Below are 72,089 nucleotides of genomic sequence, written 5' to 3'. Positions count from 1 at the left end.
GCCTGTGCTTCATTTTGCAGTTCCAGGTACCCAACCTGAGTGAGTGTTCCACAGCAAGAGTCAGCACTGGCCACTTCTTACAGGCACACTAGTATCTTCCACTCCAATACATTGTTAGGAACAGCACCTGAGAGACATAGTCTAGAAGGTATAGTCTGTTGAAGGAAAACAGTAAAACTTTCTGAAAGTAAGACAAAAGTAAAAGAAGTCCTCAATATATTCAGGGGATAAATAGAATGAATTTTTTTTTACAATACGTGCATGCGATTTCCAGTTACTTCAGTCAGACCTGAAAGGCTTCTGTTTAACAGCTACATATGATAAAATAATTAGGTGCTTATAAATTAAGTGCCAGACTTTAGAAAGGAATCCAGTCCCTGTAGTCAGGTACAGAAATTTCCAGCATTGTCCAGTGGGAGAGAGAGGTGCGCAATGCTCCGTGGTTACTGTTCCCTCCTTTCAGAAACTAGGCACCCGGCTGGGGGCTGCAAGGAGTCACCTTTGCTCACCTGCATACCTCTCATCCTCTCACACAGACAGTTCCCCAAAACCAGTAACTGAAAAAACAGGCAGCATCTGCCAGCCCTGCCTGTCTTTTGGTAGTATACAAGTATTACAGCCGTGAAGTAGAAAATTGAAGGGGAGGTTCAGCGCCCTGTTCAGTCTTCATGAGCTCAAATTTCCATCTCCCAGGAAAGCATCCTAATCACAAATGAGGAGGTGCCATATAAATGTGAATAGCTTCTGAGTGAGAGGAATGGAGATTTTGGACCTCAATCTGCTTGACTCTGGCTGTGATTCATACATCAGTGAGGGAGAGGGAGAGGAATTAACCTGAAGTCCCTATCCAGCAAGGGTCTACGCACATCACTGGCCATATGTGGGTGATCTGCTTGCGTATTTGGGGCCAGACTGGAGTGGGAAGGAAAGATGATGCGGCTCTTCAGGGTCCTCCCACAAAATTAGTTCTGTCCCTGTGAGATGTCAGAATGAATTGCTGCTTGCGGTAGATTGTGCAGCTGTTCAAGCTATGATTGTGCTGCCCTCTGGGTGCTTGGAGCTTGGCTCTCTCTCACGCTGAACATGCCTCTGAGCATGAAATTCCCAGATAATAGTGGTTAGATAACACGCCAAAGTAGCTGATACTATTTTTTAAAAGGTTTTATCCCTCTTCTCCTCCCTTAATCTAGTGGTTGACATCTTAGATATTGAGCCGCTTGAGGCAGGGCCCATGTGGTCCTATTTTTAGAAGGTACCCAGCACATTATAGGCCTGATGCAAGCCAAATATGTTATTATAAGTCAGTATTGGAAAAAGGTTGTTGTTAAGAGCAATGCACTTCTGAGGTTGCCAAGCAGGCTGTGGGGACTGCTGGACAGTACACAGCAGATTTACCTCCTCCTGCCCAAACACCTCCTTCCACGTTTCAGAAGCTAGGAGAGTGGCCACTCTGCTGAAGAGACTTGCTGTATGACTTCATGCCTGTGAAACTTCACCAGAGTGTTCACCTACTCCCATCTCCTTAAGGTTGGAACAAAAGGGATCACTGGCTTCTTCTTAGTATTTCTTCCTTCTTCTCAACATCCTGGCAACTACAGATTCATTTTCTGTGTGCCATTTACGCAGCCCCAGCCTCTGGCTAATGAAACTTGTTGAGGGAAGTTGCTTCAAAAATTGCCTCATGAATTCAGTTCCTTCTGAATTTCCTGAACAATGACCCAAAATCTTTCCTTTCTCAACAAACTCACTTTAGACGAATGAAACCCCTCTCTCAACTAGGTAAACCTATTTATTTATTTATTTAAACAAGCCCTTCTAAACAATCAATTTTATCTACCAATATACATATTGATAGGTATATTGATATTCTATGTATCAAAAAGCTTCTGAGATGCAGCTCTCAGTGTTCATGATACAGAAGACTATTAATGATATTTTCCAGGTCTCCCTTCTGACCTTATCACACAAACAATGTTTTCTATTCTGTGCTTAGACAAATTGCAGAAAGCATACCTGCCATATTTTGGAAAAGAAGCTAGAACTTTTAACAAGAACATTTTAAATTTCTGATCTACATGTTTGTGCCAGAAGAGATTTACAGAGCTGGAGGCTTTCCAGTCAGGAGGGACTATCTATCTAGAAGAGAAAAATAGAATTGCCATTTACGCCTCTCAAGGACATTACTCTCTGAAGTCTGTAAGATACAATAATGTACCTCCAATTTTCCTTCCTATTCCAAGTTCCATTTGGAAACCAAAGGGAAAAAAATTCCAACAAATAATATTAATTTAATTCATTAATTTAAACTTCTGACATAGAGTTCTTTTCTGAAGTTTCATTTGTGATATCTACCCCTGCGGCTTTATTTGCTGTGTTTCTCTTCACACTTCCTAAGAAGATATGCAAAGCTTTATTTGGATGAGAAACTAGTGTTGGTGATTTAAATGCACTGATTTCAGTTCTACGTTCATTAGTATTTCTATTTAATTTAATATCCCTTACACCAATATTCTAAAGTATGTAAGTCTGTATGTATATATCATATTCTATTCTGCTTGGTTTTGTTCTATTACGTTTTCTCTGTAGCAATTGCAGGTGTCTGATCTACTTTTACCATGCAGATCTTTGATACCCTACATATCAAAGATTATTGCATGAAGAGGAAAGTCAGTGATGGTTGCTTAGTTCATCAGGAATTAGCCACTTCTCAAGTAAGAGACTAGCAATAGATTACAAAGCCGCATAGGGATATTTCTGTAAAGTGTTGAAATAAAGTATCTTAAACTCACTCTAGAAAAAAAGGAAAATCAGATTTTTAGAACTTTTACTTCCTAGAAATACAGAGTGGTCCATAGAATTATCTATGTATTTATCACGCCTGCTCCACGGTTCTGTTGGATATGATGGCCACAGCCACTGGAATATGTAAAAGCTTCTCAAGGAATGGTGTATGAACCTAGTATATTTCTGTGGTAGGAGCTTTTTAACTTTCTTTCTTTGAAACCTTTTAAATTTAAAAAAATGTAGATGATATCCCAAGGCAAAGTCAGCGCTGCACTGTATATACTGGAATAGATCACAGTGTAAATAGAGGAAAAATGAAAATCAAATTCCATGTGAAATACTTGTCCAGGAATAGTCTACCCAGATTTAAAGGTTACAAAAAGCCAAAACGAAAGAAGTCTTTTCAACACTAATCTTATTTTCAAATTATTAATGTCTGTCCAATAATAACATTGGTTTAAAAATAATGATAATATTTACCATCCCCTAAGTGCCAGGATCAAACTCTCTGGGATATTCATTTTTAGTTCCTAAGTGACACATGGCAAGATAATATTACCTTCCAAGATTTTCTGTGCCTGGGCTGGGGGCAAATGGGTCTGCATTCTCCAGACCTTTGAGAGCTGTTTCTGGGATGTGCCAAAAGCTTGTTACTCACTGCTGTTTCTATTAGATACTGCTACTTATTGCCACTGTTTAAATAGATAATTTGCACATAATATAAAGTAGGAGGAAAAGACAGGCTAGATGTGGGGTCAGGAGTAAATACGCACCTTGGAAAACATCCATCATGTCTTTTTTCCTTGTAAATGTAATATAAGTCCATGTAAAAACAGGTCTGGGCTTTGCTGCCCAGATTCACTGTGAAACAACAGGAGACTCTGAGAGTTGGTATTTTTGGCAACACGGATGGCATTGCCAGGAACCCTGAATATGGGGATGTGTGTTGTTGCAGAGCCTCTTGTGACCTCCATCTGCATGGACATGACCTTGCAAAAAATCCTTGAAACCTGCCCTGCTTGTGCATACTTTTCTGGGCAGCAAAAGCAGGGAATAAATGTGTTACCCTTGTCAAAGATGAGAAATCTTAACAAGGAAATCCTCTTGGAGCGAAGACTTGGAAAAATCCTTCCTGTGGATTTTGCAACATAGCTTTTAGTTACTCAGTGACTGATTCCAAAGCTACTGAAGTAGCTTTTCCCAGCTGCAAAGCAAGCCAAATTTCACCAGGAATTAATTGGGCTTATGGTATTTTCGAGAGTGGCAGTTAGGTGGAGAGGAAATTCACATACATCCTTGTGAAACAATACCCAAGGTGGAAATCATAAAGAAATAAAGGTAGAGAGAATCTACTGAAAACGCTGATTCTTTCCACAGTAAGTGCTATTACTTGTGGGGTTTTTGTTCTTAAATATCAGGGTCATACTTGTGATTTCAGAGTGAATGGTGACTCCTATTGTCAAGACCAGAAAATAAATGAGTAGTCAGACATCTTCAGAGAAAGTATTAGTAATTTTAGCAGCAAGAACCTGATTTTTGGAGGACTGTTGTTCTTTAGCTCTGCATCTTCAATTATAAAGCTTGCCTTCTTTAAAGTACTGCCAAACAGAACCCCAGTTTGGTGTATTTTCTTGCATTTTATACATAAAAATCTCAAACTACCTTGTTTTCTCTGGGTGCTGGTACTTCCAGAAGGCACGGAAATACGCTCTTCTGCCACCCAGGCAGGCAGTCGCTGTGCTGGTCTGCCAGTCAAACTGAACGGGCTGCCCTGGAAGCTGAGGAAATTCATTACAGTTTGGACACTTGTGCAGTGTCAAGTGATCTCAGTTTCTGAGGCTGGAGATGATGTGAGGAGTGATTAGCACGGCACTTGTCCAAGACACAGCAAGGGTTATGGCCATCCTTATGGTCAGCAACTGCACAAATATGAAACGGGCTGAGTTTGTGGAAGTAGGTTTCCACAAATTATTTGAAGTGTGGGGCTACCTCCTATCTCTATTTATTATTCCAGTTCTTGGTGTAGGACTGATGAAAAACTCTGTTTACTTTAAGCTGTTCCCATTATCAGGACAGCGTTAGAGGCATTTTTCCCCAGTGCTGCTTCCGCAGTAAAGCACTGGCAAACGTGACATTATGACAACCGTGTTTAAAAATATTCAGCTTAAGATGAGGAGCTGTATTTGTTCTGTAAGCCTCTCGGTGTTTTAAAAAACAAACTTGCGCGTCTGTCACCTTCTGGGCCTAAACACTCCTGCCATTGGATCTAAGGCAAATAAATATTTGTCCGTCTTGTGTCAGGGGCTGGGCGAGGTGGGGAGCAAAGAGGAGGGTAGAGGAGGGTAGGGCCAGACATAGCCTCTCTCAACGTGGCTGTGCAATTCGGGAGAACGGTTCCCCAGAGCCTCAGATGAGAGCTCCTGTCTGGGATCCCCTTTGTGAGAGGTCATGGACAGGTCTGGCGTGCTCAAGCCCCTGCTTTCATTTTGGGCAATACCGTCGGCAGATGAAGACGTACAAAGAAACCCATTTAGACAGAGTTTATTACTCCAGTCATCTGGTGTATCCTCCCCCCCACCCCAATCGCGATAGGCTTGACAGTCAGAAAAAAAGGAGGTTTAGAGAGATTTTACTGGTTTGTTGTCACTGTCAATAAGTAATAGCTCTGTTTTTAATAGCCAGCCTCTGGGTTAGCGCAGCCTCCACCCGCCGCCCGGCAGACATCTGAGTAAGCGCTTTTCGCGGAGGCGGCAGATGGATGACTATATATTACATAACCCGCCGCTGCCAAGTCCTGTGCAGTTCCATGTGTGACGCTTTAAGCAAAGTTTCAAATAAGCCCATGAAATGTGCATGCTTGCAGATTTGGGTCTGGTTGTAAATTTTGCCAGATGGTTGCTGTGCCCTACCCTGAGCTGTGCTGCTGTGCGTGGCGCTGAACTGCAACCGGCATGGCTGCAGAGGCACCCCGGGCCTCACTGGGGAGATGGCTGCCTGTGAGCCTCGCTGGGGAGACAGCTGTGTCTGGGCTTCGCTGGGGAGATGGCAGCACACGGACCTTGCTGGGGAGACAGCCACATCTGGGCCTTTCTAGGGATATGGCTGCACGTGAAGCCTCTCTGAGGCTGTGTATGGGTGTCCCTGAGGAGATGGCCACACATAGACTTCACTGAGGAGACAGCCGCATGTGCCCCTCTCCCTGGGGCTGGCTGGTTTGTGGAAGATGCTGAGGAGAAGCCATGCATGGCCAAGAGACTGCTTGGCAAGGGAATGCCCCGCAGGGCAACCACAGGGAAGAGAGGATGGCAATGCAGGAATGGGGATTTTCTTGAGGGACACTCCTCATCTGCTCAGAAAGGGACATGCAGCTCTCTGTGGAAGGATAGAAACAAGTATTGCTCCAGGCATTGCCTGAACCCTTGTTCACCTGGAAAGCCCATCGCAGCAGCCTGTGTAAGGAGAGCTGTCTATCTGCTGGGGACTACTATCTCCCTGACTAGGAAGAATGTGGGTGTTGGTCTCTTTTCCCAAGTGACAAGTGATAGGACAAGAGGAAATGGCCTCAAGTTGTGCCAGGGGAGGCTTAGATTGGATATTAGAAAAAAATTCTTCACCAAAAGGGTTGTCAAGCATTGGGAAAGGCTGCCCAGGGAAGTGGTTGAGTCACCATCCCTGGAGGTATTTAAAAGATGTGTAGACATGGTCCTTAGGGACATGGTTTAGTGGTTGGACTTGGCAGTGCTAGGTTAACGGTTGGACTCGATGATCTTAAAGGTCCTTTCCAACAAAAACGATTCAATGATTCTGTGATTCTATGATTCTATGAATGGTGTGACGACTTCAGCAAAAATGGGAGCCTAGGTGTAAATGCTGCAGATGCAGCAGGGTTGTATCTCTTGATTAAAATAATTAAAAAATTAGATCTCAGAAAGAAAAATTTTAATTTAGAGTATTGTGTAGGTGTATGTTAGTGCTGCAGATATATCTGACAACAATAGGTCTTACAGAGTCTTTCAAAATAGATTACAAAGGAGGGCAGAGGGGACCAAGAGGGAGGCTGGCAGGAGGGGATCTTTCAGAGAAGCCCTGGCAGCCCTGTTACTGTAGTAGGATGACTACTCTTCAACTGATGAGCAGTAACAACCATGGGCTCATAAGTGACTGCAGAAGCTGTTGGTTTGATGGCAGTCCTACCTACCGAATGGGAAACTCTGAGAGGGAAAGTGGTCTTGTGCTGTTCTCTGAGTTCCAGGCAGGTGCTCTAACTTGTCTTGGATGTATATAGAGTACTTGGATGCCATGCTGAGGATGGTGATAGAGGAACATGAACAAACAAACAAATGCAGCTAAAGTACAGGACAGAGGCTTGACTAAGAAGTCATGTTGGATCATAAGTATGACATCATACTGTACAGAATTCTGCATGTGTGTGTTTTAATGGGGATACAAACGAGTGACTCACCCAGTGCTCTGTGCTGTAAGTCACTAGATCATGAACATGGCATAGCTCAGTTTCCAGCTAAGAAACACTTCATTCAGCAGTTAAGTGAGTTGTTATCTGGCAGTCATTATATCTGTGATTTACAAGGAACATACAGATCTGCATTACCAGTGTCAAAGACCACCAATATAAAATACAGCAAATGGGATTTTTATCTTTCAGCACACAGCAAGAGTGGATGCATGAGCCACACTTTTCAGGCTGTATGTAATCAATCTAACGTAAGACATTATCTCCAAAACAGAAGACTAAACTTAGGACTGCTTTACATGACTTCTTACCTTTAAATATATTTGACAATCTGCTCCCCCGGTATCTTACAAGCTCTCTGTGGCCACTACAAGATGTTCATCACCAGCATGAAATGGTTACTGATGCAAAGTGAAGTTATTATGTCAGAGGAGTCTGCTGACAGGCTAAGGAGCAAACACTTAACAAAAATCAAAGTCCATTTCTATTTCGTGTTTTAAATCAGCTTCAACAATCTCTCAAGATGAGAAAAATGTGCACAGACTAGAAAAGCAGACAAGGAGTGAATGAATACCTCACAGCAGAGACAAGGAAACTGTAAAAAATGGAAAGTTAAAAATCAAATTGAGAATTTAGCAGTGACTGTATATCTTTCATATTTTGCAGAGTTATTTTGTAACAAGGAAGAATCTGAGAGCAGGAAAAGAAAACAGAATGTCTTAAACTGCATCTGGAGCAGATATGGCTATCCTTAAAGCAAATAATTTCTAGGGCTGGTTTTCAGAAAGTACAAAGCTTCTTAATTGTGTTCAGGAAACTGTCATTAGTGTAAAATTTGGACCAACACTACTCTCCCTCAGTCTCAGAGCGTATGAACAATCAAGAGACTCTCAGACCTGCTGGGCACCCTCAGCGGGAAGTGAGAACTCAAGACCTAATGACACTTGGATCATTTCATTCACTTAGGTGGGCTCCAATCTGGCAAGCACTTAGGATGTAATGATTAGGGCTGTGAAAACAAATGGAAAATTATAGCTTTGCTATTATTTAATAATTTTTCCTCAAAAAGAAGCTGAAAAAACCCACACTGAATAAAACATTTTGTTTAAACCAAACAAAATCTCAGGTACATGCAAGTAAGCTATAGGAAACAAGTAAACTATAGGAAACAAATTGGGTAAAAGTCAGAATAATTATTATATCTTTCTTTTCTACAAAAATCAAGCCAGGAAAAATATTATCACAGACAATGCTATTCAACATTCCCCACCCAAACTTGCAAATAGATTTGGGATGACCAAAACCACATGTTCTGAAGGTTTTTCCCCCAGTTCTTGTGCCTAACTTTGCATATACAGACAGCTTACTTGAATGCAGCGGGGCTATTCCTACCTAAAAAAATGCCAAGTATTTACAGTATGCAGCCTTTACATCTGTATCGCAACCTATATTGAGAATTCAGAGTCCATTTTGTTGTGAATAATCATGTGGATATTAAGAGGATAATTTTACATGAACAATGCCTTCTGGGTTTACTGTGTTAATTGATAATAAATGTTCTGTGTTTGCTAACATGGTAGGACAAATTCAGAAGCAAATGGATTTAAACTGGGGATGCATTTGGTTTATACGTTTATGTCTCACCCAGATTTCTAAAAACGTGTAGTGTCAGAGCAGGAAATTAATGTGTCCTATGATCTCAGTGTTGTGTATTTATAACTTGGGTTAAAGGTCACATCATAAACCTTCAGAAAGTCCTTGTATACAGAAAAAACAATGAGGGGGAGAAGACTGCTGACCTCTCATTCACATCAAGAACATTCAACCATAAAATCAAAGGTTGGTATCAGTAATTTTTGTAAGTCAAAAGTTTGCCTATGTGGTGAATCTATGATGAGAAATGCATTGCTCTTGTCTTGGAGATAAGAGGTTTGACTGTTAAAATCCCTTTCAAATGTAGGGATTTGAGGTTTCATGCTATTATAAGTAGTCCTTTCTGCAAAAACTAGGGAAGAAGTAAAGGAAGAAGAAAATAGAGTTTCTTCCCAAATTGTCCCACATAGGGGCAATTTCTTTTCTGCCTTTCAAGGGCACAGGTTGTGGGATTTGCTGTAGGAACAGTAAGAAGTCAAGGTCTTTCATTCCTTACATGTTTACTCCATGGTTTCAGTAGCAGTAGCAAAAAAAGTATGTTATCTTTCTCTGGGAAATTCAACAAGGTTATGTGTATGTGTGGCCCCTTCTACTGCTCCCCAGGAATGACCTGCCCCACTCCTTCCCCATACACTCCTCTCTTTCTCCCATTTTTCCCAAAGTTAACAAGTCTGGAAATAATTAAGAAATCCAGTCAGCTCTCCAGCACTATATAATTCAATTTACTGCTCAGTGTGTGAAAATTTGAGCTCAAGGCAGTGTTTATCTATTATAAAAATGCTTTCTTGTAGGGGGAAAAATGTTCTTCCTGGTTGTTTGTGGCTCATGGCTAGTTACTTACATCATTAAAACCACAGGTCTAATGATTACAAGTAACATTTTTTGCTGTTGCTGTTTTAGAGTACAAGATGCTTTACTTCTTGGAGCACAGAACACAAAAACAGAAAGTAGAAGAGCACTTTTGCAATGTCTTCACCATCATCCAGTCCTGATTTAAGAACAGCAACATGATAATAGCCTCACGGTGTCAACATGAATCAGAATAGTAGATTCTTGACTGGATTTGAAGAATAATATGAATAAGGTGGGGTGTTAAGAAGCGATGCTACCTTACGGTCTGCTTAGTCTCATACAGTCAACCATACAAATGCTTGAAATTGTATAAGTAATGAAAGTCTTTGCTTTTTAATGAAATATGCTGTGTCACAATATTCCCAATTTAAAAGAATTTTGCATACCTGCAGTTTGTCCAGGATTAGAACTGGAAGCAAAAGAGTGGTAGAGCTTGTTAATACACAGCAACTTATAGGGAAGTAAAGGTCTTATTTAGATGGGGTTATTTATACACAGGCATCTTCCTGGCTTTCTTGGTTAGGAAAATACATTTTATTTAGAATAATTCTGCCCCACCCATCTCTGGTCATGGTGGGCCTTGTGTTAAGAATGCCCTCACTGGCTGTATCTACAATATCACCTTAAAAATACCCGGGACCATTCCCTGGCTGTGAGGCCAGCTGGCACAGAGCACCCGCAGCCGTATTACTAACATCTTGCAGGGAATGATCTCTGGCTTATGCTAACTCCCAGTGCTACAGAGCACAGGCTGAAACCATGCCTGGTACCATTTAAAATATAGACTATTCAATCTATTGCATTTATTTTAATAGTTAATAAACTGATATTTAATTTAGGAGTATAGATGTAGAGATTGCATTGTGCACACAGAAATGATCTCTTTCATATGCATCTCCATAATCTTCTTAAGGTGCAGGACAGCTAAGGCAAGTAAGCAGTATATGGAGAGTAACAAGAACAGCCAGAGCTGGAAGTGGGTGGAATAGTGTTTTCTTGCTCAGGATCCCCAGAGTTTACAGAGCTGTGTAGAGTTTGACCTTCCACTGCAGGCCACTTGACATTTGTAGGTAATGTAAAGTAATTCAAAGTACAAAAATTTACTGGAGATGGCTTTCTTAAAGCTGTAGATACTAAATATCCAAAGAAACCATGTCTAACTAAAGAAGGAACATCCTTCCACTCTTTCTGCTTGGCTAGTCAACCTATTTTTATGACCTGTAAAGCTGTTAAGACATATCTGAGATGATGAAGAAATAATTTTGTGTGCAACTGTTAGCTGTAAATCTTTTCTATTTGACTTAAGCTATTTTTGTCTGTCTCCAGAGGTGACACAATATTTGACAATACAATTTCAGGTACTTCAATTAATTACAGAATAGAAAGGTGGTTTCTGAAGAACCCATGCTTTTCACAGTATTTCACTCCCTAGCACCGTGGCCTAGTTAGGGTTGTTACAATATAAATAATATACCTATCTGACTGCAGACTTTCTTTCTAACAGTTGGACAAGATAAGTGTCTTTGCTGTGAAGCGTTAGCAAGGAGAAGATGATAAACCCACCTACTGGGATTATTCAGTTCCTAATTTATTATTACTTAGCCAAGACTTTTAAGGGAGCCTTAAACCTTGACAAAAATTAGCTGGGAATATTAAAGTCCTGATAGGAATCATAAGCAGTCCAGGGTCTTATAAGCTATACAGCTGCTGCCTGTGCAGGGAGAGGCAGGCTCTCTTCTAAGAAGAGAACCTTCTGTGTGCCTTACTGCTCTTTCCTATGTTCTCAAATATAAAGCTTTCAGAGCACAGTGCATGCATGACACCAACACCTCCAGACATCAAACCCACCCTTCTATCACCACTGCAGTTTTTCTGGAGTGCTGAGTAATAGCCAGCATTCTAGGAAGGGTCATTAATGGCGAGACAGTCTGTGTTTCAATCACCTGCCTATCAATCAAATTCCTGAAGGCCAGAGTTCAATTAATTGATGACACCCTTGAGGCAACCTAAGCAGTTAACAAGTCAGTGAGACTTGGTAGAAAAACAAGCAATACATTTAAAAAAACCCCACCAACAAAACCTCCCATAACTCTCATTTGCCATTTTACCTCCCTCTGATTTGTCTTTCCTTTGCCACCCCACACTTACAATGAGAATACATACTTTTCATGCAAAAAGCATGGACTAGACACAGAAAAACGAGACATATTTCAAACCCAAACCTCCTCCATCTCACAGATAGATTCACGTTCTTAAAAATGCCAAAGGAAATGACCAGACTTTGGCCTCATCCTAATAGCTAATTTCACTGTTTTCTTTTTCCTTAGCTGCTTTAAACTATTTTGCCATACTTGCAAAGTTTTGATGAGGTGTACTTTAAGTCCCCCTTGTGTAAGGTTTTCTTTTGTATTGCTTTGTTTTAATGCCTTTTTTTTTTTGACTTTTGATAAACTCTGATGTAGAGGTTCATGTCATTCTGTTATATGACACTTTCAAAAACCATCAAACTATGTATGGAGATGTCTATGGACCTCTCCCAAATACAGAATCACCTTCTTCTGTGGTAATAAATCAGACAAATGCAGTTTAAATGACAAACAAATCTAAAACAGTGAAATCAGCTTGGTTTAATCAATACGAGGTTATGTTGTCCTTATCAAAATGAATATGCAGGCTGATAGAATTTAATGTTTTTACTATGTAGGTGCGTTTAGCTCATTTGGTTGAATTATGCACGTTTGCACCAAGCTTTGCTTTTAGCTGAAAAGTAAGGTTTCATTGGCATAGCAGAGTTTGATATTGCTTTATGCTAAAAATACTCAAACCCACTTGTTTCTTCAGTTATGTATAACTATACTGGATGGCTTTGCCTGAAAAGCCTCAAACATAAGTAAATCTTCTGACAGATCTGGCCTGGCCTGGCAATTTATGATGAAAAATGAACCTGGCAAGTTTTCCACAGTTAGGTTTTTGTTAATGTTTTGAGCGCTTCTAGTCTGTGCAGCAAACAAAATGTATTGGCAGTGTACCTTAGCTAAGGCTTTGCTTCTCACCAATGTTTTGTTTCTGGCTTTAGGTTGTTGAGGGCGGTGGTGTGGTGTCTATTTTCCATGTGGAGTCAACTATTTTAATGCAGAGAGAATGCAGGTTGCTAGCACCTCTTACTGAGTGAGAACTGAAGCAGATCTGTTGCCCAAACTGGTCAGAATATACAAAACCTGTCTGTGGTAGTTTGCATCATGGGTTTTGAAGCAATGTATAAGGGGTGGGTTGATCTGGGAGAGGCCAGAAGTTTTGCCAATTCATTCACCAGCAAATCCCATAGACCATCCCCGATTTCAGCCTGTTTACTTCAGCTGTGTGGAGGGACCACGTTCTTGAGTTGAGAGAGCTACTAAGTATCTTGACATCTGGCTGTATGAGTCTAAGCTATTGACCTGTAGAATTGAATACAAATATATGTTTTGGGTACTTATGTTTATTACTACAAAATTACAACTTTGCATTTGCATTGGTAAATGGGATGGGCCCCTTGCTCGTTAAGTTGATTTGCAAATCTGTACCTGACTTTGACAGCATGAATTTTGAAGAGTACATACATAAGTCACTCAGAGATAGAATTCAGAGGTTGAGATCTCTTGGGTCCCCTTCAGTCAGCAGCTTTAAAACAAGGGGTAAGACAGTAGTTAGTCTTCTGGTCCCTTATATCCATTACATGCTTCAAAAGCTCTGTTCCCAAGAGGCGAGAGTGAGAAGCCCTAGAGACCACCAGTCTGAAAATCCTTTCACAAAGGGTCATATTGGAAGGTGGTAGTGGTGGGTGAAATGCAGTTGGGATGAGATACTGTATGATATTTGGGGTAGTCCCTAGCTCACAAAACAGCTTCAGTGCTCTGCTTCATCTACCTCTCCATAGCTGTCTACATGATGCTGAGGTTCCAGAAGAAACCAGAATTTAGAAAGCACAGACTTGTCTAATAATCCACATACCTCCTCCAGTTTCCTTGTTTTCAATCTCATTTCTTAGGGAAGGTCTCGCCTTCTAACTGCTGCTGATTGCATCAAGTTTCTTTTCAATAAATTAGCAACAATTAAAATATGCCAGGGAGATTCTTCAGACCATGTCAGCAGTGATAATACAAGTCTACAAGACATTCTCATTACAAAATGTTGAAACTCATTTCTTCATTAATGTTCTTCATACTATCTGAATGAAAACTGCAGCAAACTAGAGGTCAGATCGTGAAGAAGTGGGTTTGTTTCAGTACAATGCAATAATTTTTTGTGGTGATAACTTGCTCCCATCTGTGGGCTAATTTCAGATAGAGGGCAAGGTACCAGTTTGACTACAGTCAAAATTTATGATATTTGGAAGACACGATAACAAATGTTGTGGCAGTCAATCTAGTATATTTAAGAAAGTGGTTTTCTGACATTTCAAAGCATGCTGTCAGAAACCTGAAATACAACCCCAGTCCTTGAGTTCCTGAGTAAAGCAGAACTTAATAAAAAAGCAAGCAAACCAAACTGCCAATTCAAGCCCCTCTTCCAAGCTCAGGATACATGGAAGGATTCCAAAGACCATTGCACATTTTGGATGCTACTGAACTTTATCAACAAAGTAAAAACAGGAACCCAAGGATCAATAGAAATTACAGCTAAAACTTGGAAAGAAAAGAAAAAAAACCAAATATAACCTGGATGGGAAGCATGTCTGGAGATGGGGAAATGGAGAAATGGAAGAGAATAACTTCTGAGCACGTAAATGATCAGCTGGGTTGGAGTCCAACTTTCTGTATGGATGAGGCATGCAAGGGCAAACACCAGTTATCAGCTGGACAGGAAGCTCAAGCTCTTGATCCAGGGCAACCATTTCCACACTACTGGAGAAGCAGATAAATACCCAAATAAACTTATCACAGGCTCTTGGAGCTTTGCAAGATCTTCCATGGAAAGAGACTGGAAGGAGACTTGTAGCTTCGGAGGACCCAGAGACAGTCTGCAACCCAATTGCAGTGAAAGGGACTGGATTTTCTGAACTGCAACAATGGGTGTCCAAAGTAAAAAGACCAGTACTTTTCAAAAGTGTGTTTGATCAGCATGAAAATGATTCAGAGGCTTTAAAAAAAAAAAAAAAAAGTCTATTGCCCTGGCTTTGGAAAAAAAAAAATCCATTGCTCTGATACAGTTTGCTAGGTCTTTCTGACAACTTATGAAGGCTGTAATAATGAAGATTCAGGAAAGGCAAAATTCTCTAACACCTGGCACAAGCAAATGAAGAAGGCATGGCCAACTATTTGTATGATATATGCAATGCTTGTCACAACTTCTTGGAGGACTGCTGGTGGATGACTACATGATAGCCATGGACAAAAAGCATTCTACTTTCTGAGTACAGTGCATGCATAGGTGACTGTAAGCAAAGGCAAGGAGATTTCTGGACTGTTTCAAAAACTTTATGCAAACTTTAATGAAACGTATTGCTTTGTGCCAGATAACCTTTGAAAAATTCTGTTAATAGCAGACATAGTACACGGCTTAGAAGTTATAATGTTTCTGCAATACGTTTCCCTTCTCCTTTCTCGCTTTCAGGAATACAGAGTGAAATAAAACTCCTGCATCTTCAGATTAATGAAAAAAATATCCTGGACTGAAATACAGGGAGATTTTTTTCCTGGCTTTCTTGGCGTCACACATTTTTATGAGGCAGAAGATCTCATAAGCTTGCTAGTGCACCAGATGTGGGAGTTTGCTTCTGATTCAGAACAAAATCATTGGGTAGAATCCAGGTCCCAAGTTGGGAAATGGCAGGGTTTGCTTTCTCTGACAGTTTTGAGTGTTTTCAATATACCTCCACTTGTAAGGAAGCTGGCTTAGGTGCTGATGTCTCTGATAGCACAGAATGGAAAACAATGAACTTATACTTTCCTACGTTTTTGGTTGTTTGTTTGTTTTTTTTTTAAAAAAAATTATGAGCTCATTTGGTTTTACCAGTCAGCTAATCTACTTCACACAGGATTAAATGATCACCTCCATTCTCAGGTGTTTATTCCCACAAGACTGGCATCTCTAACTCACAAGCTATTTGGCCTTCATATTGTAATGAGTCACTGTAGCTACTAGGGGAGACAATGATGAAGAATTTACTTCTTGGTTTCCGTGGGGTGATTATGAAGATTTGTACATTTGTTTTATTCAGGTAGCTTCTACATACATCATACAGCTTTGGGATCTCTAGTCATTGTTTTGATTCTGTTATTAGAAATGGCATTTCTTCAGCAAACATTTGCTAGATATTTTTAAGGGCTGTTTAATTTGAACTGTATCATCTTTCCATTTATTATTTGTACATGACTCCTAGGTTCCTTTGTTTCAGCTCAATATAGGCCAGTTATAAAACACATCTGAACATGGATACTTGCAGAACAGCTATTCCCACCCAAACAGATTATGACATGTTTGGTAGATAAGGCTGAGAAATAAGTTTAGAACAGGCAGATAATTTCTGAAGTTTTCTTAGCAGAATTCAGCACGATGCAGAAGACACAAACATAAGAAATTGTACAAAATAAGCGGTGAGAAGATAAAAAAAAAGTTTATTCCTTTAGCTTACAAGAATAGTACAGAGTAAGACTGAATGCCCTTTTAAATATATACAGTGCTTGGCCCATGGACAACAAATTTTACCCCAATACGACCCATTTACAGTACTGCTTTCTTGAATTGCAGGTCATATTTCCTTGTGAACTCCATTGGTAAAGCTGTATCCCAAACTCTCCATCCCATTGAGTTTCTATAGAACAGCAGTCTTGACCATGAAAAGCAAAACAAAATCGTTCATGATATTTTCTTGCAGAATTTCATTTTAAAAGCACCTACACTGAATAATTGTGTTCCATTTAAGTTTGTGTGGTGCAGGTATTGCACATTGCATTCACTTTCTCAGTAGTGACAGCCAAATATATGTTTCTGTTCATTATCATGAAAAAATATGCTACTACCATGGATATTAATCATGTCTTTGAACATTATATTTCAAATCATTTTGTCCTCTCTTATGCAATGGCAGAAGAGATTATTTGTCTAACTGTCCATTTATCATTCCCATTTTCCATTTTCTTTAACTAGGACACATACTAACTTATGCTGAGCATGTTGTTTGTTTTACAGTTCCACTCACATTGCCAAAAATTTATCTGCTTTTATAGAGTTCAAAGGTAGATTTTCTTGGCACTGTGGAAAATTGAACCTAAAAAGTAACAAAGGCTTTTTCTGTCAGTGTCTTGGTTACCCCAAGCAATATGAGTTTCTGCCTTCAACCAAAACAAAGCTACAACAGAAGGGAACTTCTTGTGGATAAACCAAGGCACAAATAATCTTCCTGCCACAGCAAGGAGCAAAAGAACTGAAGCAGCACTTGTTTATGGAGCAGAACCTGCTTCAGCTACACCTGGGGGCTTTGGCAGGCTGAGAGTTACACAGAGCAACCTGCGTATCTCTGCAGCAAGCTGTGGTCATTTTGAAGTAAAGCCAAGTTGTTTCGGCGAATGGGCAAAAGTACTGGGAACACTAAGGTGCAGCAGGCAGAAAATAAAGATTCTTAGGTTCATGAACCATGTCGAGTTGGTCTAATATTTTTCCTATGCATATTTTTTACAAACAAATTAATCCCGTCTGTTTCATTAAAAATGTCTTTTGGCCTTAGAAACAACAACAACAACAACAACAAAATTAAGAATGCTTTCTTTTAAATGAATCTTTAGTTTTGGTTTTGAAGCATGCTTAATTATCTGAAAGTCTTGTCTTTGTTTCTACTTAATTTTCCTCCTGTTTCCACTATTATGATGGGATTTAATTTTTGGAGGAAATTCTTCCTTTCTTTCGCATCTAACTTTTTATTAATTTACATTTTTACTTAAATTTACTTTTAATATTCTAGTCTTCTTTATTTTTTTAATTTTAATGTAAATGTGTTTGGGAAAGGGATCCAACAGAAGAGGGGAAAAGAGGTTTGTTTCTTTTTAAATACAGGGAGTATTGTTTTCCTAAAACTAGTTTTAACTTCTGCATTTATGAGCAGAAAAAAGGAGCAAAAATAAGGATTTTAAATATGAAGATATCTGAACTCCAGAGTATTCTGGTATTTCATAAAAAACAAAAAAATCCAGCTGAATATTTCATTGTCATTAATTTCCTATTTAAAAAAAAAAAAATCCAAAAAATTATATATAATACAACAGTTAGTGCACAGCTAAACCAGTGCTCATGTATTTATACTACAGCATTAGCCGAAGTATTAAAAAAATGTTCTGTACCTTTTCAGATACTGCTCAAAGACTATTCTGAGACTATTTAAAGACTGCTCTGAGACTAAAAACAATTCACCATTTCTGCTTGAAGAAATTAATGTATGTCGTTGCCATGCAACGAAGTAAAAAAGCATATGCTACTCTCTTATCTTGTGCCCCATTTGCTGACCACTAGAAACAGTGCTAGAAGGGGAATACTCTCCTGTACTTTAATGCGCTAACGATAGCGAGGTGTTATCTCAAAGGCTGCCTCTCAACCTCTACCCCGTCACATTAGCCAAGATCAGCTATGCAGCGCTCACTGTCAGTTCTTGAGGTTAAACACTCTACAACTGGTGAAAGGGCTTTCTCAGCTAGGGGCCACAACTGTGAACTTTCTCATGAGTAGAGAGAGACTTTTAGGACCAACCTGCCTCTCGTATCTGGACCGAAACTTTCTGTAACCTGGCTGGGGCTGGGAGAACCTGCCCAATTCAGCTGACAACAGCCATCAGCAAAACTCATCTGACTTCTTGGAGCCTTTCAATGTCTTATGGTGGTTGTATTTTAACACTTTTAATAAGCACTTCAGGCTTGATTCAGGGAAAGATTTAAGTACCCACTGGACAGGAACTTAGGGAAGGCAATTAAATTCAAGAGAAAACTCTCCAATTCCCCCTGCCCAACCTGCTTACAGGAAAAACACAGTTTTAAATGTTCTGACCCATTGCTTTCCAAGGGTAATGTGTTTCACTCAGCGACCTAGTTCTCCTGCATTCAGCAGAAAGCCAGTGCAGGTGATCAGCTCAGTGGTATGAATCCTACACCTCGCACTAGGTCCCACAGTGCCTGAGCCTGTGTTTTCCCTCTGCCCCTCCCAGGATAAAACTGCCATGGCTGTTCTCCAGAGTGCTCAGCAGCTTGTAGGCTGCAAAGTCATGGAAATGGCTATTAGGAAAATTATGGAGTGCTCAGATTCAAACTAAGACTTGCTCGGACATGAAGTCGTTGTCTTGCACAGGAATGGTATGAGGTGATGATGTTGAGTGGGGATTAGCTAGATGTAGTGATGCTTTTCTTAGCATCCCTCCTCATGAGAAATGTTCATTTGGACTTAGGTAGCTTCAAACGTCATGTTTTTCTCTCTCAGGAGTAATAGTAATGTAAGCATTTAAGGCAGACTTCTGACACTGAAGCAGGACAAAGTAGCTTCATAAGGGCTGGAAGTTTTTCCAAGCCTTGGACAATGGCTTAAATAAATAGCATTCATGTTTTTATTGGTTGAATGTGAAGCTTTCATTTTTGGTATTTCTTCATTTCTGAGAGCTTGATTTCTTCACCCAAAAGGGAGATGAAAATTTACTCTGTAAAAGGTGGCATAGCAGCAGTTTGATGGCTGTCCTTTATTACAGCTGGGCCACAGGATAGAAAAATACTTGTCCTTCACCCTTTTTTGTAATATTTTCTTCCCCTCCGCTCCCTTCCCACAAACACATATCCAGCCAAACACTTCATAAATTCTGCTCTGTAAGACAGAAATGTTGTTTCTCCCAGTAGCAAACACTCTGTTGACCAAATGATGTTGTCAGTGATATTTGCAGAACCATTTTACTTGAATTGCATCAGTTTGATGCACAGTATTGCTCTCTTCATTTTGCCAGCAGTACAGCAGTGAAAGGAAGAAAAAGCAGTAAAAAATGTGCCCTCTGGGGGAAAAAATGAATAAGAAGGTGCCACTTTTATAAAGTCACCTTTGCAGGGAAAATTATACTTCAGTGTTGCTTTAAAGTCAGTTATATTTCCCTGAAGGTCAAAAAGAAAGATGTGCGATAGATAAATATTGCAAGACCAAGGATTTTTCAGCTAGTGAAACAGAAAAAGCTCTACTAATAGGCTGCAACATGACTCAGCCCATCTCCCATCAATTTCTCTTCCTAATAAAAATATTTTAATGTTACCAAGCTGTAGCTGTTTAGACCTTTTCCATAAGCCAGAGAGTTTGAGATGCCGTATTATTGCTGGCAATTTTAGCACTTCCTTCCTTCTGCCGTAATAGCAGAGTCTGTGAGGTTCCTCATTAAGAGACGAGTGCCAGATACTGATAGAGTGCAGAACTCAGCCCCGGGCTTCCCAGGCTTGTCCCCTCATTACTGAAGCAGAATGGAAGTTGTGAATTCACAAAGATTTACTTGAATAGTGCTAATGCATTTTAAGTGATAAACTTTCCAAAATGGAATGATTCTCACTCAACGTGCTAGAAGTAAAGGAGCACAGTGCAGTGTTAATAGGCTCAATTTCTAGAGGTAAAAGTGTCCCACTTTCCTCTTAAAGCAGTTGCCATCAGATTATTTTCTCCTTGCAAACAGGAAAGAAAAGATTCCTTCTCTTATGCCACCTCACATATCACGCCTGATGCCATAAACGACTTCCCCTTCAGCCTGTTGGGGCTTAGCCTTAAATGGATTGATTAATATGAAGGCAAATATAACATAAATGTCTGTCCCTTTGCATTAAAGGCTCACCTTGATTCTTGGTGCTTTATAGTGTTAAAGAAAGAGGTTGTAGCTGACTACAAGGGCTTGTCTTTATAGAATTCCTTCTGTGTTTTGGTTGTCCACCAAACAAGTGAATTTGAGAACAAAAGCAATTGGTTTATGTTTTTATGAAACATATGACCTAAGGCTCTTCCACTTACAGGATATCACAGAATCATAGAATGGTTTGGGTTGGAAGGGACTTTAAAGACTATCTAGTTCCAACCCCCCTGCCATGGGCAGGGACACCCTCCACTAGGCCAGGTTGCCCAAAGCCTCATCCAACCTGGTCTTAAACACTTCCAGGGATGGGGCCTCCACAACTTCTCTGGGCAACCTGTTCCAGTGCCTCACCACTCTAACAGTAAAGAATTTCTTTCTAACATCTAATCTAAATCTACCCTCCTTCAGTTTAAACCCATTACCCCTTGTCCTGTCACTACACACCCTTGTAAACAGTCCCTCACCAGCTTTTCTGTAGGTCCCCTTTAGGTGCTGGAAGGCTGCTATAAGGTCTCCCTGAAGTCTTCTCTTCTCCAGGCTGAACAACCCCAACTCTCTCAGCCTGTCTTCACAGGAGAGGTGCTCCAGCCCTCTGATCATCTTTGTGGCCCTCCTCTGGACTTGCTCCAACAGCTCCTTGTCCTTCTTATGTTGAGGGCCCCAGAGCTGAACACAGTACTCTAGGTGGGAGTATGGTCTATGGTCTATGACCATATGGTCTATGTATGCCCATAATTTCTTCCCACTTACAATTTAAAATCTGCCTCATCACACACTCATGTCATGTGTTAGTGCTGCAACTGATTTAGAGCAACTACATTACCTGGATGCACTCTACTCTCTAGAGGCCCACAGAAAAAGCCTTCAAGCAATGAAGTAACTGTTGCTTTACAGAAGATGGGATACCAGAAGATTCATTTACCTAGCATTTTTGTGTAAGGTTTTCAGGCAGACCTAACACCCTGGGTGCTGCTAGTGAAGAATGATGTTGTGACAAACTGTGAATCCAACACAATCTACATCCTGGTTTGAAACTGAAACCTCTTAGAATGAAAGAATAGCAAATAGTAGATGGGTATGCATCATGTATTCACAAGTATCTTATACGTATAAAATGTGTGTCAACAGTTTGCCCAAAATATATATTACTGGTAAATAATATGTTACTACTTCCCCTGGTTAATAATTTTGTTCTAAGTGACTAATATCATGTGAAATGTTCCTTATTTTTAGTTTACTTGCCTGCCACATTCCTTTCCTTGAAATGGTGATATAAAGGAAAGTTAGGAGACAAAAATCTGTAAAGCCATAAGCAAGAGGCTCCACGGGCAGGTACATTCCTTTAACTGGAAAGGTTAAGTAACATTGTTGTTGGTGGTGGATATTGACTGATGGGTAGTGGAGTGTGATGGTTTAATTAAGTTCCCGTGGGACCCATCAGACACAATTCTATTTTTGCCAACTGTGAAATATATAATTGGTTTAGCTGAGAATTTTTCTTTTGGAAATCACTCCTCCTTATTCATCCTCTGCTCTGGATAATGAAGTTGACCTGCTTGTAGTAACAGCATGAAAAGAACATTTATTTACTCTCTACTGTAAAAGGCTTTGATTATTTTTCCTCAGATGAGCAAGTTTTTGGAGAGGCTGTAATTCATCATCTGACTCAAGAGGGGATCCTTTACATGTCACGAGCAGCTTGATCAGACCCTCACAGTCTGTGACTTAATATGAAAAATGTTCTGCATTCATCCTACCAGACCACCAGCAGTGTTATGTTCAGAGCAGACAGAAGAAAATGCATGATGCCTTCCTGAGCAACATCTCCCTTCTCCTCTGTGGCAGCAGGACAGTTAAAGACTTCTAATGACTGAAATCAGATTGGGAACAGTGTTTCTAAATTTCAGCAGAGGATTTTATTGTCCAGTCTTGATCCATACTTTAAAATGGACAGTAAATAAAAGACAGGAAGATCATGGCAAGGTCCTTCACTGTAGATGACATAGTCTTATGTTCTACCTAATGGTGGTAGAGGGCAAGGTGATATATAAAGTAGTCACTGAATCTTATTTTCTGTTTTCAATTTAGAAGGTTTTCCTGCAGATCTGAATGTACAGTATACTGCTTAAATGGACTGGATCAGAGAAGAAAAAGGAAGTGTCACTGCCAGACTTGTGATTTGATTTGTAATACTTTAAAAAGAGCAATCCATTATAGACTAGAGTCATCAGAAGGAGCTGAAAGAATTATCTGCTGGTTGAGGGCTTTGTTTTTTTCTTTTTTTTTTGATGCAGGGTGTTTGGTATGAGATTGTTAAGCATTTTTAGATGAACACTGGACAGCGGAATCTGAGGGACTCAGGCTGCCACCGTGCTTCATCCATCTCCTCGTTTACACCAGTAAATACCGCTGCCCTCCCATCTCACAGAATAAAAGGGAAGCACACAGATTCCTGTGCTATTTACACAGAGAAGTCAGAGGTGTGACAAGACCTTGGAACTGGCGTCTCGCCAGGGGAATGCTCTTCCAGATGACCCAGAAGGAATGGCTCCACAGTTCCTTATCTCTCTCACTTCAGAAATAAAAGGGCCAAATTAGAGGGTGACAAAGTAGCCCTGCAACTTGTAGGGTGGTGTAAGTGGCAGTAGCGAGTAGCACATGCTGACTTGGCTTTCAGTAGCTCTGGGATTCTTACCTTTTCTAATATTTTATGCTAATGGGGGTCAATGTAGCCCAAGCAAAATGTATCTGGTTCTACCTGTACTGATATTGGACCCACTAGTTGCATAAAAGTAAGTTTTAATAGTGTTAAGCCTTCTCTAATGCCCTGCTTCGGGTTCCCTTTGTAATAACTTCAGAGATTTTTTTCACATTCCTCCTCTAGTTCCTTCTTTTCACCTCTATAGCATGATTTGCCATGAAATTTCACAATCATACATTCAACACATTTGCAAGTAAACTATCTGGTGGAAGTTACCCTATTTTTCCAGTTATAACCCTTTTATGACTTTAATGTTCATCAGGCACTACCATTGACTCATTCATAATTCAGGCCAAAATCATCAGGGAAAATGGAAGCTACTTATTTAAGGCTTAGATTGGATCCTTAGTATCTTCCATCTTGTGGAAGATGCTCAAGAAATACAAAGTTGCAACAGTATTTGTCTGACTGATTCACGAAGCAGGAAGTTTTTCAGCTTAATAATACACAAATGTTCAGCCAATGAAGCCAAACAATACCTTTAAAGGCCTAAGCATCTCTTACGTACAATGTAAGAGCTGTATTACAATACCTATGTAATATACGTATATATGATACCCACAATGCCTTACTGACAATGAAGACGTGGGTCTTTCACTGTCATTCTGCTCTTATTGAGCAGTATTTTATTTTAGACATGGGCCAACTGCAAACAGCGAGACCATTTGTGACATGTCTATTATTTTGACTGAGGGTGGCAGAATCTAGTCCAGAAGGAGAGAGTGCTTTATGACGATTACCAAGAAAAAAAGGCTAAATATTATGTTAGCTATAAAGAAACTGTACTTTCTCACAGTATTTTATTTAATTTCAGTAAGAGGAGGCAGTGATAACATGATTCTATTTATCTTAATTTCATTTTTAATATGTTGATTTAAACTGCCATTAAATCCAGAGCAGATAAACTTACTTAGTTCCTAAAGCTATAAATTACCATAGCAAGAGCCCTGTATCGTTTGAAGTTATGGTTTACATCTTAACTAATTTGAAAGAATTTCAGATGTAAATAGGGATTTATAATCCAAGCACAGAGTGTGAGATGCCATTCCCAGCCAAAACTTGCAGCATTTGTTCATAATGGCAGAGCCGAGTCGACAGAGTGGTGTAAAATATCTTCACTCTGTTTTACTAATTACTACATGGCTGCCAAAGATACAAGCAGAGAGATAGGACTTCAAGGGATGTGCTGGTGTTAGACTGCAGAGTCTCCTTCTGAAATTAGTGAACATGAAAGGAATGTGTTGTGAGCTCCTATCTACTGTTTATCTATAAGGGCCCAGCAGATAGTGAGCTTGACAGTGAAATTCTAGCCCTGAAACTGATGAAATGCCAAAGTTTCCTTAGTCCCTGGGACCGCTCGGTGTATCTTTTCTTGCTTCATAAGGGAGTGACTGGTATTTGAACACTGATAACAGCAATCTTTCTGGTGGTGCCGAGTTAGAAAAGACATTCCACAAAAATAAACAGCAGAACAACTACAGTTTCTTTTTTTTCCCCTACGAGTGGCAACCCATATGGCAGTCAAATAATACATCAGTTTATGAAGCAGGACAATGAATCCTATGCAGATCTAAACATCCATTGCAGGATGAGCAAATTTCATTCACCTTGATACATGTGAAGCTAGAGGTGAGCATGGCAAAGGATGGGAGGAAATGTGTTGTAAAAACTTTTCATAAACTTACTATAGCCATAAAATGAGTTCTTTTATATGTAATTTTGCACAGTTGTGTTTATGGAAAGTTTATGACAATACTTAAACCCTTGTCATAGTTAAAACCAGACTCCAAGTAACAAAATAAATTATATTCTTTGCTATAAGTAAGTACTGCAATTTAGGTATCTTTACTGCTCTTTCTTTCTCATACATACTGCATATAAAGGAGAGGATTTTCCTGCTGGGAACTGAAGTTTCTATTCAGTGATTATTATCTTGTGTCCCGCCCTCCCTGCACCCCAGCTTTATCTTAGGAGCAGTATACAAGTACCAGTAGTTACTTTAAATAATGAAAAAACCCAACAAACAAACAGAAGAACAAATAAATATTAAAAATTATTCATATCTTCTATCCAATCATGTGCAAGTAGGTAAGTAAGTAATGTTTGAGATAGATACGTTTTCTCTCAAATATTTCCATTTCCTTGTCTGACAAAATGTGGTTTGTTCCAATAGTAAACAAGTTTTGAAATGTTTTACCCTGGGCACATCAACCCATGCCCTTGGTGTTACATGCAGACCATGACCAGTTGGAGAGAAGCTCCAATAAGGGTGCCCTGTTAGCGGGCCAATTTTAAGGCTGCAGGATCCCAAGCCCTGAACATCTGCTGAGGCCAATGTTATCAGGCTGATAGGACTTTCAGCTGCAAACCCAACTCCTCACCTCCACAATGGAGCAAAGGGACTCCAGGAAGTTGCCATCATCTCCCTCCTGATCTACTCCCCCAATTTCCTTGAGTCCTCAGCTTGTGTCTCCAGCTCTCAGACATACTGAAAACCATTGGATGTATCTCAGAAGATTGGTCTTGATCACTCATCTTCTAGCTGAGGAGGCACAATCTGTGGTCTAGTGCTTACAACACCTTTTTCATGCACACAGGTACAAACAGGCAACCTAGTCCACTTTGCCAAACTGATCGCTGATAAATGCACCTCAACCAAATACCTGTTCTAACCAGAAAAACTGTCATCACTGACAACATGAAATATCTGTAGGCATTGTAAAATATGTCTAGATCAAGGATACGCATAACACTAGACCCAGCAGTTCTGTGCCCTGATGTTTTAATGGAAATAAATGTAAAGGATGATGGTAATGGCAAATATAGGTATAGATTATCTGAAAATGCTTGGGACAGGTACACAAGAAGTTACATGCTCATTTTTAACACCATTTATTTATTCCAAAATGGTTCCAGAAAGTTCTTCCAACTTGCTTTTATAGCAATACGTGTCTAATACTGAAACATTCAGTAAGTGTATGTTTACTTGAAATGGTCGACATTGGTAGGTGTTTCAGCTTTTAACTATCTAATGCTGTCCCTGCCCATACCTTGGCAAAACAAAACAAATGCATTTCTATAGTAGAAGTAGAATTACCATAAAATAAATATTTTAATTTTGTTTAGTTAACTGTACAATCACATATCACAGAGTATCATTTTATTGCAGAACAAGCTAGTATCTGACTTCAGTGAGCAGTGACTGTACTTTGTCAATCTTTTCAAAATCCTTCCCTGGGATGGGATCCATTTTAACTCTTCCAATTTGTGTCTCAATTTTAAGTGTTTCAACACTATTCCTACAGCAAGTGATCAATGGAATTAGATAGCTGCCTTTGAAAGCCTACAGAAGGTCATCCCATTCACCTAAATTTAAGATTGGTACTTGTAGCTTTTATGTGAATGAGACTCTAATCAAATCAACTTTAATTTTAAAATCAAAATGATGAAGCAAAGCACTTCAGCCATAGCAAAGCAAAGAATGTAATTCCCCACTGACTATTTTCACCTAATGGTCCCTCTAGTAATAAAACAATTGTTTTCTGAACAAAACCAAAATTAAACCTGTTTAAATCATTCTTTTTTACTAAATACTATTCTGGGCAATGACAGTGCACACCATCATGAAGGCAAAATATTTCTTTTGGCTGAATATATCCAAAATCAAGCCAATTCTATCCAATATAAAAATCCTTTTCCATACTAACTTCATAGCACAGTAGGTCTTTAGCTTAAGTGGAATTACATGAGTGTGAAAGTGATTTGGAGAAAGAAGAAATAAATATTATTATGGTATGCAAACACACATACATACATCTAGGTAGAGTTATACATATAGTAATGTATGTAGATGTACTAAATATTTATATACACCCGTACAGACATCTATGCAGATATTTATTTTTTGTTGTTACAGCTGGAAAGGTTCACAGAGCCAGACAAATGTATGACCAATGGAATTTTTAGCAGCCAGTGATAATATTTCTTCTGATTATGAAACTTTCTTCAAATGCCTAAAAAATATGAGTTTATCAAAGTTATAAAAACCTTAATGACAGAAGAGCACCTTCAAAAAATATCTGTGCATTCATTGGTGAGCATTTATCACTTTCTGAGTAATGCAAAGCTTATCCGCTGGCAGACTCAACAATGTTTTCCGACAAAAAACACAGCCTTAAAGCACTTACAATTTTGTTATGAGCCTTCCTCCTCCTCTTAACTGACCTGCAGGTGAAAATAACAGCAATCTGTGACAATATGGGCTGTGATAAATTTAATGCACTGAGGTCTATTTTACTTTTTTCTATTTGAAGCTGCATTTCTAAAGTAGGGTCACAGAGGTTATATTTCTAAAAAAACCCGCATCAATATGTTTATACTCATAAGCAAATTTACTTACATCCACTTTGAAATTTGGGTATATTGCAAGCACTTTAGTATTAAACTACAAACAGAGCTACTGATAATCAAAATGTTGACCTAAAAGAAAGATCTGTATGAAAATGACTATTCTTTCAGAAAGCAATATTTATAGTAAAACCAAAATACAAATATTTGAATATCAGAGCCCTTGACCAAAATAAAGCTTTTCTTCCTGGTGGAATATACCTGGCATTTAACACATCTGAGGACAAACCTGTGAGATTAATCTTTTCCCCTTCTAAATGTAAGATTTCCTATCCATACCAGTCAGACAATAGTATTAATTTAAATTTGTAAATAAAGAGATGCATAAATGAGTTTACTGTAGTAAATCCTTCTTTTAAAGCATAAAGCACTATGATTCTTCTAAAATTAATTTCCTGTGTAGGAAAAGCCACGATTACTATGCATTGGTTGATAGTATTTGAGTATACCATGCCAATTTTAAACACAAACTTCCCCAGGCAAAAGAGAATTTCAAGAGGACAAAAATGAATCACTTTTGCACAACTGCCATATCCCAAATCATTGATAGTTCCCCTGGCTACTTTTTTCCACTTGCCATCTTTGAACAGATAGTACCAAACCTGCCTGTCACTCATACCACAGCTGAATGTGGTCTCTCCCACAGCTTCTCCCTTATAGACCAGAAGGCTTATCAAGGAGGCAAACGGTCATGCATTCTGTATTTTTAAGTGATGCAATGATAAAGTAGACAGCTGAATTGCTTTTGATGTGAGTTGACCTAAGTGGGCATGGCACTTTCCTGCATACCCCTTCCACAGTGGTTACATAGTCAGGTTTAGGTTAGTGTTAGCCTGTTACCTGGTAAAAGGGTACGTGTGGTGTGAAAAGTAACTTCTGTTACTTTGCAGGAATTCCAGAATGTTTTCCTTTCAATTCAGAGACCTGTATTTAGTGATACGGCATTAAGATCTGCTAACTGGGAAGACACAAATGCCTTTCCGAGACACCACTTCCACCATCAGCGAAGTCAAAGGCCTTCTGAAGGAACAGCATCTTTTTAAATGCTCACGACTTAGTCCTTCTGTTAAGTACAATTGACATAACCTCTCTCCCTTTCAGACCTCTCCAGCAGTAAAAGCAATTCATGAGTCAAGCAGGAAGACTGATTTTCTCCCAGGTTATTCCTTATAAAAAAGTAACTGTCCAGACTGTTGCACTTTAAGAATCTGCAAATGCTCACAGCAGTGGGGCAAGCCCGTTGACTTTGCTGACAGTCCTGCAGTCAACAAGGGCTTGTGATTGTCCGTTTTTGATTCAGAATATTCCTAAGATAAAGCAACTGAATATTAAACTCTCCAGCTGTTGAAAAAGAATTTGTCAAACACAATGGGCAGAAGGATGGGAGCATTGCTGGAAAGAGGCAGACAAACCTGCCAGCCTCTCTAGTGCTCTTATTAGTTTTTACTTCAGATCTGCAAGCAATGACTCAGTGAAAATAATCTCTGCTTTGGAAGAGCAAACAGTAGCTTGACCCTGTTCTGTGCGAGGTGAACCACACTCCCAACTTCGAATGCTGCTTTGCACATCTCCAGCCAGAGGAATACCAGGCAGCAAAAGGGAGCATGGGGACACGGGTCTTGTCCTCGCCCACCCCAGAGCTAGCTACCTGGCTGCGGTAGCCAGGGAGGACAGAGGTGCTCTGACTCACAGCAGGCAAGGCACCAAATGTGTAACTGAGCCATAATGTGCCCCTTCAGCACTCCCATGTGCTTCTGAGACCTCTTTCTCCTTAAAAAGAAATGAATGCAAAAGCAATGCTGGATGAGGCAGGCTAAGATAGTAAAGAGGAAATGCTTACCTAGAAGTCCCTCCACAGAGCTATGAGTACTTCTGAGGGTGCTTTGACCTACCTTAAGATAAAGAGATAAAGTGCCCTCTGGAGATGCATTTCCCAGCACGTCTAGGTGACTGCTCCGGATCATTGGCCTGACTAAAATGGCTAAGGTGAGGTGAGATAAACCCTACCTTTGCTGTTCAGTCATTTTGGGGTTTTCAGTGTTTGTTCACCGCCTTTATTCTCAGATTGTCCTGTAAAAGAATTCCAGAGCATATTTTAGTATTATTTATTTATTATTGATTCATATACCGTGGGAGAACATGGCTGAGGTTTATTGCTCCCAGTAGCAGCAGCAGTAGACATTAAAATGATAATATATCCATTTTTTGAGGCAAGGAAAAGCTGTGGACAGCCAGCTATTTAAAATATTTCAGAAGACAATAATTCTCCTAGGGAACCTTGAAATGGCCATAATTACCAGTCATAGATTAGGATTTAAGAAAACTACTCTGCAGTTCCCAACCCTTGAGACTGGAAAATTGTTTTCCCTTCCAGATTTGTGCTAGTTAATAAAGGAAGATAAGAAAATATGAAGCAAAGTAAACATAATGAAATCTCAGGTTGCAAGGAAGAGTAAAAATGAACAGATTCTTTAGAGAAGATGTCAGCTTTTTCTCACAGGAAAAATAGTTTGGGATTTAAAATACAACCTGAGCACTAGGGAAACTGGTGTAACATTTCCTGTTCTGGCAGAGACTTTCTGATTGACCCTGGAGAAGTTCGTCGCAGAGAGTTGCCCAGTGTCACAACCTTTGGCATTTTATTAAAAACCAAAGTTTTTCAGTCTAGCTGATTATTTGAGAATGTAATAATTTATTTTTAAAAATAAAGTAAGTACTTAACTTCAAGGTTGCTCTCAACTGTTTTTAATTTGTTGATTTCAAGCCACTTTCATTATCATTATTCTTAAGAGATAAAATTCACAAATTTCACCTTCTTAAGTATTAACGCTGGGAGACGGTAATGATTTTTACTTTCTACTTATTTCCTCCATTATCTCAATTAATATAGATTAAAGCTATAAGGTGAGGGAGACACATGCATGCGTAAGTACCACAGAAGTCAATAGGAGTCCTTTTGTGCACAAAAAGTAAAACAAGCATGTGTGTTTGCAAAGACCAACGCTTTACCAGCACACGTTTGCCAAAATTCCTTGTAGCAGAGTGGAGGTACTGCAGAAGTGCAAGATTCCTGTCGGCAGACCTTCACAACATGCCTCGCAAATTAAGAAAACAGAGCATTGCACTTCCAGTGTCATGCATTTTTTCCTTGAAGCTGGCTGCAAACAGAACCCGTTGCTGTTTGGCTTTGCTTGTTAAAAAGGAGAGTATCTAGTATCATCAGTATTTACTGTTGGCCATTGAATAACACAACACCATGAAAACAGAGCACCTGGCCACCTTCACTCACATTAGATGAGGCACGCTCCCCTGAGTCATGCTTTAAGGATCAGTTAGTGTTTGCTTGGACAGACATTCCCAAAATGGTAAGATCTTTCTGCTGACCTTTTAACTGACATGAAATAATTTTTCTTCCACATGGCTCCCGGATTAAATTGTTTGTTTGATCAGTTCTGTCATGCTTTAACCTTCAGGATTATTTTACCTCACTACATGCATCTCATAAGGCTTTGGGCTCTCAATAATAGATTTATATTGAAGAGCAGCTTTAGAGAGTTTCCCCAAATTTCCTGCCTCTGCTCTGTTTTCCCCCACTCCTTGACCTTAGGCAGTGGTTTAACACTAGAGAGGGTTGAGTATCAGGTGCATCTTCCTCCTTGTCCTCAGCCCTCCTCTTCCTCAGGCCATAGGAACTCCAGTCACAGCAGGACTCCATCAGCCCCTGCTAACCCTCTGCAGTATTGAATACTAGGAGCAAGAGCAAGGACACTGAAAAACAGTCCACCCCCTTTGTAATATTTAGCTTTTCTTCTTTCATCTTCTCCTTACCTGTTTAGATTTCAAACTCTGTGGTTCTTAAGTTTTGTCTACCGTAAATCACCTAATGCATTTGTCATATTAGTCATAAATAAATAAAACCATTGCATTTGTAATGAAAAGGAGTGCCAAATTACTTTCTGGAGATTTTGATAAAGCAGAAATTCATGCTTTACAGCACCCTGAGGGCTTCAATGAACTTACAGAATATGTGTTTTTGTTTTGTGGCTTTCATATCTAGGGGAAGAATAAGCATGGAAGAGTCACAGCATTTCCATTGGCGCCTTATGTCAGAGCTAACAAGTCCTCAGAAGCAGTAACTCTCTTAATCTTGGAAGAAAAATATTTAGTTATAATGGTAACTATATTGTGGATGTTGTCTTATTTAGGCCCAGATATCTTGCATACTCTTGATGACAGGTATGAGTTCAAGTTCATTTCATCAGCAAGAGGTCAGAGATGACTATCCAATGGGCTGATATCCGTTAGCCTCAATGTGTCACTCTCAACCTCTTGTTGTCCCAGTCTTGTCAAGAGTGATAGCCTGGACTGGTTATCTGCCTGCTTTTCCAACAGCAGGTCTTCACTCTTCTGCATTGCTCTTGGATTTTCTCCTGAAACTGAGTCAGACGACACTTGCCCTGTCTTCCTGGGAGTATTCCTTCAGGAAGCCTCCAAGGAATTTGTCAGCTAAAGATCACCCAAATTTCTGTGTAATTAATATTAATTTACAGAGAAGTAAATTAATGGGCAAAATCTTGTTCCTACTGAAATCAGTGGAAAAAGCCCACAGTTTCACATCACCTCTTGGAGAGGAGATAGACAGTCAGTTCAGCATTACTAACCATGTGAATGCCCCAGCTTCCTGGGCAGCCCTGGTCCCCGGGGCATGATGGGGAGCATGGTGCGGAGACAAAGACATTGTAGACCCAGGTGCCTCTGCACGGAGTCAGTGCTTCCGAGCCCCGGCGGTCCCTGCCTTCCCATAGCTATCTCCACGGCTCCCCGAGAAACGAGCAGTGGAGGTGCAGCAGCAAAACAGGCCTTGAGCGTCTCTGTGTCCACCTTCCCCCTGTCACCTGTTTCCATCTAAGGCAAGATGATTTGCAGGGTAAGGGATGTACCTCCTGCATGGGTGGCCAGGCAATGGGGCTGGGGTCCTGGCGAGCACCCTTTTTTCGTGTGGCTTCTTCTGTCCCCATTCAGCATCTTGTGCAGCCCAAGGGCAGGGTCCTGGAGATAGTTTCACAGATACAGCTCCTCCCTGAGCAAATCGTTAGTGTTTACAGCCTCGTGGCCTCTTGGTCTTTCCTTAGTTGCTGCCTTTTAATTTTTGGAGGAATGCGTTCACCTCTTTCTCTCTCCCACGGACTTTGACATAGTAAAGATTCCTCATGCCCCTTGAAAACAGTGAAAACGGACTCCATCCACTTAACTCCCATGGTTTCTGAGTTTATGTAATACTTCATCACCACACTTGCAGGACTGAAATTAGCCAGCAGTTATTGTTTGCATTATTACAGGCAGCCCACAGCTAGGGAGTCAGTATGTGGTAGCCAAAGTATGCACTTTGCCACCAATCACAGGTGGTGACAATACAGTGTACACTTCACTGCCTGCTGTCATCACTCTCAACAAGACATTTCAGTGGTGTTGAGCTTTGAAATCAGATTTCAAGGCGACAAGAGCCCTCAGGATTGTGGAATTTAAAGTCAGTCTTTATCTTCAAAGCAGCCTGTGCAGCTAACGTGCCATATTTTTGTTTATGCTAGTGCTACATCTGTAATCCTTAAGATTTGCCAAACTGATCGCAAGGTAGCCGCAGGGGAAGGGAAAAGGAAAGAGAACAGAGAGATTCAATCAGGGCTATATTCCCAATATGTTGCCTATTAAAAACAAGTTTGCCTTCGCTATGTGAGGACTGCAACACGGCAGAGATCTGTCTAGTGCTCTTGTGGCACTGACATGTTGAAAGCCACATCACAGGCACGTCAGTTCCCTCTCTCCACAGGGGAGAGGGTTCTTCCTTCAAATATCCTCTCTTGCTTTTTTTCTGTGTTGTTTTTGAAGGCTTTCACCTCTTCTGTTGCTATTTTCAAAGAGTGGGAGGAAAGATAAGGTTACGAGGCAGCTTGGGCATGGTTACATTCCGGTCCCTGGTGAATGCACAATGGGACATGGAAAACCAAGGCAGGGGAAGGGAAAGAAGAAGCCAGTACCAGGTGGGGACATGGTTTTGGAATTAATCTTCACTTGCACTTGTGAGAATTCACACCCATAACTCAATCACACAATGGTTGTGAAATAAATGTTTGAGGAGAACCATGGGAAAGAAGTAACTGCCTCAAAAAGACATCCTGGTTCTTTATAGATGCATTTGTGAGGTACATTTACATTTGCTTTGACTGTACAGTGCATTACGTCCTCCATGGGGGAACCTGGCCCAGCGAGGCCTGGAGATGCTCAGGGGCAGCCCAGGTTTGCAGTGTCAGTATCCTCACTTGTGCCCTCTCTAGCAGTGGTATCTAGTCTGGATGCCTCTGTCAGATATCTATCCATCTTAGAGAAAGCCATAGGATCAGACACTGAAAGAAGAGTTTTTTGGGGGAAATCATTGAAACTTTGTTTTAAACTTCAACATGTTATTTTTGCCAAGGGTAAAAAAAAATTATAAAAAATCAATTAGCTTTTTTGATGACTTATTTAACAACCTGATCTGGAATAACCTGGAGTATAAGGTGGCATTTTATTAAATTCTGTTCTATGTTTTCTGTAGCCCTTGGTGGGACAGAGCAGCGGAGCTGAACTCAGGGTGATCGTGTGGGCTCCTGACAGACCATTCTGTCCTCTGTGGTTATAAAGCCTCGGTCAACAAGCATGTCATCAAGAGATTTCACTGCCAGTGAATTTCACCTACACACCACGGAGGCCAGAGGGATTTTTCTATTAGCAATAGTAGTAAAAATTAAACTTTAAAAACAAATCAATGTCTGCATTTCATTGGCAGGTAGCCAGGGGACGTACAACCAAAGTGAAGAGCCTGGGCTGTTAGTGATGCAGCAAGACAGAAGAAGGTAGTCAGCAGTTGCCAAAAGTTTTACTGGGGAAAATGTGTAAAAATCCCCTTTATCTGAAAGTGGCAAAAAGCCTCAGCACTTTGGCAATGATACTGAACACAGAGCAGCACAGTGTAGTCCTTCACTTATCTCTGCTTCTAATTCAGTCATTTCATTTACTGTGTATTTGTGTACTGCGCATTTTTATGGGGATCCGGAGGATTTAACTGTTACTGGTTTGGCTGCTGCACTTAGTGTCATGCAGCAGCACCTCACACATGGGAATAATTTTAGATATGCTTTTTTTATACAAGTGGATATGGCTTTTCTGTTTGCTTTGTTATAATCTGGTTTAACTCTGAGATACCAAGACAACTGGTGCTCAAGGAAGAAGTCGATCCCTCCGCTCCCTGCAAGCAGAGGCTGTGCTCTGTGGTGGCCACCCGGGCAACTGGTTTGCCTTCAGGTAGCAGCACAGGGTCTGTCTTCAGTCCTCCTCCTTGAGATGCCTTGATGCACCATGAGCTCATTGAAGGATTCTCCCTAAACAGAAGAGGGAGAAAGTCCTGCGCCAGCAGCATCTCTTGGTCATTCAGAGCACATTTAAATGGCTTTGGGTAACACAGAGCAGACTTGTTGCAGTTTCCAGAGGCAGCATTAGGCCACGCCTTCAGAGCACCCTCTTGTTTAATGTCAAGTTGTATCTGCTTTTCATTTGCCCTTTGGCTTAGTGAGTGGAGCAACCTCACACCCTGGCAGCAGCTCACCTGTGGTGGCCACCTCTGTGGTGGCTGCAGCCAGCACTTCCCTGTAAGTGACCCTAGAGTGGAGGGCAAATAGTGATACAAAAAACAGCGTGCCAGTTTTAAAAGGTTAAGGAGACATTTTCACAGAGTCTCAAGTTTGGCTAGTGATATAAATAGCAGCAGAGTTAGGCTGGCAGAGTGAAAATGAAACTCAACATGCTGATCAGAATAAAGAGGCCATTTTCCCTTCCCACATGCGATGTTAACTGGGTCCTGCGTGCAGCCGCCTCTGGCCACTGACAGCCCCATCGCTGACCTCTGGTCCCCCCTTCATTGCCTTCTCGTGTCCTCTGGGTCTGCACTGCTGTGGAGGATCTCTCTGCCAAGTCCCCCCCAACAAATCTGGGATGAATAGGCTAAGTCCTGCTCTTGGAGAGCCTATGGACCTCAAAAATATGGATCTTTTAGATTATTTTTTAAGGAATGCCAAGGTAAAATTTGAAGTCCTGCAAGTGGAATTGACCTCACTAAAGTCAGTGGGAATTTGCTATTGACTTTAATGGGAGGAGAGTTTTGTGCAGTTAATGTTCAGCGTCTGCCTGTACCCACAATCTCCTTGGAAAAACGTTGCCCTGAGATAGGAAGTGGCATGTGAAACTTCAGGAGAAATTCATTTATTTGGGAAGAAACAAAGAAAGAGTTAGAAATTGCAATAATTAATGGAAATGCCACATGACCTTTAATGATAATTTTCCCTAGAGAATTTTGTTTCAGAAAGGCAGGCCTCACCTGTAAGAAGCACACAGGGGCTGTCTGGTTAAACGGGAAATGGTTAGTAGGAATCCCTCAGCGAAAAACACCAGTACAGATGCTCCCGAAGCTGCTACATCTGCTTCTTTGAAAAACACTTCTTCCACATCCTCTGCTACGGTGCCAATGTGCACTCTTGGGAGATGGATAAAAGCACACTCCAGATTTTCACATGCCAAAGTGGGAATAATGATTCACTAATTAATCCCTCCTTAACAAAACAACAAAATTACTTGAAGAAAAAAAAAACAACAGTAAACACTATTAGACTTTTCTGCAACACTAGAGAAAAATGGGAACCATTCTAAAATTAGGTGCGTGTGTGCAGGGGGAACAATATCCTGCGGCATTGCCCAAGATACTCATGAGATGAGCCTTTCTTTAATTGAGGTTTGTCTCGCGCATGCAATTTATTAAAGAAAAAAATGAATGGAACACAAAAATTTGCTTTTTAACAATGTGTTTATGTTTATCCCATTTTAAAAAATTGCTCAAGACTTACATTATCAGCAAGAAAATATGACCTTTATAATTCTTCTAGGGTCAATGATGATGATCAGCAAAATGAGTGTTGGTTGCGCAAATTAAGGGCCCGGAGGCACTCTTAACTTACTCAGTCAAGTTTCTTTTCAGACTTCAAAGCATTCTGGAGAGCAGAATACATGCAACAAAACTGTTTGGGTCAGTGCTTCCTTTTTTAGTATTCATTTTCTGTCCTCCTTTTACTGGCTGATTTCCAACATCTTGGAGCCTAAACACAGACTGCAGAAAACAAGCCATGCAACCGTTGCTTGTTTTGGTGCAATAATAATGATTTTTGTCTGGGTAAAAGAAAAGGAGAATCTACTCACAGCAGTGTCGCACTCTATCCTGCACAGAAAGAACAAAACAGTCATCCATCTTATTCTAACGTATATAATTTATAATATGTTTATGCTTTTTCTTTGCTGACAACTTTAATAAGTAGTTGCCCTGAAGTCTTAAATGGAAAAAATACTACGGTTCTGTGCTCAGGCTTAACCCCTTCCCTCTAGCTTTTCTGTGACAGTGTGCTTTTGGGAGAAGGGGACCGCTTGGGATATTCCCGTCCATCACGCTGTTGTTGATATCCCTCCCTGATGACAAAGAAACCACCCACCATTGCAGGCCTCTCCACATCCAGAAATTACTGGCCTGTCCGTCAGTCCAGCGGAGAGGGCTGACAAGACATACTACACTCAAATGTAAAACACATGGCTGCAAACACTTAGTTTCCTGGCAATAATTAAGAATGCTACTTGGCAGGTTGGCAGCCACATAAAACAACTGTTAGTCAGCTTTAAATTTATTACTTTCCCAGCTTATTGAAATGAAACCCATATTATAAACGTATGTATGAAACAAGGCCTCAGATGATGAAACGACATGCAAATAAAGTCAAGGCAGAAGTAAATTGTCTCAGGAGAGCTTTAAAAAGTCGCTGTGTCCTAAAGCAAGCAAAGCAAAGTACACGTTCTGGGCTGAGCCACCTGAAAGCTCACCTGCCTCTCCCGGGTGACTGCTGTCGAGCATCTGAAGGACCAAAAGCATCAAAACACTCGCTAAGTTTGATACGGTAAAACAAAACAGAGAAAAGCTAATTGCCCTTAAGTTTGCTTTCACCTTTATAATTATCTAGGGAGAGCCTTATGCAGGATATATGTATGTAGGCAACCTTATTAGGCCCTTTGCAATTACCGTAAATGCAATAAACCAGTTGCCGGCTGCCTGTCTGCTCTCTCTGTGCTGTTTTGCCTGGCCAGTGTGGCAGCACAACCTGGTGTAACTGTACTCGCAGTCCTCGTGATTGTAACCCCTTCCCTTTGCTGGTAAACAGATGTCAGCTCTATCCTCCGTAGCCTCTGGTTTTGCTGGCCCAAACAACTCAAGCTCTTCCCATCCCTCTTCATGAGCCAAGCTCTCCATTCCCCAGCTCGTGTTAGAAAAGCCTGATCCAGCTTGACTTTGTCTTTGTGAACTTCTGGGGATAAATGCAGGCTGCTGGGAGAGGGGACAGGGGCTTCTCCTGTGCCATGTGCGAGCCCATGGCTCTCCTGCACCCCACGACCACAGGGCATCCCCTGGCCTCAAACACAAGAGGACAAACCAAACTCTTCTGGGTATCCGGGCAGTGGATCCAACTGCAGTGCAACATTGTTACGTACATTTTTTTTTTTCCTGCTGGAAAACAATGAGGATTTACGATTATCTAGCGCCTGCTTTTAAGGGTCCTGAAATGATTTCAAAATTTAGATCCAAATCCCGTAAACACTTTGCCATATGACTGACTTGACTTGCATGGAGCAACACTTGCCGGCTCTTTGAGGTTTCTCGTAAAGGAAAGCTGTACATGTGCTAAAGTGTTTGCAGAATCAGTTCCTTGGAGCTAAATTCTCATTTTGAATAGTTGCACTGCTCTTGCTGCAGCCACTAGCCTCTCAGGGACGTTCAGGTTTCCCCTGGGGTAGAAGAGCTTTGGGTGTTTGTGCTGCAGTGAGCCAACGCTGCGCTGTTTGTTGCTCTGAGCCCTTCCTTCTGCCCTGCTGAGGGGATCAGAGCAAATCTGCGTGCACTGGGCTGGCTTTCGTCATGAGTTACTGTTTCCAAGGGATTCATTGAGCTGATAGTCCCTTAAGCATACTGAAATCAAAGATAATCCAGTATCCAGAAACTACATTAAGAAACTGATCATCTGTTTGCAAGTTCTTGACAAACTTTTCAATAGAAAATGTTGTAGGTGATTTACTTAGACCATAATGCATGTTCCTAGGAATGGCACCCTGACTTTTGCAGAAGAGCTAGCACCTATAGCTTGGTACAGCCAAGAAGCCATGCAATCAGCATGCATGCTCAGTTAGTTTGGCTACTGGATTGAGATTTATTTTGCAGTAAATGTTTGCCAAAAAACCCCCCACACCTATGCTGGAATATAAACAAAACCTTCATACAGTTTTGTAAAAATGAAATGTGTCAAAATATTGGTTTTCAGGTTGAAAAACTCAGGTTTTTAAAAAAAAAAAATATTTAAGTGTCCTTGTCTGGGTGTGACCATAACGTCCATTCTGGGTAAGGGAAAATCAAAACCAGTAATGCATCTGTTGAATGTCTTCACATCAGTGAAAAATAGCATTTCGAAGAGAAATAGTTCCATGAATGTCCTTGAATGATCATTTGCAAATAGTGAAGCCAACAATGCTTGTTGTGAAAGCAGAAACAAATGACCAAATTAGCATTACAGAAGCATACAGCAATTATTTTGTCCCTAAATTTGTTACTGTCATTTGTAGTTAATACTCTTACGGTGTCCCAGACAGAAGCATTTGCACCGAGGTAGTGACTGATTTGAACTTAAACATAGCCTGCGAAATTGCAAAATAGATGCCCAAAGCCCAAACCATATCATTGCTGCTCTCCTAAAACATCACAAAAACGTGTGCTCTCACTGATGACATGAACACCTAGATACAGCGTAAGCACAAAAACTCAAGGAAGTGAGGAAATAGTGTCTCCATGTGGAGAGGACCTGCCTCAGTGGTCAGCTGTTAGATGGAAAGGAGTAGATGCAGGAATAGCAAGGAAGAGATGGATACTTAGGGAGCTGAAAGTAAGAAGGCTGAGCACTGAAAGGAGCAAAGGAAAAATTATAGGGGGGGGGAAAGGCAGAGATGAAAGGGGAGAAGAGCAAAAGAGAAAGGAGAGAGAGTAAGTTTATGGGGATGGAAGAAAGGAGAATGTAAGATAAGAAGAGAGTGGAAAGGGAAGAAGGAAAAAATCTGAGGCTCGAAGCTGGGGGAGCAAAAGGAACAGCAGAATAAAAGAATCATTTGAGAGAAGAAACAGAAAAGGGAAAAAAATAGCACGAGGTAGTTGTAAATTGATGTGCTTTTTTTTTTAAGGAAGCTTAATTCCTGTATGTTACAGTAAATAAAAACCACACGAGCATTTTCTAGAATGCGCATATATACATTTCTGCATAGATAGATACACTTACACCTAAATGGACATCTTGAGCAGCCTATAAAACCATACCACAATCCCCTCGGAAAAACCACAACTGTAAACTGTGCACATGCACACATGGTTGTGGTAAATGGAGAGCAGTTGTGATAGACGTTCCTCGGCTGCTTAAAAGATATTGCCCAGACGGCTTTCATCCCTTCTGGTAGGCCTGCTACAGCGGCGGGGAAAAGCACAAGGAAGAGGCCAAGAAAGTCCGGAGAGGGAAAGTTTTCCCAGAGGCTTTCGTATTGGCATCAGGAGGGGAGAGCAAAAATAGTCCTGGAATAGATATTAGTTAATCTAGCTACCTGGAAAGAAAAATGAAATTAAGCTGAAGGAGGAGTAGAGAAACTTCTGGATGTTTAACAAAGCCATTCTTCTATGCTATATGCGAAGAAACACGGGAAGAGGCTGCTGATAAATCTTTCAGGAAGGCATTGTTTTATGCCACCACATAGACCCGTATGTTCAGATGATACTGTAAAAAACCCCAAAACCTACCACCACCCCCAAATCCACAATGAAAACAAACAGAAGAGGAGAGAAATAACGGAAATCAAAGCAGTACTAAACCAGACCAGTTTCTCCTCTGGTTTTTCTCAGATAGCTGAGGCGCAAGACAGTTTGCTGATATGAGGACTGCATTTCTGTTGCAATTCCCTGCTTTGATTTGTGAAGATTATTCACAATTTTGGCGCTTTGGTCTGAAATTTCCCAGTATCCCTCCCTCTACCCATGAAATAAAAAGTTACATCTTTCTGATGAAAGGTGTTGAGGCAAAGCTGAAAAAAAATCTAAGTTCTTTCAATTAAAAAAACCCTGGGAAATAATACTCAGCATGGATTTTTTTTCTTAAAAATGTTTATTTTGCAGTATGCAGAAAAAAACAATTATCACAAAAATCAATTTTTTCATATTTTTTGTATTTCTAATTACTAAGTCTTGTACTTACATGTGCTCCTGAGTCATGGGTTTAGATTAAAAAAAAAAATAATAATTTCTAATCTAGGCACTAACTTTGGGGAGTTTTGTGAACTTTTGGGGTGCTTTTTTGCTAAAACCCCTTTGTTCCAGAGGAGAAGAGTTCTAAATCCTCCCCACCTCCTGAAATGCCCCCATCTGATACAGACTCGGAGTCTGTTTTCTGGCAATTTTCCAGCTGCCAACTGAAGTTCCAGTCAGTAATGGCATTCTCTTAAAATATGTCAAGGGCAGAAGTTTTATGATGTACTGTACACACGTGCTACTAAAAATTTGCAGCAGGGCAAGTAATTTGTAATGAACTTTTTTCACTTGTGAATTATCTGCAGACAGACTGACTTTTTTTTTCCTAATCTGATTTATTATTTGCAGTTTGTTTTCAATTTCCACTGGTAATTTTTGATCTGCACTTTTTCCCCCGCCACCATCTTTTTGTTATGAAATTCTGATAATAAAAATTTGAAATGGGACCTTTCAGCTGGATGTTTGGTTTGCTTTTTGTGACCTGATCGGATGAAGGAAGTTGTCTAGTTTTGCATTTCTGATGGGCATACCTTCAATGTAAGTTAGGCATTAGCTTTCTATATTCTGCTTTCATCTAAGAAAAGACAAAAAGCACCACGTAGGCCTAATCGAAACCTGTGCTCAGGTTAAAAAAGGAGTTTGCACTTTGTTACAGATGACAGATTTTTCCTAAATTGTCACAAATCGACCAATGAAAAATTATCTAATGTTTTCTTATCTTTCATGGCTCACACAAACAAAGCACTCCTTTCTCCTTTAGAAGAGTGAATGGACTTAAGAGTCTGCTAAAAACAATAGATGCTGACATTTGCCGTGATTAAATTACAGCTCGTGGGGACAGAAGTCAGCAGAGGATCTGCAGAAAGATCCCGTTTGCTTTAACAGAGTTTCAGCATCACCTATAAAGACGGTCCGCAAACCACTGTGACTTCGTTGGACGTTCACATTTTTTGCCAAGCTGCCGAAGGTCAGAGCAGAGGGTGTGGGAATGACTGATTTCCACTTTTTTGGGAGCAGGAGGCAGCACCTGCCTTTAGAGGGGTCTGCCATGGCATCTGCACCAACGCCGGGGGCACAGGAGGGCTGCGGGGCGGTTGTTGTGCAAAGACAAGGCAGAGACCGTGAACAGGGTCCAGTGTTCCTGGACTTCGAGGAAACGTTTAATGTCGAGGCATGTTTTATGTCAATCATACACATAAAACACTGTTACTGTTACTGGGACTGCATAAGCCCATAAAGATGCACTTTTAAACCTTTAAAAGTAAGGTACCGTAATTACATCTAATAGAACCCTCAGGGTCCCAGGGGTGCCTTTCCTGCTTTTAAGATACCCAAGGTGCATGAGGTAAAGGAGAAAAAAACCTTCCTTAAAGCTCTGAGGGCAGAAAAATGCAAATGCTGTCCAATTCCGCGCGCAAGATCTCTCAAGCCTTGATTTATTGGCTTTAATAACTGTGGGATCTCTCTCCACTTCTTGGCTTGAGAAATTGAAGCCATGAGGTTGTAAGAATGCCTTTCTTCCAGAATAATCTGCTCTAGTGCCAGTCATTGGGGAAAGCCAGCAGGCTTGCTTTATTTGAGCCTGCGTGATGCTCTTCTTAAACTTGTTGTAAATCTAACTTCATCCTAGAACAGCCTCCTTTCACAAAAACGCGGCTATTTCTGGGAAGCAAAAGGCTCGGCTTTGCCTTACAAAAAGGTGTGAGTGACTTCGCTGTGGTTAGCATTCCGTAATGATTTTATGACGCAGACACGTTTCTTCGTGAGCAAAGACGGCTGAGCTTCGGGCTGCTGCGCTCACTTTCCCGGGGGAACTGCGGATCAGTCACTGTGCTGGTTTTCCGCTGGAAATAACAATGGCTCCTATCGGAGGAATAATGAAAAAAGGAATTAAGCATCTGAAAGTCAGGGAGACGTGCAAGACGTGGATTAAAATCAGATTGCTGAAGCTGTTACTGTCCGCTGCCTTTCAGCATCCCTCCCACCCCAGCAGACACTGCTGCCTTTGAGGCAGAAGCCCCCGGTTTCAGCCCCGACGCAGGGCATGGCCCCCCACTTCCCGGCCAGGCTGGGGACAGACATGGCAGGCGCACGTCCCGGTGCTGCACCCAGAGATGGCAGCAGCCCGGCGAGGAGCGGGATGGAGGGCTGCGCCCCGTGGCAGCTGCCGCCATCTGATTTCAATCTGCTGCCACGTGTCCAGAGCGCGGGAACATCTCCAGCCACACGCAAGGTGTAGGGCTGCCGGCACAGCCCATCGGCCCCAGGGGAGGCGAGGGACGCGATGGCCACCCGTCCCTCACCCGCCGGGACACGGGGCCAGACCCTCCAGCAGGATTTCTCATCTGCTGGGGTTTGTTTCCCAACGGGACCTGCAAAATCCCACTTTGGATTTTTGCATTGGCAGTGAAGGGATGTGGAGACGGTGTCAGAAGTGCAGAGAGTAAAAAGTTGACAGTGCGGCATAGTGTAGTCCCTAGAGAAACTGGATCTTTTTCCAGGTATATTTTTAAACTGAAACAAACCTCAGAGGTCAGAGCAGTGCTTTTTGAAATTCCCTATCAAGTGTAACTGGCAGGGGCCCATGGACCAGCTCCACAGCCTGCACGAAGCTTTCCACCGTCTTCTCCAGTGTAGGCAACTAGCATTAGTCGGGAATTTTTCAACAGAACACTCCTTTGTTATAAAATGCCAGTTCGTTGGCCCCAGTATTTTCATGAAAAGAAAAGTTTCTGAGGTCTGACATGAGAATTCTGGGCAAACCAAGAAAACACGTCCCAAAATAACTTGCTATTCAGGGCATTCCAAGATGAACTGGATGGACCTGAGCCTGGAAACTGTATTTTTCATATTACAGGTGAATTTCCAAACACCAGGCTGTTGTAAGACAGATGTTGGCTTCTTTTTTATGGGAAAACATAGCTGGTGGGTCCGAGTGTTGTACTCATTACGATTCAATAAACCTGGGGCTTCACAAATGGGAAAACTTTCCTACCCAGTTCTCTAATGAACAACTTGAAAAACACTAATTTTAAAAAAAAAAGATCTAATTTGCATATCGTGTGTGTGCAACTGTTTATTTATATGTATGAATATCTGTTAATATGGGAGAGAAGAGGAGGAATGAATCCTGGTGTAACTATACATTGTTTTAGGAGCAGTGAATTGAATGAAAAGAAAAAGCCAGGAAATTCCAAGCCGAGGTTCCCAGTTGACAGTACATCTGTCACTTGCATCCCGATATGCTTTTTATTTCCCATGACAGCAAGAATTTCCATTTATGAGGATTCACTTTAAATTTGAATTTCCTGATTTTTGTCAAGACATGGAACAGTTTTAATGTTATACACGTAACGAGCAGTTTTAATCTCTTGGTTGGTTGCTGGAGACAAGCCCAACATTATTTTACATGCCCCTACACCTTTCCAAGTCAGTAATTTCGGGGTTTGAGCACAACTAAACTTTCCTGAGCTAGCACTAAAACTTTTGGCAAAGAGATTGGGGTGTACCACGCATCTTTTCCTCGCGGGAGGGCTCCTCTCTGCCTGCCGGCCGGGTTTCCCTGGCCTCTGGCTGCTCCAGCTTCTCAGGGTTTATTTGCAGTGTGTGGTAATCTAAATTCCTCATGAACACCTTCCATCACTCGCTTGCTGATCCGTGTCCTGTTCTTTTGGCTGAATTACATTTTAAAGTCCCTCCTGGCTTCCCTCGGTCGGGTCTGACGCTGGCTGCTATGAAATGACCCTTGTCCCGAATGACTATCACTCATGTTTGCCCTAAAAAAATACAATGTACCTATAGTGTTAAAGCAAATAAGCCACATGTCATATTAGCAAATACGTGCAGTTAAAGACCAGTAGACCAGAAAGGGCCCACCTCGTATTGTCTTATGATTCATATTTAAATATTTCTTCCCTCAGAGGTGGGAACTCAGTCGGATACGGTCTGTGTGGCCCTTTCCCACCAGTCCTGAGTGACCAATAATTAATTTATGCTGAATGTAATTACTCCCTTGTTAACAGTAGTTTTTCTGCACTTTCTCTCGGTTGGCTCTGGAGACGTACATGTTGAGTGTGATGTATGACTCCTGGCACAGAATGAAACCCTAGTCCTGTGAAAAGACATAGATAAAGTGAGGTTGCTCCATTACTCGCTAATGAATTTATAGGCTCACCGCTCTTATCTGAAGTACAGCAGAGAAAAATTCTTAGAGGCTATTAGCGTAGTCTTGAAATCAAGATATTGGGACTTGGGTTTAGCCATCCTTCTCCATCCTGTCACTTCAGTGGGCGCTTCAAAACAACAACAACAAGAAACGTTTTTAATCTAAAGGAAGGAGAGCGAGACAGACAGCTGCTGTGGCCTGGGCTGCAAGTTTGCCAAGGAACGCCAGGGCTGGAAAAGCAAGGAATAATGAAAACACTTCCCACGTGATGATTCATTAATGGCACATAGGCGTGCGCACGGCTACGCAGTACAGCAGGGGATGCATTACAGATACTGAGCTGCTGCAGCTATTGTGTTTCAAAGCGGTAGTCATGCTAATGTGGTGCTGGCAGGCAGACGTGAGCCTTTTTGGAAAGCGCTATAATAGCTTCCTAGAAATTAAAGACAGAAGGGACTAGCGGATCATATACCCTGTCCTCCTAAATACCGCAGGCTGCTAGTATTCATGCAAATACCTTATACCAAGTCCAAAGCTGTCAGTTAAGGCAAGCATTTCAACCTTAAAAAGCTGAACTTGCTGTCAGCAGCAGCAGAATTCAAGGGCCTGGTGCCTCCTGGATGAGCATCCCTTGTGCCAGTGGGATACGAGGTAGGTTTAAAAAGCTCAGGCAATCCCATCAGGCAAAAATCATGCCGCAGGTCACAGGGGTAGGTAGAAAACCCCCAAGACCCAGTAAGTCTGGTCTGGAAGGGAAAACCCTTCCTCATCCCAGACTTGGACATCCATTCCTGGGCTTGGGGGCAAGGCACATCAACAGTGGTGGAGGCTCTGCGTGCCCATCTGTGAACGGGGATAATTCAGTGGGTGGGGAGCGAATCAGGAAATCAGGAGCTTAATTATTGCAGAGAGAGGGGGGGAAAAAACCCAAAACCTTCCTGGCTCTACCACATGGAGAACCGCTTGTTTTGGCACATGTGTGGGAAGTTTCTTGAAGGCCAATTAAAAAATTAGGTGTGTCAATAGCCTTCTAGCTGTTGTGCAGAAACCTGTATTTTAAACCATAGGGGGTAACAAAGGCCCTGCTGCAGTCTGCTGGGTAAAATTTAATTTATACCAGTCAGCAGATCACAGAGATCTAACGTGATATTGTCACACACCAAATGGAGTTGGCAAAAAGACCCGTAGGAAGACGGTGGGGAGGGTAAGGTGACAAGGGCTGCTGGCTTCAATATAAAAATCTGCAAAGAGAAAATGTGAGAAAATACTTACAGCTGAAATCATCAAAGCAACCACTAAGTGGTAATACAAGACACTACTGGGAAAGGTGTTGCTCTGAGGGTGGCATTGCCACTTTCCTCTAGGACATACTTTGTCTAAGAAACTGAGCAAGAGTGAGAGGGCAACAGGTCAAACAGGGATTGTGGCACTGGTCTGCTTATCTCCAGCAGTCTTCTTTGGTAATATGGGGAAGCAGGGTCAGAAAGAGATGACGAAAGCCATTTTACCTTCCTGCAGCTAGAAAAGCCACTACAACTGTATTTCAGACAGAGCGACTCTGGAAGAATCTTGCCGAATCTCAGAGGGTCTGACCACGTGGCATGTCGGCTCTGCGAAGCTCAGCTGGTGGGGCATGAGGGACACCAAAGCTGTGCTTCAGATCTGCTGTCCCTCTCTGTCCCTTGTTGCAGACTTCCTCCGAGTTTGCCTTGAAGAAAATAGGATATGACTTCTGCACGGCCTGGAGAAGGGGCAAGTTTTCTCAGTGGGCTGCGGGACGGAGGAGGTGGGTGGCCAGAGGTCTGAGCCAGGGTGTCCCGGCAGGGCTGGAAGCCACGGAGCTGCGAGCCTGCCTGGCAGGACGCGGCAGACTGCATTTCCCTTCCTTCCTCACGGCCCGGCTTAGTGCGCAGGGCTCCTGACCGCAGCCGCGGCTTTTTTCACGGAGAACAAAGCCCTTTTTATTTCTTTTTTTTTTTTTTTCTTTCCCTTGGATTTGGCTGTTGGAAAGGAGCTAGAAACTATTTGCACCAGGAAATACAGGCTGAAGAATGAGTGTGTCAGCCCAAGTCCACTTGGCAGGACTGCTTCCACTGCAGAAGTGAGGCAGCAGCGCGTTAGGAGGCCTGCTAATTGTCAGTGAAGACAAAATGAATAGCTGTGGATTAATTGAGTGCTTCTACTATTGTTTTTCTAGAAGAAAACGTCTTGTTTCTAGGAAAGAAGCAGGGATGATATTTCTGCTCGAACACACGTTTTTATTGGTCAGACATTCACTAGGTCTTCTGGGGCAATAAAAAAAGATACAAAGATTTCCAGAAACGTCCTTCACCGGTGAATCCTCACCAGTACAATGCCAAATCTCAGATGGGTCAGTTTGCTTTTGGGGGCTGTTGTTATTAAATAGCACACAATTAAAATGTTTCTTTAATGTAAAACATGAACACAGTAATGAGCAGGATTTTTTTAGCAGAAACAGAACTGACTTTATCTTTTGAAGGGAAAAGACTTGTTGTAATGGATTGTCTCTGGCGAGCAAGGAATTACAAACCACCTCCTGGAAGAAAGTTGTAGACTCAAGTAAAACAGGGTAAAGTCCACCTGCTTCCCAAAGTCGGGTTTAAAGTTTTATGCCATCTTAAGTAGAGATCACAATGTATCGGATTTAAAGCAAGCAAATCCTCCTCCACTGATGACGAAGGCCTCCTCTAGAAGAATTTTGTATAAAAGCAAAAATTCAGATATTTTGAACAGATAGCAGTCACTGTACTGCTGGCTGCAAAAGATTCTGGCATCAAGGTCCTGAAACGGAGGCAGCTGTCTAAAATATAGGCTTTGTCAAAAGAGAGACAGTATATCTTCTTAATTATTTTATGCAGACAACTTTCATTTCTTAATCTTTATATCATTTTATATTTGTAATACCACAGTTTCTCATGTGCAACTGCTTAGATAGAAGAAATCGATCATTTGGGTAACATGGTAACTTACTTGGCATTACTCAACATTTACATCTAACCTGAATACGTGAGACATTTTTAAGCATTAAATCTTGCAAGAGGAAGGAAAAGAAAGAGGAAAAGTTTTCTTTTTCACACCACACCAGATCTAGTTGAGACTGGATACATGGAGTAAATACCAAGAGTGAAATTCTAGCCCCATTGAAGTTAATGGCAAAATTCCCGTTGACTTCAGCTGGGCCAGGATTTCACCCTTTGAGTATTTCCAGCTCAACCAGAAGCAGGAAATACTGGAAAGCTCTTGACAGAGCCTGTTCTCATGATATTTCCAGTCCAAATTTTCAGGCCCTGTTATTCTGCATTGTTTAGATCACACAGTAAAATAAGAAGGGTGTTGGGAATAAGCTATGCTAGAAATACTTCGGAAGGCGAATGTAGAAATAGAGATGAGATTTAAATTAAAGGGAAAAAGGATGAATGAGGTGACTTCATGTAGCAAGTGATATAGTGAGTCTTGGGTTGACTTTATTAGCTCACTATTACATAACAGAATGGTTGTAACATTCTGTGGAAATGACATATGAGCTGGTATACTACATTTATATAATTTTCACTGAACATAACTCCTGCACAATGTGGAAAATGAGTACACTGAAATCTTTACCCCAAGTTGCGCTGTCTTGCTGTAGCTGCATACAATGCTTTCCCAAAGCTCTGCAGTGCTGCTGCTGCAAACTGCCTCAGGAAGGACAAATGCTGCAGAATACAGCAGTCTTTCATATAGAGGTAATTAAAAGGAAATACAACCGCTGTGGCCTGAAGGCTTTGGACAGGAAAGGGGCTCTCTCTGCCACCATCTGTTGGTGAACTGGGGAAAGAAAGTACGTTGAATGTCCTCATCTGCAGAGACCTGCCCAGACCCCAGCTGCACAGATGCTCCCCAGAGCAAAAATTTTTCTCCTTCCAGCTGCAGTGCCATAAGAGCAATGTGACAACACAGAGACCTGCATCTGCATGCATCCCTATCCAGAACCCCTCCTGTGCATTTGGGACGTTTGTCATACCACGGTACAAACAGTGGCGCAGCCTGTCAATGAAAGGAATAGGAAAACAGCCTTATTTTAAAGAAAAGAGTTTAAGGAAGGACTCCCAGAGGGTTGCTGTGCTTCTGCTGTGCCTCCCCAAGGGACCCCATGCACCCAGCATGACTCCACAATCTGCCAGGCAGTGACCCAGTATGAACACAATCTCCTCCTGCCATGATGTTCCTGTTCAGCATGCTTCCATGCTTTTTCCCATGGTGTTCTTAAAACTGCAGCTCAGGAACTGGCTGCTTTGGCTCAGGTTTTCAACTGTGTTCCCATAGCCCAAGGCTGCCCTGGAGATGTGAGCGCTGTTCTCACTTCCTTCTTGGAGGGACGGTGGCCACGGGATTTATGTTCCTCTTTCCTTCTCCCACCTTTTCCTGACTCCAGAAACTTTGATTTCTGTGCAGAACTTGCCTTTTGGGTGGCAATGCAATCTCTAGCTAGCCACAGGGCTATTCATTACAGCTGGACAGTCAATTCAACAGTCTTTGGATATTCCAAGTGTCTATAATACCCCCGCATATTTCTACTAATTTTCAATAAACATTGTGATCCCAAAGTATCCATCTGACAGACATTTTTCTTCTAATTAGCCACCAAATACAGGTAAAGTCAGTATGCCTGGGTTAGTCTCACGTAAATGTAGGGAGAGATCCCTAGGCACAGGGGTTATGTCTGTCACAGCCCACATCAGGATTTTGGCCTTCGCTAGCCACCGAGAGTAGCCACGGTGGACCTTACTGGGTAAGGAAGGGGCGATGATGGGGAAGAACACTTGGTCATTTATTGAGTTTCTTCTCTCCTGAGCCCGGTAAATGGTACAATTTCCAGGAGAGCATTCAGTCCTGATTTAAAGACACAAAAAGATGGGCTGTCCCCCACCTTAGTAAGTCCTTTCTGAAGAATCATTGTGAAAAAGCAATTGCTTTTTCCAGTTTGCATTTGCCTGTCTTTCAAGCTTCCAGCAATTTGTTCTGGCCATGTCTTTCTTTGCTCCGTTAGTAAGTGGAGCCTGAGTAACCCACCAGTTCCTCCTGGTGAAGGTATTACCCAAATGTAATCAAGTGGCTTCTCAATCTTCTTCTTGATAACTTAAACAGATTGAATTCTTTAAGTGGTTCAGTGTAGGGCGTTTTCTCCAGTCTCTGAATCATTTTTACAGCTCTCTTCTGCACCTTCTCCAGTTTTTCAATATCCTTTTTTTATAATGTGGACATCAGAAGCCTATACAGTGTTGCAGTGTCTGGTTAATAGGCTGTAGATAACTTTCTTGATCTGTTTTCTGATCAGGGTTCCACTGGTGACACAGCTTTCAGGCAGAGCACAGGGAGGACAAGCTCCCGCCTGCCAGCAAGGTTTTTAGTTGTTGGGTTTTTTTCTACTATTGTGAGCAGGGAATATCACCTATTAAGGTATTTTAGTGGTAAAGGTATTTAGGAAAGGAAAATCTAAGAACAGACATTTAGTGAGCCTAGAAATGCTGGGCGAAGAGGTTTATTTCTCTTTAAAAGTATGCCAGGTTTATTGCTGCTGACAGCACCTGGTAAAAGTCTTACAAAACCGCATAATGTAAGGGGAACTCCCCATTTTGGTTGGTAGAAGGCTTGCATGAAACGATTTGTCAGTCTGTGGATTCAGACTACACCTTCACTAATTTAACAGAGCAGGATGACATAAGCGCCTATTTCGAAGAATTCCTGCAATACCCTTCATTGCTTGGGTAGCCTTTAATTTTTTCATATAACTTCAACTTCAAAAAAAAAAAAAAGAAAAAATGATAGCAGCTTTTCCTCATAAAAGGTACAACCCATATGTGAGAGAACAGTCACAGGTGTTATAAAAAAAAAAAACATGTGAAGAAAATCTGTTTTTTAAACTGCATAGTTATAGACGGGCAACTTACTTGGAGAACAGGTCCCCAGCTGGCCTTTTCCTGGGCACTCATGCAATGGGGCAGAGATGGCCTCACATCGCTGCTGTTCCCATCCATCTTGGTATGACCACTGGCACAGCAGCCAAGGAACGTATCTGAAGACAGTGGTTCCTCAGATCTGGTCTGCCATATCTACTGCTGGAGACCGTAGGCTGAAGTTAGAGATCTGACACAGGGCCCTGAGAGGAGACAAGAAAATGAAGTGAGACAGAAGGTGCTTTGGCCACCCAGAGTGGGGTGAATAGTGGTTTTGATTATGCTGGTGTGAGACAGGGGACTGAGGAGGGCAGAGAGATACCACTGCTCCCCCCAGGATCGCCTGAAGGGGAAAAAGGTAGCTGTACAGACATGGTGGGGCAGCAGAAGGAAGAGCAGGAAGCCCGAGCACGGGAAGGTGCCTGGCAAGAACAAGAGAGGCGTGACACAGCAGTGGGCTGCTGTATTATGGTGTTTCCAGTTAAAAGGATTTAATGACGGAGCATGCCTGCCCAACCTTACAGCCTAAAGTCTGCGGCTCTCGGGAGTGAAAGTGACTTGCCTCCACTCCGTGACAACTGTAGGGGGTAAAAGAAGGAATGAGGTCCTTTCCTCTGCCTGAAAAATATACCATAGGCAACAGCGTGGCTTAAAATACAGCCACAAACTGTGGTAAAAGCAGCTCAAAGCCGAACCCAAACTCTTTCGGATGTGGAGGCCTGTATTAACATAAGAGATGAAAACCAGAATCTCATCTGGCCAATCTATTCCCCATTAAAAGCCAGTTCCAGGAAACCCAAGTACTCCCACACGCTGGGAGGGCTTGAGCTCAATGTGCCTGGATTAGGAAGGTGGCTATCAGCTCAGGAGATGAAGATTGATGTGTTTCTGGTCCTACATGCAGAGTTTAATACGAGGGCATTTTCTGCGGCCAAGCTGGACGCTTGGTCGATGCTGGGTGAGAAGAAAGTCCAGGAACAGCTCTGCCTTTACCGTGCTTCTACACTGCAGGAGCATTGCACATGGGGTTTCTCCTTCACAGCACTCCCAGCCAATTTGCCAGCTTCATGAAGTCTTCCTTAGATAATAATTTCTTTTCCTCTCAAATGTTTCCTTGTACATGCTTGATGCATGCAAGTACATGCTTGAAAACATGTACTTTCCTGCTCTGTTAAGTGTATTGAGCGATAATACAGGGCTTCAGTTTCTGAAAATGAGTCACAGTGAAGGCAGAGGTACAGGATGATGGGATGCCGGTCTGCAAATAATGCCAGGGGTTATGATTTCTTTCATGACTAACAGAAACACAAATACATCTGTAGGCAAGATCTGTGGTCATTGAACCACGAGCTGTTTCAGCAGCTCCCCTCACTCTTCACCCAGGTGATCTGCCTGGATTGTGTCCACCTCTGCTATGGTCATCACCTAATAAATGAGGTAGAGAATCTGGCCTAGCGTTGGAGGGCTTTAAGATGTCTGGGATTCACGTGCCACTTGGGATGTCTGAAGATGCTTGTTGAGTATGGGAAGTTGCAGCAAGACTTCCTGAAGCATCCTCCAGAGCAGCAAAACCACTGTTGTCATAAACAGCCTCCTAGAGTTCAGATAACAGAAGATCTCTTTCAAATCTAGGTCACTTCTTTGTTTGAGAGACCCATTTAAACCTAATCTTTGTCAGGGTAGATTTTAAAAGCCTTATTGTTTAGGGAAATGGTTGATTTGTTACTTTTGGTTGCATAAGATTTCTGGAAGAAGATAGATTGAGAGGCTTTTAATGCACTTGATCTGATTTAGAGACAAAATTTAAAGACATTATCAGAGGTAAGTGGAACATTTCTCTGTCAACAATTCATAACTTTTAGAGATGATAAAAAAAATCTTTTTAAAAAAGCTGTTATTTTAATGCTTTCTATCAAACTTTAAAAATGTCCTTCAGTTCCAATACCTTTAGCTTGAATTTAAAAAGAAAATTTTTGTCCATTTCTCAGGAGAACAATCCCATTTTCTAACAAATTCTGCAGTTTGAAAGAGAAACCAAACTTTTATATTTTCAAGGAAAAGGATTCTGCCAAAAATTCCATTTTTTGTATCAACAGGCTCAAGGTTTGACTTGGATAGCTCTTTTTTATTATTTCTCTGAAAGAGGCCAGATATTTTTTCCAAAAACATATGCATTGCTACTAATAGTTTGGCTTTGATGCAACAGCATTTTTCAATAAAAATATCCGAAATATTCCAACAAGTATTAAGAATATTTATTTACCTCCAATCCTCCTTCATCTGTTGAACAAAAAGCTTTCAAAATTTTCTGAATGCAAAATGAATTCACAGCTGGTCTCCTCCTGCTGTTTGTTTTTAAGCAATAATATGTGAATATTGTTTTATTTGTAAGATCATAATGCTCAAATTATGGCAGGTACAGATTAGTGCCATCGCTAAAACTGGCAATGTGCTCTAATTCAGGCAGAGGACCAAAGCCAGCCATGTGGATGGGCATGTGAAGCAACATGTAACTGGGGGTTTCTTGATTTCTGCTAAGGTTTACACTTTTTAAAATTACATCATCATCTGGGGGAAAATTTTTTTTTGGTTTTAGAAACCTGTGACATGTGATCAGCTTGTCTCATAGATCATGTGGTGACTAAGTCTGAAGGCAAACATAGGCACCAAAAAGAAGGTTCTGTGCATTTGTTTGGTTTGGTTTTATTCTGAGTTTGTTATAAAAAGGAAGACCTAAAGGTCCTGATTTACAAGGCTGACATGTCTATGCAATGGCAGTAATTACAGCTGGAAAATATAATTTAACAGTTTAGCTCCAGAAAGGCTTCATTTTCTAATTCTCTTTCTCTCTCTCTCATTTGGTTCCCCCATCAAGCCTGATGCCTTTCCAGGAAAGACCATCTTTTGTCTTTTACTATAAAAATTGGGCATTCTGTTTTTCTTTTCAAGGACACGCGTTGTCTTAAAAGTTTGTGTCACCAGTCAAAATAACGCCATCGCTTCTGAAAATATTTTCATTTTCTGACATGTACAGAGGTGCCATAAAGCGGTGCTGACAACTTCATCTCTCGCATTCCACAAATCTTATCAAGATATATCATCAGAAAACCGCACGGGTTATATCCGGACTCTGACAAACCTGAAACATGGCCTGCCAGCCACAGATAAGGCTTGAAATGTTGGTCAGTGAAAAGGTGATAACAGTAACAAGGATCAAATGCATGTACAACTTCACCTTTAGACAGCTGTGGTTTTTGGCTGAGCCGTGATATTGGAGAAATCGTTGCTCTGCCTTCGCCGATCCGCCGACACACTGCGTGCAGCAGGTCGGAGCTAAAGCACGGGTACGACAATGGCCGTAGGTAGCCCGCGTTTTGGGAGAAGCCTCATGCAAATGTAAAACTCGTGGGTCACTAGGAGTGCCGAAAAACTCCAGTGAAAGCCTGACGCTTTGTTTGAGGGATCAAAAGGATTGTGATGCTTTGTTGTTCCGAACGCGGAGAAAAATTGCAAAACGCCACAGCAGAAATAATAAACGCACCCCGTCCCTTCCCCCTCAAAGCCTTCTACGGGAGGTCTTGGCATCTTTTTAGTGCTCAGAAGGAAAAGCTGAAACAAAAAAAAAAACTACTCGAAGCCATTCCACAAAACAGTAAACTGGGTCTATACGTATTTTTGGTTAATCTTGGGATTTAAACATATCACTATTATCGTAAAAAAAAAAAAAGCAGTTCTTAAAACGGAATTTATAATCATTTGCTTAATGGTGCTTTCCCCATGCCATCCGTTTCCAAACAAAGCTTAGTTTATGGCTATCATAAGAGATTACGTTCCCTTACAGTTGCAGTATTTCTTCTATAATGATTTATTTTAAAGGGCTTCACCATGATAGCTCTCCAACTTTGTTCCTTCCTGTATATCACTGTTCAGGGTCAAAAGCTGGAAAAAGGGCTGGTCCCAGAGGCCTAACATATTTCACCAGTGGAGACTCTGGCTTTTCACTTCTCCTTCTCTCCTCATCACTTTATGCTTAAAGAATAACAGATGTGGAAACATTTAGAAAAGAACTAATTGAATTTCACATAACACAATTTAGCATTGTTTGAGGAAGTACCTAAATCAACAGCACATTTTCTGAAAGGCCCAGCGTTGCCTAATTAGAACACCAAACGTGTGACTAATTGGCCACACTTACACCAAAGGCTCTGTCGCAGATGAACGGCTGCCTATTCATCTTAGCTAAACTTAGGCCAGCGGTTTGGCTGTGAGGTAACTGTGGTTGTTTTAAATGAGCTGTGCCAAACATAACGGGAAAACTCGGCAATGGTAGGAGAACAAATCCGTGTAAGAGCAGAGGAGTAATCAGGACGCTTACGCTCCGGCAGCACCCAGAGGATTACCAGGAGATTATCAGCACATAAATTATTGGATTCTTGGTGCTCTGTAATTGGGACACTTAATAGCCTGCTCTTTATCATGTCTACTCCATTGTCTTTAAAAGCTCAGCATCTAATTAAAAAGTAAACTGATATTATCAGGAAAGGCTCCACTCTGCCCAGCTCTTGCCACTGCTGGATCTGGTTTTTGCATGCAACAGGATGCTTTCTTTTCTTCCTTCTCTTCTTTATTTCCTTCCATGCCTGCCTGCCTTCTTTTCTTCTCTTTCTTTCTTTCTTTCTTTCTTTCTTTCTTTCTTTCTTCCCTTCCTTCCTTCCTTCCTTCCTTCCTTCTCTCTCTCTTTTCTCTCTCTTCCCCTCTACCTTCCTTTGGCTCTCTCTTTCTGTCTCTTTCTCCCATCTCCTTTGTCTCTCTCTCTTTCTTTCTCTCTCTCTCTCTTTCTCCTTCCACCCTCAACTCACTCTTCCTCTCCCTCCTTTCCTTATTCATTCCTTCCTTCTTTTCCTCCTTCCTTCTAGCCTTTCTTCTCTCCTTGGCAGGTCCAGCCACCTTGAAGAAATGAAGAGCAGCATTGTGTTAAATTCTCTTTCCAGCTGGAACATGGCAGTGGTGCTGTGAGGGCGCCTGGTTATGTATGTTTCTTCAGGAAGCCCCAAGGCTGGCTGCTGAAGTTTTGGATTGTTTCCTCTAAAAAGATTTATCAGCTTGAAAATAAGCATGAAAGCAGTGGGATTTGCAGAGTAGGATTAGATGGTTTCATCCATACCTGCCAACAACCCCAATTTTAGATAGGATCATCAGAAGTTTTACAAACAGATTCTGAGAAATCCAGCATCCCAAGATTATTGGCATCTTTTTTACTGATGCCACAGGCTGCTCACTTCTATAGTCTCTGGTAACTCTGAAAAATGCCTCCTCTTCCCCAGTGCAACATCCCTGCTGCCTCCCACCACTGCGGTCCTGGTCACCTTCCCGTGGTGCCCAGCATGGGGATGAAAGCAGCCCACACACATAATCCCCACCCTGCAAGGGGATGAGAGTTCTTCCCCATGCACTGGAGAGTAGTTGTGTGGATGCAGCTGGGACCTCCTGCCCTGCTCTGTTCCCCTTGACCCACCCTCCGTAGCCTGCCCTGGCCACCCGAGCTGCCTGGCTCTGCTGAGTCCAAATACCGGAGGGGGGGAAAGTCAAGCCCGGAGCAGAGAATTTTGTGGGGAGGTGGAAGAGAGCTGCATGAGGCAGTTGCATGTTTAGTTTGCCTGGAGGCCTGAAACAGCTCTCATGGCCTGCACAACCCCTTCTGGTCATAGCACTCGTATGCTATACTGGTTTGAAGGAAATTTATTTCCTCGACTTGTGCGTCACATAAATAAAAGAGGGGGTAGTGCTGCTGAGTGTGCTAAGGTCTTTGTTTAGCATTTCTTGAGTGGTAAATTGTGGATTGCTGCTGATGGGAAAGCCACTCCAAAAAAGTCGAAGCTTCCAGAAAAAATGCAAGCAATGTGCAAAATGATGGGAGTTTCAGCTGAGTGCGATAGCCATCATGCTCTAAAACACCACATGCATTTCACCACATTTCCTTAGCTCTCTGCCTTTCCTCTTGTTTGGGGTTCCCTCCCCCCACCTCTCCCCTCCCCTCACACAGCTCAAAGGACACATTTTGTCCTTTCACATAAAGTCACTTGCTGTATTAACAAAGATGAAAAGAGTATGTGTTGCAGCGGACAAGCTGCAATCCAGCTCCTGCAGCGAAGCCGTAGGCAGCCTTGGCCCCACCAACCAGGCCCGGGAAGCTCAGGCAGGAGAGATGGAGCCTGTACCAGCCCCGCACAAGCAAAACCTGCCCAGAGAAAATGGATTTCCCTAAGAAGAAGTCACTGCAGATTGGCACGGGAGGGAGGGGAGAGAGAGAGATACTGGATTAGGCCAGATGCATTGCTGTTAGAAGGGGTAATAGTCCATTTTTCCCCCTGTATTCAGAAGCATTATTTGGCTGGGATAACCAGTTCATGTACGTGTCACCTAAGGCAAAAATAATGGGAACGAAAGTTTCATAGGCCAGTAAATAAGGAAAGGAATTTAAGAGATCATCTAAATCATTCTTCTGTCCATATCTAGGTCATCACCATGTAAATATTTGCTCAAAACTACTCTATTCCAGGACTTCGCTATCCTTACAGGTAGCAAGGTGGTTTTTTTAATATTTAACCTCAACCTTCCTTGTAAGTGGTTAATCCTTTTATTTTATGTCCTATCTATCACGGACATGAAAATCAGAACCCTTCTTCCTCTTTGTAGTAGTGCTTTACATATTTGAAAACCATTAGCTTGTTCTTTCTTCTTAAGACTAAACAACTCCGTTCATTCATCTTTCTTCAGGGGTCATGTTTTTTCTAGACCTCTGGTCACTCCCTTTGCTTTTTTCCCAACTCCCATGCCATGCAACTATGATCTTTCAGCCTGTCAGCAGTGTCAAAGACTGGAGATCCCAACCCACCCAAAGATACTGAGGTTTTGAGCTCACAGATGCCCAGCTAGTATCAAATAATGAGTCAAAAATTGTCCTTTAATGATGCTGATAATGAATCCTCTTCAGGACGCTTATGGCAGAACTTTTTGGGTTTAATATGAATCTATTCGGGTTTTGCTGCCTATAAATTCAGCTGAAAGCAAAAATTTGACTCTGTCTAGTCACAAAATTAGTCTGATAAAATCTGTCAGATAATTAAAGGTGCGATATAAATACATACCTGTGTATGTGTGCATGCACATATGCTTCTATATGTACAGTATAGCCGCTGTGTTTAAAAATGAGCTCTAATCTGCCTGTTTCAGTCACATGGACCGGTTTTATTCTTTTTGTTAGTTCTGCTGTGGTAATTCGCTTACCACAAATTCTCCCCAATTTATGTGGGAAGAAAGTGATGAAACGTTCAAAGAGTGCACAGCGGAAAGAATCAGTTGCATCGACTTTCAGTCTCATTCCACATAAGAAGAGTAACCTAATACCTGCAGACTGGAGGAAAACAAAATAGAGAAGCCGTTCATTTCAAGTACCTGAATTGGTAGATAATAAAAGAGTATTAAAAACTACATGAAAATATACTTTCTTATTAATTGCTCACAGTATTAACACTATCCCTGACAGTGTTCTCCCTTGATCCCCAGGTGAGTGATGTGTACCATAGGGGATATCTCTGAATGTGCATTACTTGCATTGAACATCAGTCCTGGGCTCTGTAAGTATCACTTGAACTCATATCGGCCAGTCACAATAAAACTGCCCAAAGCAGAGCAAAAGAAAGCCACTTCCTCTGCCATTTTTTGAGCATGTTTGTCCTGCCCATAGTACCTGGCAAAGGGTGGGACACTGCTCCAAAACCTGGCCAGATTTCAGTGGTGCTGGAGCAAAGAGCGGGACTTTGCCTCCTTTTATGACTGTGCCCTCTGTCAAATTGATGCCAAGTCATAAAACGCCTTTTAATTATAATGACTGATTAGTCCCTTGATGAATCTCAACTCTGGTTTGCAGTCCAGTAACTTGTTGACACTTCATACAGCTCGATCCTGACAATACATGAATAGCCACTTGTTCAGGCATACCAGTCCCCTTCCAACCGCCCGCCAACCTCCAGTCCTACAAGGCTGCCCAGTGCTTCAGGAACACTCAAAACCAGCTTCCAAAACCAGCAAAGATCCCCGTGGCGTGCATGTCAATGCTGCTTCTTCCCTTTCCTTCTAGAATTAGATAAACTACTCCACCCACTTCCTTTCTTGTTTGAAATATTGTATCCAAATGTGCACATATTACAGAAATATCATCGATTTCTATCATTTAGCATTTGAAAGTAAACCTACTTTTCTTGAATGCAGGCTGGATGGTTTTCTTCTTTCTTCTAAGCCAGAAATAACCTTTTTTTTTTTTTTTTTTGTTATGACTTGCAGATGATACTTCAGTTGCTGTTGTCCTTTATAGATAGAGCTGGCATTTGTGGTTACCCAAACCTCTCCTTTACAAGACTCCATTTTCACTTACTTATATGCTTCTGAACTTTAACTTTTTGGCCTGAAATGTTCTGTGCTGGATGTTGTTGACTTGGGCTGATCTTCTTGGGAGAGATTCAGCAAAGAGAGTTCCATTATTTTTATAAATGAGGATAGGAAGAAATATAGCTCTGTCAAGAAAGAAAATTTTATAACAAGTTGGTTTAGAAAACTTAGCTCTGCCATACATCAAGATGGGATATAGAATTTGACTGGGACCTTCTCTTGTTGCTAGCTAAAGACATATCCTGCATTATTCCTATGAAAGTCCATCCACACGTCACAGAAGGGCACGTTTCTGAAAACCCCTATTTTTACATCTGTTGTAGGAACTTTCCAAACACATGGCCTCTACTGGGTGTGCTTCACCTCATCCGCACTCAGTCAGCTGCGTAACTAACCTGTTCAGTAGTGAGGAGAGAGAGCAAGAATGGATATTTAAAGACCACAAAGAACTGCAAAATCAAGACTCAGAAGCTAGGCTACGTCAGAATTACAGTTGCCCAAGAAACCCCACGATCCCTCCCTTTTGCACGGTACAATGCTTAGGCATACAATGTGTTTTCTTTTCTCAAAACATTACTTTGTTTGGTACTCATTAGAATCAGGGTTTTTCAGGGTCATCTAGTGCAGAAAATGCAAGCGGGCAAGAAGAGAAAGAGGAGCTTGAGGATAAAGGCAGTTCATTGGACTCCACACCAGTCCTTACTTCAGGGTTCCTATGGAAAGGTTGCGAGGTTCACCAGAGTTGCCCTGCTCATAGATGGGAACCAGCTGTGTGCTGCCTCTTGTCCCAAATTTGAGACAACTGAAGCCCAGTTTACAAAAGTGCCAAGTGCTTCAGTGTAGATGGAGTCACTTTCAGCAGGCACTAAAAAGCTAAGCACCATACTTACTTGGTTAGTGGTCTTGCTTTGCCTTTGATTCTTGTCCCCAGAAGTGAGAGCACGTCCATTATGTGTTGCTGTCTAAAACCAGTTGTAATTCATTGGTAGCTGCCAGTCACAGTTGTGCAGTCATGCTGTGTAGCATTGTTGTTTCTACTCGAGCATGGTCTTTAGTCAAGCCAATACCGCATTTTGGAAAAATCAGGCATTGCATGACTTTAGCTGGCCACCCCAAGCTAAGCGTTTTGCAAATGTGAGTATTACGCTCTGTGCCTCAGCTTCTTTGCTGTAAAATGCAGCTAATTGTACCCCATGAATATTTATTTCAGAGATGCACTGTAAAGACAAACTATTTTGTGTTAATGAGGATGTGAAGGAAGGCAATGCCACAGAAAAGCCCATGAAGAAATGAATAATGCTGTATCCCGTGCCAAATGTAGAACATTAATTTTCAGCAAACTGCACATCATACTGTGTAGCTACATGCATAATGCAGATCTAATTAATATAATTACTGTAACTGCAAGAGTGGAAAGGGACTCTGTAGCACCCACCATAGTGCAGAGAGGGGGGACAAAAGTGAAGCAGAGAGAAGAAGGGCACTCAGAACATGGAAGAACGTGCAGGACTTCTGTCCTTCCTGAGCTTCCACCACAGAGGAGCTGGAGTTAAATGCCACGTACACACTCAGGCAGAGTATCTCTTTATATAGAGTGTCATTACACTATACAACTCATTGTCACAGCACACTGAAGATATACAAAAAGTTTCCTGCGTTCAAAAAAGAAATTAGACCTATTAATGGTAAAAGGATCCCCACGAAATATCAAAGTCACAGAGTTGGAAGCGGGGAGGGTAAACTCGTGAAAGCATCAGCATATGCTCATCCTGCTGGTACACCCTGCTTTGGCTATCTACCCGTGGCCACCACCAGAGATGAGAAGCTGAGACAGAGGGACCTCTGTCCAGATATTGATACCACCATTCTTAGGTACTGTTTATAGCATTACAGTGCACCTCAGTGGATTATGGGTGTTTGGAAAGGGAATAGCATTTTTTTTCTGCATTAGTCACAGAAAAGGCATCTTTACGGCCCCTGTGCACAAGTCATCATGTAGTTCTTGAGGGAGATTTTATGAGCAGAGCTCAGTCCCATTTTAGAATAAACAGGCCTTTTTTATGTTACGCCCTACTGACATGATGAAGGGAATGTGAATAGCTAGTCCTTTCAGATAGGATGAAAACAGTTTCATTTGAATAGACAGGACCAAACCACTTGCTGTACAGACCGTGCCCTACTCTTGCTCCTGAAGTGAAGACATTGCAGATGTAGAGCTCCTGCTCCATAATGTATACTGCAACCAATTGGATTTGTCTTCACTAGCAGGAGCAGAATATCTCTAAACTTAGAACAGGAAAGCACTGTAAATTTAGCTATAGTTGCTGGTAATTGTCCAGAATATATTTTCACTCATTCTAAAAATGGCAGATTTAGAAACATTCCATATTTATCCAATAAACTTGAAGTGCTTTCAGATATCTACTACTCACTTTGAGCTTCTCTCAGAAGAATTTCCTGCAGTAAAGAGAACAGATGTTACAGGCGCACCCTGTATAATTATGTGTTGTGAACGTGTATCTCATGGCCAACATCCACCTACTATAGGCTCGGTAGAACCTCTTTTCTTCATCCCTGTTCTATAAAGTAACCAAAGTCTTTAGATCCACAAACTTGGGTGTGCATGAAGTCGTGTTAAAAAATTCTCCAGACTCATGGGCTGTAAGATCAATTTGACTCCCACCACGAGACAAAACACGTGATGATAGGTAACCTGAGGCCAATATTTACAGCTCTTAGAACAGGATACTTTTATCTACTGCTGAAAATACCAATACCTTTCCTAATGTTATGCTGATGTCCAGCCTGAGCTATGTGCTGGTTTAACAGACTTAACACACTTCTTTTTCCTACTGCAATGTTAGACTAGAACTGATTTATGAAACAAACTTGCCTTTTACTTCTTTTTTTCCCCATTTTTCATATTCATTGTTGCTCACACTTAACCTTTTGACTCCAATTCCTTAATCTGAATGATGCACACACAGGCTTTGTTCTTTCTGACAAGTCTTATCATTTTTTATCTCTGTCATCTATTTTTTCAGCCATTAGCTGATCTCAGGCTCTCTGTATCTATAATCTGTTTACATTCTTCTTCATTATTTAGTATTAGTGTAATTCTTTCAGCAATCTTTCTCTAGAGCTAATTTTTTTTGTTTCCTCCCCCTTGCTTTTCCTGAGCCAAACCTCTGCAACAACCACTCTTTAGAGAACAGCAAAAGCTTCAGTCATAGAAACTGCTTTAAAAAAATGTGAAAAATGTTAGGCTAAAGGCTCAAACCTTTGTGCATGGAGTATGGAGACACTCTGGTCCAATACAATTAAGAAAAGGAAAACTTTGTCCAGAACATTTGCTGCAGTTATTGATTGCTCCAGAAGACTGTTGGCAGTTGGATGTCAGGTGATTCCATTAACAGGACCACTCTGAAGCTTGTGCCGCTGGCAAAAGCACACTATTTACATTGCATGAAGCCTGCAAACAAAGTACACTATAACTCATGTATCCTAGTAAACTAACCAGTGCCAGGGCTGTCCTGAGGCCAACTGGCATAATTTGGTCATGTCCATACTATTAACCTTTTGCTTTCAAAGTAGAGCAGCTGTTTTCAAATTGCTTATTGGGAATAATATCTGGATCATGCTTATTCCTGAGCAGCGCCCAGGGACTGTTTGGGAGAGCAGTGGCTGGTCCAAGTCAAAAACCATCTGAGGAGCAATGCTAGACATGTAATAGTCACTACGTGCTAAAGCTTGGGCTCATGCCCTGACACCATTTAATTTACTAGTGTGTATGTAGCAAGTGAGTTTCTGAGCTTGTGCCTGAATTGTTGCTGCAATTTACTTCAGGAAAAAATAAGCTAGAAATTAATATTAGCAACCCAGTAATCAAGGCTAACTCTGCTGTAATGGATGTTGTAATTAATATATTTAAAGCTGAGTTTGGATTGCTCAGAGATTTTTTTTAAATTCTTTATTTTGGACCAGATTTGTTTGGACTTTATTTTTATGCGTAGTGTCCCTTGGCAAAGTACTTCATCAAAAACATAAAAAAGATGTTGGCCAATATTAAATCCTCCAATTATTATCACCTGTAACTTTTGAGGCAATAATTAGAATATTAAATGTTTGGCCTAAACTTCTGACTGAAATTCTCTTGGCAGTTCACTGCAGGTCTCCTTGAACAGAGTGAGGCAATGTGCATTGAATGACATCCAACAGATGGTGTTAAAAAGACATCAAGATCAGGACACATTTATTCCCTCTAAATGCCCACATGACCGTACACTGGTCACTTCATTAATCAACATTTCGGGGTTGGGTTTTTTCCCCCTCATTTTTTTCCTCCTCAGTGTTCAAATTCAAAGATTTTTCTAGAAAATTTGAACCCATTACAAATATAATCTGATTTGCACCCTGGCCCCACAGGACAGCAATACAAAAAAAAAAAAGAAAAAAAATCCATTCCACAGATAGGAAATGGAGGCACACAAAGACAGAAAGAAAAAGTATCCACTACTTTGGGGCGTCTGATTTACATTGCTGCAAATCAGGTCCCTGGACACACAGCAAGCCAACTATATCTCATTACAGCTTGTCTACAAAGGCTTTTTTTCCTGAGAAAGACAGAGGATAAATTTGTGGCAGAACAACCATTCCAAAATAGTTTTATGAATAAGTAACCGTCGGCATCCGTGCAGGAGGAGGTGGATTTAAGCAGAGTGCTGAGCATTGGAGTGGATGTCTGTGTGTGTGTGCCGGCGCTGGGACAAAGCCCACCTGCTGGGGACGGTGATCCCGCAGAGAATGCCTGGTCCCTGTTGGGACCTTCCTCACACAGCACCCAGCAGTGGGTCCTGGAGGCCCCCGCGTGCTCCGTCATGCACCCTCGAGTCTGTCGGGTGCAACCAGACCATCCCCATGTACGAGGCCACCAGTCCCCAGGCTCTTGCACCCTCTCCAGTCTCACCCAAAGGCTTCTCCAGAGCAGCTGGAAATGATGTCGCAGTTATTGCTTCAGTACAGAAAAGAACTGATATTTACTGCAAATATGTACTATAGAAAAGTGTGGAAAAACATATTCTCTTGGCCGGATCCCCGAAAAAAGGTTTTCCTTTTTTCCAAAGGAGCAAAGATTAAAAAAACCAAATGAAAATGATTGTCTCTCTAGAGCAGAGACGAGCCATCTATGCCGATTTAAATCTGGAGCAATCCCTCCGTAACTACCCAGACTTCATTGTGCATTTGTTTCAGAGCAACACCAGAAATACTCAGTTAACCCTGAGAAGACAGAACTCAGTAAAAACTGTGGGGCGTGTGAGGAGCTGGCAGGGGAGGGAGGTGTAGCAAGCCGAAGGAAGTTGCTGGTAAGCTTGCGTCAGTTTTGGAGCTGCTCTTGCTTAATGTGTTCAATAGTGAAGTTGGCATAAAAATGCAGTGTTTGCCAATGAAATGAATAGAGCACACAGAGTCAGGAGGAACTGCTAATGCAGAGAAGAATCAAAATAACACACAAGGCAAATGAGGTGGCCTTTAGAGCAGGGAGAAATGAAACAGTAAAGAAGTCATGTGCAGACTAATAATAATTTCTAATATAAGCAGGGAATTCCTCAGCAGGGAACACTGAGGAGCAGAGATGCCTGGGTATTAGAAAGACACCAGATAAGTATGACTCACCAACATGAGATGGTTGTGCCAAAAATTTGAACTGCGTAAACAGTTCGAACAGCTACTAACATATGATGACTGAGTTCAGACAGAAACAAGCATGTACAGAAGTTCAGGTCTACCTTTGCGTGTTGCACGTACTGCTGCTCGCAGCCCAGGCTGGGTTAAAGACGTCTACACCGCACTGAACACCCCTTGGCAAAAGCGGCTGAGCAGAATATTACCCTTTCTTGTTAAATGTTGGCCCTAGGACAAGTAAGGCGTACACTAGTGATGGACAACTTTGGGCTGGAAGCAAGAAGGATTGGGTCTGATACAGCAATGAGGTCCACAGATGGATTCTCGCTGGGAGCAGTGGAGCAAAAATTCAGCATCTGGATTCAACTTTTCTGTTCTGCAGCTGGTTCTCTCATGGCAGCAATGGCAGTGGGGGCTTTGAGATGCTATGGTAGCAGCAGGTCTCTGGCCTGGTTGGCCCAGCACTTCTGTTCGTGAATCAGGAGTGAATGCAACTTTTTCCCCTGTGAGTAGAGAGAAGTAACCAAAATAAGAAAATAAAGCTGAGCAATGCTTGCACATTAGCAAATTCAAACTGCCAGGAATGCAATGTATTATTAAGTTTTCCCAACTGCAGGGACAATTCAGTGAAAAATTTCATTCTGCATATGATTCCCTTGAAATAAATACAAAATAATTGTGGATGAATTAAAAAAAGCCAAATCAAAACATTGCAACAAAGGCGGGCTATACCTTCCAACAACTTTCCTGGTGTATTACCAAACATACACACCTCCACAACGATGACAGCTGTAAACATCTTATTCTGCCCTTTCGTAGATGTGCAAAGTATGTTGTTGATCCTTTCTCCAATAAAAAAATGCTGAGGCGCCATCACCCAAAAGCCTGTTTTTTTCCTACCAGTGAATGTCTATAAAAATACAGTCCTACATCTCTGTGATAGATAAGAAATACTAAAGGAGCAATAATAATTAATGGCCATACAAGATGAAACTCCAGTTGCTCAGACGGCTGTCTCCACATAATCTGTATTTTATACAAAAGGAGAAAGAACTCAATGGAATTTCAGCTGTGACCGGATAAAAACTGCCAACAAAAAGTGATAAGGAAAGTCTAATGTGCATATTAATCATGTTTATAGCGCCTCATTTGCTGATATATTAGCCTAAACTCCCTTTCAAAATACATTTCTGATCACTGGTAGAATCATTTAATACAATCAAACTTAAATAGGACCAATTAATGTTTCCATCTTCTATCAATTAAAAGTAATTGATTATGATGGCCTCTGTAATAAATCACAGAGCAAAAGAGTTTGAAAATGTACTGTTGGATGAGTTGGATTTTTAATAATGTGGAAAGATTTTAGCCACAAACTATATCTTTATGTGTTTATTGCCTTAGTTTGCATTCCATGTTTTTATTATCTAAATAGTTTTTTGGACTACAATTTAGATCCAACAATCACATATTATGTTAAAAGGCTGCCTGAAGAATTCTGCAGATCTTAGGTTGGTCACTTCCTATTTCTTCATATAAGTAGGATTACATAACTAATTAAAGTCCAAAAAAGTGTGTATAAATTACACCACTCTCTTTTTCCTTCTATTTCTTTAATTTAGAATTTCACCATTAGTCTACCTTCATCTCTCTCCTGTTCCTAGAAGATATTGACTTCACCACAGCACAACTTAAAGGTGGCCTGGCTAGTTGTCATGAACAATTTATTAGAAGAATCCCGGCTGTTCCCTATCCCATCTGATCAGTCTCTCTGCTTTGCACAAACTTATTTGCAATTCGTCATCATCTGAGGCAGCTGCCATTGATAGCAGTAGACATCCTCCTTTAACTTCAATAGCCATAGAGATGGGCAGCAGGTGAGGGTATTTTTGCCTGCTAGCTTGAAAAGTGGACCTCTTTGTGTTTTCTGGGAGTTGATGTAATCATCTGCTTCACAACTGTCTGTGGGTGCAATGTAGCTTTTTTTCTGCCTCGAGACTGAAACAGTAAAGCAGCAAGAAAGGGAATGACTGTTGCACTGGACAAGTACCCCAGAGAAAGCCTCCACACGAGTAGAAAGCTGTCCTAAAGAATATGTGTCCATATGCATGGAGGGTAAGGGAAATACTTAGGGCAGAGGGAAGCTTTTTTGGGGTTTCTCAGACATATTTGAAAAAACAACCGAACTCTTTCATAGCAATAGGAGGGCGATTGCTTGAGTGTTTCACATGTTTCCTGTGTGATTTGCAAATCTCCCATAAGCTCTTATGGCCCACTGCATCTTTCCATGTCTTCCTTCGTGTCTCCCAACCATTATTAGTTTTCTCCAATGGCACCAAGACTGGCCCATTAACGGCCACATTCTTCACTGCAAATAATTGCCAAATTAGTACTCCCTAACTAAGTGCATGCTAGAGAACTGGTCCTTTAATAGTTTCTTCAGAAGTAAATGCTTCTTATCACGCTAGATAAGACTCCAGCCATTCATTTTCCCCTTGCTTGGAGTCGTTTTTCTGCATCCCGTGCTCTGGAGTGTTGGTATGTCCCTGTACGTTGTCCTGTTTACGTCAATGGGCTGTAGTGATTATTCTATCACCACTTTCACGTTACATTTTTGGACAGTTCAAGGTTATGTGATTTACTGGGTAATCCTACTTTTTTTGAGAAATTAAGTGTCTCTGCTCTCCTAGCCTTTCACAGAGAGCTGCCAGATCCTGCTGCAGTGGGCCTCCCTCCCACGCACAGCCAGCATGACTTCAGATGAGCGTGCTTTCCTCTGTATGGGGCTTTTCAGTTGCATCAAACTAACTCAAACGGACTCACGGCACTGAAAAATAAATCTTTTGCCCACCGAGCTCACTTGCATATCTTGCGAGCTACCAGATTAAGGCCTAGCATGGGATGGGGTAAGATGTGACCTAGCTTTGAATGGAAAATTCTGTGTCAAACTGTAAATCCATCTTTTGTTTCCTTCTAAAGAAGAAATGATAATTTTACTAAATAAATTTCTTTGTAAGAATTCAAATAATTGTTGGGTGACTAGTGTGCCAGGATGACTTCATGTTCTCAAATTATAAGCTCCACCTGCTAGAATTTTACCCGGAGCTTTGATTTCCTACTGATAGCATGACAATGTGCATGTGACCAGGTAATAAGGTTATGCACATTTACAGATGCCCTAAATTAAGGAGGACACTAAGCCTCTATTTGTCCCAATTCTGCTACATTGCATTCCTGAGAATGTCACCATTGTATGGTTCATGTACACTGCAATATAATTTAACAAATGACAAGCTTTTTCCCTAGATGCCATGACTTCATTCATTCAGTTATGTTACTTTTCAAGTGATAACACTCTAATTAGCTGCTGAACTTTAGTATCCTTTGCATACCCTTCCCAGTCCAAACGTTCACTTATCTCTCCAAAAGTGCTACATGACATCCTTGTTGTTTCAGGAGAACACAGTTACCATTCACTGACTGCCCCCACACTATCTAAGATAAGTGTTATATGACACATCTTCTAATTCAGAGCAGTGCACAGACAACAAAAACTGTCCCTCTGCACAAACTTCTTGGCAGCAAACTGAGAACACCACCATCTTGTATTGAATATTGAGTTTGCTATAACATTGCTGAATATTTAAATCTGGCCTGGGCAAGGCAGGGATTCTCTTTCTTTCACGTATGCAGTGTCTGTACACATTACGCTGCTGTTTCTGAGCAGCAGTAATCTTGCAGTCATATTGCATTATATGCTATAATTTAACCTTTGCAGTCCTGAGCCAAAACCCCCACTGAATTTAAATTGATTCACAGCAGGAATCCATTGTTTCATAGAACCCCAGTGTAGACACCAAAACAATTTCATGTAAACAATTTGGGTTTGATATTAACTGTATGTATACAAAGACAAATTTTGCTCAATTTGCTCAAAGAAAAGCCCTGGCTCCATTTTGCCTGCTTCTTTCTTTGTCCTGTGTCTTTCCCAGTGATGAAAAGAATTACAGGAATAAATCTGTACTGCACAGAGTAACACAGTGCAGACACAGTCTTAGACCAGAGCCTCTCAAGCCCTTTCATGCTATTCTCCACATCCTGTTTGCCTACTCTTAATTAGTCCCCTACCAGACAACTTTGGATTTCCACAATGCTTGAAGAAGCCTGACACTTGGATAGAAGCATTTCCAAAAATTGCTGCAAGAATCCTGTTCTCTCACTGGGACTCTCTCAGTCCATCACAGGAGAATACTTTCAAGTGAGGAAGCAAAACACTGTGTTGGAGGTTTCAGTGCAAGGAATGGGAAACACATTAGTGACATTCCCCTTTAAGACAACTGCTGGAGACGTCTGCAGTATGCCATCCATAGATTGAGGACTTCTTGCCAGTGACATAGCCTATGAGAAGGACCTCAAAAGTAAGCTTCACGACACATTTAAGAGCAGAACTAACAAAATGTTGAATGAATTCCAGCTGGTGAAAACATATGGTAGATTCTCAGTTTTATCTTCACTATCTTTGTTTGCAAACAAATGTGCATTTGTTCTTCGTTTGTTTTTTACCCAGTGACTTCAAATGAGTATCATTTTAACTCTAAGTCCCTGGTGAACATACAGTCCCATAAAATCACACCAAATTATGTGTCAAGTATAGAAAGGACTGTTACAAAGAGGAAGGGAACAATCTGTTCTCCATGCTTTAAAAAGCAAGAAGCAATGGGCTTGCATTGCAGGAAGAAAGAATCAGATTAGATTAAAAAAAAAACCTTTCCAAGAGTAATGCCAAGAAGCACTGAAATAGGTTGCCTGGGGAGGTTGTATCCTCCATGCCTGGTTGCCTTTAAGAACCTATTAGACCAAGATCTGTCAGAAGTGATATCAGTACCATTGAGCATGCCTTTCTATAGTTTTATGATTCTCCTTTGAACTTAATTAATCTTTCAAGTTTTAGAAAGCTTACATCCAGCTGGAAAATAAATTACTGCTCAATAGTATGGTATTTAAGAAGTATTGAACTTCTTGAGTAATTAAGAAGTGGGAGGAAAAGTTTTGCTTTAAATATTATAGATGATCATTGAACTGAATGTATGGATAGCTATTCTATAACCCACTACTGGAAAAAGGGAAAATGCTGGAAGATACCATTCTTCTGTTGTTGGTAAGCCTTAGATTCTTACTGTTCCTCCCAAAGAGTGGAGCCTCAGCAAATACTGACATTTTAGACTTCCCCAGAGGATAGGAGTTTGAAGAAGCTTGCATACTGGGTGAAGAAAAGTAGTCGTAGTAAGACACTTGCATAAAGAGCTCTGAGCTTTCAAGTTTTTAGAGTTACCACTGGTGTATCCATCACCAGGAGCGATCCCACATCAGCACCTGCTGCACAGGCACCCTAGTCATGTTGCTGTGGTGTATTTTGATCCTGCTGATACCCGCTTGGTTATGTTTTCCACTTTCAGAAGGGGAGAACTACGCAGTCTTCACTAATGTGTCCTAGCATTTCTACCAGGCAATGAACTGTGTGGCTGCGGGCACAGAGCACTGATTCTACATTTGGGTACAGAGCTAGAGTGCACACACGCTACGTGCATGCAGCTGTGACTTCCCCCATATGTGCAGAGCTATGAAGTGAGGACTCGCAGTAGAAGTCGTCCATGTGCTTGATCCTGCAATGTAGGAGCGCAGGGAAGAGCCAGCGCAGGCTTGGCATCACTGTGAACTGCCAGCTGATGGCTTTTCTTCACCTACGCTGATCGTTTGTTGCAATGCTCTTTGGTATCTTAACAGTCCTGTACTGCCTGGTATTCAGCGTGATAAAGTGTAACTTGGAAAGAGTCCTGAAACAATAAGAAACTGCAATAATCCACAACTAGAGTTTTTCATAGCGTAAGAACAGGATGTGTATTCTCGCCGGTTTTATTTGTGGGATTCAGAATACCATTAAAGTGGTAGAAAAGGGGGAGAGGGGGTTGCTTTGCTTTGCTGTTAAGGGTGGATTGGTTTATTACCGCATTCATTTTAATTAGAATTCCATAATATACCCACATAAAGGTACATGCCACAGTTAAGTTGATATTTTTCTTGCTTTATTTATGACCACATAAAATATGGTTTCCTGAGCATAATCTCCAAAAGCTCAGGGATTTAAGCTCCACCCCATTTATATATCTTAAACACTACATGCAAAAATAATTCCTTTGGCTCCTCTACTCACCCTCCACACTTCTTAAAAATGGTTCAGGCCAAAGGTAACATGTTGTTTCCTATATGCCAAATAAAATTCAGACAGCATTAAACAGTTGATTCCATATCTACTATTAAGATAAAAAGTAAATGTATATTTGATTTGAGACTCCTAAAACTCAAAATCAGACTAAAACCTGTATTTGAGGGTATTTTGGATTTATAAATCTGGGAACCAAAATATCCGTGTCTAGGCACATGAGATCACAATTGCAAAAAGACCTCACGTAGATATCAACACAGATAGCTAGCTGGCTTGATTTTGCAAAGCAAGGGATCAAGAGACGTTAATTAGATGTCTGCTTGACTTAAATGCTTCTTGAAATCTGACTAAACAGCTAATTGCAGTACTATGTACTCATACACAGTTACAATTTTGACCTCGAATCAGGTG

The sequence above is a fragment of the Grus americana genome, chromosome 3 (assembly GCF_028858705.1).
Source record: "Grus americana isolate bGruAme1 chromosome 3, bGruAme1.mat, whole genome shotgun sequence".
NCBI lineage: Eukaryota > Metazoa > Chordata > Aves > Gruiformes > Gruidae > Grus > Grus americana.
This window is presented reverse-complemented; position numbering follows the sequence as displayed.